The 66,374-nt window shown below is 34.7% G+C and overlaps 2 protein-coding genes and 1 long non-coding RNA gene across 4 annotated transcripts; 2 read left to right on the forward strand and 1 right to left on the reverse strand.

Annotated features, from left to right (window-relative positions):
• Positions 1 to 17,645: 17,645 nt before the first annotated feature.
• LOC107961813 (uncharacterized) lies at positions 17,646 to 19,552 on the reverse strand. Its single transcript, XM_016897967.2, has 2 exons — positions 18,377 to 19,552; positions 17,646 to 18,142 (listed from the first exon to the last, which is right to left on the reverse strand). The coding sequence occupies exons 1-2, from the start codon at positions 19,041 to 19,043 to the stop codon at positions 17,793 to 17,795; spliced, it is 1,017 nt and encodes a 338-aa protein (XP_016753456.1). The 5' UTR covers positions 19,044 to 19,552; the 3' UTR covers positions 17,646 to 17,792.
• A 5,927-nt stretch (positions 19,553 to 25,479) lies between these two features.
• Positions 25,480 to 45,927, forward strand: LOC107961814 (uncharacterized). Of its 2 annotated transcripts, XM_016897969.2 has the most exons (4): positions 25,480 to 25,741; positions 25,848 to 25,936; positions 33,979 to 34,069; positions 34,145 to 34,526. In XM_016897969.2, exons 1-4 carry the CDS (start codon positions 25,703 to 25,705, stop codon positions 34,235 to 34,237), a joined length of 312 nt encoding a protein of 103 aa, XP_016753458.1. In that variant the 5' UTR covers positions 25,480 to 25,702; the 3' UTR covers positions 34,238 to 34,526. The 2 variants fall into 2 exon arrangements, 1 of the variants encoding a protein (XP_016753458.1); XR_001701431.2 differs by lacking the exons at positions 33,979 to 34,069; positions 34,145 to 34,526 and adding an exon at positions 39,517 to 45,927.
• Positions 45,928 to 46,337: 410 nt separating this feature from the next.
• On the forward strand, positions 46,338 to 47,482 carry LOC121230611 (uncharacterized). The gene is made up of 2 exons (XR_005928603.1): positions 46,338 to 47,043; positions 47,270 to 47,482. It is a non-coding gene; the product is annotated as an uncharacterized lncRNA (long non-coding RNA).
• The last annotated feature ends 18,892 nt before the right edge of the window (positions 47,483 to 66,374 follow it).

Here is a 66,374-nt window from a genome sequence, read left to right on the forward strand (position 1 = left end):
ATAAGCCCTTTTGCATTTCCTCCATCCATATAAAAACCCAACCCAATGCATTTATGAATACATCATGTGCATATCATACATAACATGTGCATATCATACATATCATGTGCATGTCATATCAATCATGTATATCAAAATCCCATATATCAAATTCAAAATTCACCCCTAAGGGTATAATGGTCATTTTTTTATTATAGGGGTAATTCTGTAATTTTACCAAAAATTAGGGTTTCCATGTTCATTCACGGTTATTAACAATTCATGTGTGCAGACAGTGATTCTGGCCCATCTTTAGCGAAACCGAGTTATTGGGCCTAAAACCTCTAATGGGCCCTACATAGCCGATTTCGTCATCTAGGCCTATTTAGCCTATAATCCATAACGGTATTAACAGTTTTAACATGCAATTTAACAGATTCCCATTTTCTACCAATTTTACCCAAATGGGCCAGAAAGCCTATTGGGCCCTATTTCAGCCCCTCGAGGCCCAACTTACGGTGAATGCCAAAAATCACGCTCTTACCTTTTCCAACGTTCCCGATTATCATCTTAGTGAATCTAACTAACTAATGAGCGTTCGCTTGCTCACAAGTCCTCGAAATACCAGAATTTCGGCATTTCGGCTTTTCGGCATTTATCGCTTTAAGCTATGAAAAAGGGTTCGGTACACACCTGATTTGCGATATTCCTCGACGAAATCTCCTACTTGTTTTCTCCTATAATCAACAGTTAATGAATTAGCTTACAATAATCAACCCAAATCAAGAACCATCTATAGTAAACACTTACACATTCGGCCACCCTCCATAATGGCCTTAGAAACCTTACTTTTGCCGAAATTGATGACTAGCTCTAATTTCTCTGATGACCCAAACTAATCCAAGTCGATACCATGCCTTGCTGCTCCTCTACTATACAAACCATAAAAAGATTTAAAAGAAAAACTCAATAAGACCCTTACTCACATCCAGCCACTTCCCTGAACTAAAGGGGTTTATGCTTTTCTTAACCTCTATAATACCGAATTGATTAAGGCCACGAGCACTTACCAAGGTTCACCTACCCAAATGATTCCAATCCCGTGTTAACTCCGATTCAACATAGTCCAGCTCTAAACACTAGCAGAATCGACCAAAGGATCCTAAGAATCGGCCACCAAGTCACCCAAGGGTGTTGTGCTTTCGGCTTTTGGATCACTGAAGAAAAAGTGGTTATGGACGAAAAAAGGGTGTTGACAAAAGAGTTGAAGGCTTTTAAAATAACAAGAATCGGCTAAAAAGAAAAAGAACAAATGTATACCTTTATAGAGAAATCGACTTCCTTTGACTCCTTCGGGATTTGGCTTGTTGCTATTCGGTTAGCAATGAAAAGAATGATAGGTTCGGCTTTTACTATAAATGAAAGAGAGAAAGAATGAGAGGTAGAGAGTTTGTGGAAGAAATAATGGAAGAGAAAATAGAGGGATTTGCTTAAGAACAATCGGCACAAGTGAAAAAAAAAGGAAAAAAAATAGAAAAATGCCACCCTAAAACCCAATAGCCTAATTTGCACTACCTTCCCCTTGACCGGCCATCGCTTCTCCCATTTCAAATCTCCTACAATCTCTCCTAGATACGCTCCCCCTTATCCCTCCATCATCCCTAAAATCTCTCCCCTTATGACTCCTTAATCCATGCACTTGATTAATTCAAACTCCTCCCACAGAATCCACTTGGGTTCCAACGCTTACCCTTCCTGCACATAAAAATAAATAACCTTATTTGCCAATACAGGGAATCGAACCCAGGTCTTCCTCTATGCTCCACACGCCACCTTTTTAGGAGCTTAGTGGCGTCACCCTTACCACTTTACCAAAGCTCTTTTTGTGATACAATTTACCCACAACTTTACATAAGGTCATCTAGCCAGTACCCCTAACTCTTAAGTCTAAAATTTGAAAATTCTATCGAGTTTTGGCCAACACATGGGCCTTCCATAAGCCCGTTTACATACTCAAATTATGAATTTCACAACCACATACCAAATTTTAGAAACTTTACTAAAATATCAAGAATCGCGAAAAACCCAAAAATCAGGATGTTACACGTAGGTTTGTGCAAGTGTACACAGTCGTTATCAAGTAACAAGTAAGTATCGAGTTATCGTCTCCAAAAAGATTGTATTTATGCTAAGTCACTTAATTTGTAAAATTATATTAACAATTTGGTAAATAAAACACAATCTAGTTCAGAAGTGATGATTAAAATATATTAAACTAAATGCAATGATCCCTAATGCAAATTATCCTAAGTATGCAAACTATATGAATGAAATATATTTTAGCAAAATTAAACACAATTTGCAACAATTATAACATAAATAAACTAGGACAATTACTTTAACTAAACTCAACTTATTATCAACATGCTTAATAACATTCGAAAAAACATTCCATGGCAACTCGATCTTTCATGAGTTTGGAAACCACATTAGGTCCTTTCGGAATCCTTTACTTAGTAAATACGCATTTTACTGATCCTTATTTACTAAGGGTTTCTTAGCATTCGTGTGAGGTAATAGGGACATGTTAGGTGTGAAACAGTTTAATCACACAAATCTAAAAACTATGTAGATAAGAGGGTTTGGTTATAATTGTTATGCAACCTACAATTTAATTGGGTTAGGATCTAAATTGAGCATGCACATTTCAATTATGCATCCATTAGCCGTCGTCTGGTTAGGATCACTCAGCTAATTCAGGTGCATTTCAATCACGTATGAACGAAATACAAACTTGATTTTAATTGAAAACATGATCGATTGAGGCACAAACATTATAAGCATGAATCAAATAAATATTATTTAATCAAAATAATCATCCTATCTTAAATAAAATTAAGCTAACATTGTTGTAAACAAGAACAAATAACACATAGCAAACATTTTTAGATTAAATTAAAGAAAGGAAAGATTAAACCCAGACCAAAGTGGTTGTCACCTAAGACTCTTACTGACGAGGCTCCTTTGCTTCCTTTGCTTTGCTCCTTTGCTGATGGCTCTCCAAGGTAACCGACCAATAGGCTCTTTAAGAGGCTTAATAGCTAAAATCTCTATGAAGAGATGCAGCTAGGCGTGGGGAATGGGAAAGGCTAAGATAATCTGGAGAGAAGAGAGAATGATGAATGAGGGAATGAAGGGGTTATATTTATAGGTGAAGAGAGGAGGACAGTTTGCTAAAAATAGGAGGTTTCATCTCTTCAAGCATATTCAATGGGTGGCCGACCATGAATTGAGGAAATTGAGTTGATTTTTGCTCAATTTAAGTGCCATGACAACTCAAAACTGAGACTCGGTCAAGTGCAAATCTTCAAGCAAATCTTTAATTTCTTCAACATTGCAAGGACCTTGTGCAATTAAACCAAAAAGTGGTTTATGTGGACAGCCAAGTGTAGTCAAAAATTGGGTTGACTTGGTCTCCAATTTGGGCGGTTTTGTAATCCAACAAAGCTATTAGACCTCGTCCAAAATAAATCAATAAATTAGAGGACCAAAGAATAAAATTTATCCAATTTAATTAATTAATTAAAACTCAAATTATTAATGAAATATTTCAAAATGAATTATTAAATATAATTTTATATTTTATTATTTAATTTAATCATACGTGGCCTACTTTATGTCTTAAAAATATAATATGTTCAAATTAATATAAAATAAGTCATTTATTGCATGAAAACTATATAATAAAGCATAAAATCACATTTTAATAATTTATATGTCCTATTTTCATATTTTCACATATTTCATTAATTTATTAAACAATTTCTTAGTTTTAACAAGGAATTTAAGTAAAAAGGTGATAAATTACATAGGAAAAATCCTATATATTTTTCAGTTTACAGTTATACCGGCCAGTCTGGGCACATTTATTTGTCGGTTTTAACCAACCAATGTAGGGTGCAATTTAATATTATGGACTTATTCGTTAAGCACTAGGTGCCAAATTGGTGTGTTGATTGGATCCGCGTATCTGTCCGAGTCGTGTGAATAAGGAATTGAAAATGGAAATGTAACACCCTGAATTTGGGCCTAGAAGTTTTGGGCCTTGAGTATGGGAGCGGTTGAAGGCAGCTTATAATATTCTGTTGTGCATGTAAATTTTGTTAATGAAAGCTTGTTTTAGTGGTTAAGTGTGTTGAGAAGTGTTGGAGAAGTCCTGGGTTCAAACCTGGACTCTAGCAAAAATTTTGGTTTAAGGTGAATCAAAGCTTGGGTGTAGTAGGTAGGCCTTAAGAATATTGTTGGAGAAATTGTGACACAAAAAGCCTTGTGGCTTAGTGGCAAGTAGCGTGTAGAGCATTTAAGGGGAGGCATGGGTTTGAATCCCATGGCAAGCAAAGAGCATTTATTTTGCTAACAGGGAGCGGCAAGAGTTGGTGTTGAATTTAAACTCTGATGATGGAGGGATCCCATATTGGGAAGCTAACATAAGAGTGGATGCGAAGCTGGCTTTAAATAGAAAGAACCATGAGGAGAGTAAAGGTACATTTCTTGGCTGATCCCTTTCGCTTTATGGCGTGCTCGTTTGGGTTGGGCGTCGGCTAAGAGTGCTCGGAGCGTGGATTAACTCCAGTCTCCAATCAGGTGTGTATTTCTCACTCCTCTAGCTATAGGATGGCTACTTCGGGCCGCGAAGGGCCGAAATGGGTCATGTGGGCCCAATTGGATAAGTTGTTTGATTGTGTAGTAAATATTGGACTAGGCTAGGTGGATCTCATATCTGTGGCTAGATTTGGGCTAAAAGGGCCACATGAGTGTGTGGGCCCATTTGGGCCGAGAATAGGCTTTAGGCCCATTCGTATTGTTATCCCTGTTTAGAATACTTTAGTTTATCAAATTACTGAAATACCCTCGACTTGTAAAATTACCAAAGTACCCCCGATTTATAAAATTACCCAAATATCCTCGATTTGTAAAATTATTGAAATAAGATAGAATTACCATTTTACTCTCGATTTACAGAATTACCGTTTTACCCTCGATTTATAGAATTACTGTTTTACCCTCGATTTACAGAATTACCGTTTTACCCTCAATTTATAGAATTACCGTCTTACCCTCGATTTACAGAATTACCATTTTACCCTTGATTTATAAAATTACCATTTTACCCTCGATTTACAAAATTACTAAAATACCTTTGGTTTACAAAATTACCAAAATACCCTCGATCAATAAAATTACCATAATACCCCTGGTTTGTAAAATTACCAAAATACTCCTGATTTGTGAAATTACCGAAATACCCTTGTAGGGTAGAATTACTGAAATACCCCTATAGGGTAGAATTATCGGAATACCCCTGTAGGGTAGAATTACTGAAATACCCTTGTAGGGTAGAATTACCGGAATACCTCTGTAGGGTAAAATTACTGGAATACCCCTGTAGGGTAGAATTACCGGAATACCCCTGTAGGGTAATATTACTGAAATACCCTTGTAGGGTAGAAATATTGAAATACCTCTGTAGGTAGAATTACTGAAATACCCCTGTATGATAGAATTACCAAAATACCCTTGTAGGGTAGAAATACCGAAATACCCCTGTAGGGTAGAATTACTGATATACCCTTATGGGGTAAAATTACCTTTTCTGCCCTTAGGGTGTTAAATGACTATTTTGCCCTTGTGGGCAAGTGACTGACTTGGATTGTGTGGTTGACGGATTTGATTGTGAATATATTTTTGTGATATGAATGACTTGACTGTAATTGTTTGATTCAAATATGGGCATGACATTCTGCATACATGACATGGGTTAGGATTTCGTACGGAGGAAGATTTGATCTGTTAAGGTCACACGGGTCGCCCGAGATGACTGTGGACCGATCAACGGCTGAGTGCCGATCATGTTATCGAAGGCTGTGTGCCATTATTGTGGGCTTCGTATTGATATTGTGGGTTTCGTGCCGATTATAGACACGTTATCGATGGCTCTGTGCCAACCTAAATATAGCTTCGTGCCAAACGTATTTACCTGTGGCTATGTGCCTAACATATTTTTTGACGACTCTGTGTTGATCATATTTACTGAAGGCTGTGTACCAGTTATATTACCGTCACTGATGGCTATGTGCCGAAGTTATTACAGTTATTGATGGCTTTGTGCCAAGTATTCTGTTAAGTGGCTTTGCCACATTATCTTATTCTGGTGGCTATGCCACAAATATCTGTTCTGGTGGCTCTGCCACAATATCTATATCTGGTGACTCTGTCACAATATCTGATAACTGAGCAGCAATGCTGCAACTGTGGAGTGTAGGGCTGGGTGGTTTGAGCTATTCCCCACATGGAGTGTAGGGCTGGTACGGGTGGAGTGTAGCGGTTGGTTATAGGCTAGATTGGGTTGGGATTGCATTCACATTCTAATTTTTTATTCTGTTACCTGATACTGATTCTGATTTTGATTCTGTTACCTGATACTGATTTCTGATTCTGTCACCTAATTCTGATTCTGATTCTGATTCTAGTTCTGATAATGTTTCTTATTCTGTAATGGGTTAAAGCCCATCTGGTACTGTCTGTTATAATGGGCTAAGGCCCAATTGGTACTGAAACTATAAGGCTGGGGCCAGACTTTTAATTCTTTTATATAACTGACTGTTCCTTTTTATAGTAGGGGATTTCACACTGAGTTTTCGTAAACTCACCTCGTTTATTAACCTTTCAGGAAATTTCCAGCCTTAGACGGATCGGGACTGCGAAGGGCTCGAAAGAAGCCACACACACTGTTTATGTTACAGTTTTGATTATTACTTTTAAATGTTTTTATGTGGGTTGTAGTAAAGCCGTTGTAATTTTCTGGATTTCAAATTTGGGATTTTATTTATTGTTCTTATAATTGCTAGTATTAGAACACGGTTTTCCAAAGCAACTACTGTTGTTCAAAACATCACGTAACCGCAATTGTTCTTAAATTAAGCTTCTGCAACTGCCAGGACTTTTACAAAGTTGTTAATAATGTTATTCAGCTGAGGTTTTCTAACAATGTTTAAAAAGGGTATAAGTTTTTAATTATTAAGAAGGGTTTTATGGAAACATGGTTTTCGAAAAACACTTCAATGTGACACGCCAGATTCAAGCCAAACTTCCAGGTTGGGTTTGGGGTGTTACAGGAAACCAGAACTATACTGGTGGAACATTTAAGTTAAGGATGATTATGAACTTTGAATGTATTCAATGGTAAATTTTGAAATGGAATATGCTAAAGGATGATCTAATTACCAAATGATATATGAAATGAATATGATCACAATCCAACATATCTACTTATACATATATTCACTTGTTAATAACACTTTCACAACCACTTTCACAACTCTTTGTATGCACTCTCAAGTGCTAACATGCTTGTTCAAAAGAGTTGTAATCACTCTAAAACATAATAGTGTGCATAAATTTAGCAGTTCACTTAACAAACACTGTCATATTCACTTATCACTCATTTAAATATTTCATATGATTTTTTCACAACCTCGCATACAAGCATCATATGTAATAGGATATAGCTCAAGTAGAATTACTTACTCTTGGATTTAAATTAGATGTTTAGACCAACCTAATCTCCCATTTAACCCTAGTAATCATGCCTAAGAGCTATAATTCCAACCACTCACCTAGCCAACGCCTTTTGCCCAATGGTCTCAAATAAATTTTTCTTTCCCTTTCGCCTTGGTCTTAGAAGCTCCCTACAAGTCAGCACTTTGCATACACAATAAATACATTACAAACACATTATTAACAACCTTAAACTCAAACAAACAAGAATAAAATCACCACTTTAAGCTCACTTTTCTCATTCTGAGAATTAACTCGTTTTGTTGAAATATGAGATCTCCATACTCGATTTTTTTCCTAAACCATAATTAAGTTTCTAAACATCATATTTAATTTTTTATTACAAATATAAACCTTTAATTTTATCTAATCTCACAAATTTAAAATTTTCTGAAAATCAAGCTTGTATGAACACTTAAGAGCTACAATTTCAACCCCTCACTTGGCTGACGCCTTTCACCCAATGATCTCAAACTCCCAATTTTCCCTTGTTTTTCAAATTAGTCCTTATTTTAATTAAAACACATTTTTTCTCAATTATTTTCAAACCTGATTTTATTTTTAAAATATATTTTTTATTATTTAATAACCAACCATCTAATCCTAATTTTTGCCACCTAATTTTAGACCCAATAATTATTTTAATATTTTTTACTAAACACTCTTATCTTATTTTTGGTACCAAGTTCTAATATCTGATCCTTTAACTGATTCTACTAACCCAATTTTTAGAATGTCACATGAAATAAAGAAAATACTCAGATTTCGGTATTAGACTCTATTTTGAATAGTAGACCTTTAAAGAATTAACAATATAGAGAGCCTTATTGAAGTGGGACGGTTTCTGAGAAACTAGATTTCTCCATGTATGAAAATAGGGCTTCCAATACGGAATCAATGAACATGAAGCTGATGATCCACTCACATATGATGAAGTGATGCAAAGTGTTGACTTCAAGCTATAGGAAATAGTTACGAATGCTAAACTAGATTCTATGAAATCCATTTCAGTTCAAGAACTTGTATGGCTTACTGGATGAGATAAAACTCATAAGGTCTAAGTGGATCTACAAGAAGAAAAGGAATATAGAAGGAAAGGTTGAAACCTATAAGACCAGGCTTGTAGCGAAAGACTGTTGAACAAAACACGTTAGCGAACAAAATATATAAATATATAAATAAACAAATATTTATATATAAAATAAAATATAAATTGAATAATTTATTTAAATTTTGATATACAAAAAACCAATAAATACCGTAACAAAAATCAGAAATCAAAAAGAAGAATAGAGATTTACTAAATGTTGAGGCCTGTTTAACACAGTTTCCTTAAGACAAATTCGGTCGCTCCTACAATACTTGGAGAAATGTTGGTCGACTGTCTCCCAGGATACAAAAATACGATGATCAAAGCAGTAGCACCTCTGCAGCGGTAAACAAACAAACGTTGCCTTTTTCTATCACCGGAATGTTGGAAAATATGGAGAGGAAAAGAAGAATTTTGAGAGCAAAATAAATTCGGTGTGAGAGAGTATGAGTTAGCCAAAAAAGTTGGAAGAAGTCTTAGCCTTTTATAGGCATTCAAAGTGGAGGAATTTTCGGAAATATCTATGTATAAGGAGGCAAAATCTACATTAAGGGGGCTAGTAAATCAATTTGATTAAAATAAAATCAAATTGATTAGAATCAAATAAAATCAGGATATATGTCCTTTTATATTAGATTTTGTATATATTTTCTAAGAAAAAATAAATTTTGTGTTGGGCTAAAATATTCGCAAGCCCATTTTGGGCCCAACTGGTCCAGACATTTCGTGTTGCCCACGTCGTGCGGGTGCGCCCCAACCCCAACAGGTTTGGACCTGTACTCCATTATGCGAGAGGAAAGGTTCCAAGCTTAGTCATTCAATTACCCTTTAAGTGGGTTCTCATATATATACACATCTCACACTTGGTATTTAACCAATGTGGGATCCAAGCTTATTTTTTCCTCAACAAATATTTCCAATTAGCTTACTTTGAGCATCAATTTCTCATTCATCACTCAACCATTTTGAGCATATGATATACCATTGTAAAGGTGTCATGGAGTAGAATATAAAACCATAATTTTATGATTCAACTCTCAACCTTTACCAATTAAGAATATGCCTTAAAGTTCCCATAAATTACAATTTTTTCCAATAATCCCCCACATGAATGAAAATTGTTAGTTTTATCGAAAAATATTGCATCGATATGGTGATAAAATCTATGATTGATATTTGCATAGGATAGGTAGGTATCCCTTTTGAACCTTCCCTTGTGAAAGTATATTTACTTTACTAGCTAACCAGTAGACGTGATGTCCTTCAACTATTTTGCCTTTTGTGTAAACAATGATATACCTCACACAACTACCTCCCTGAAAAGGCTTTAGTTCTCATGGGTATGTTCATATAGCTATGAACATTTCTTGGTTCTGCAAAAGTTTGAGAGAACTATGCCCCAATAGTCTCCTCGAGGTGGCCCTACTTCATTCTCACATAGGTGACTTCTGTTGTTCTGCTCACCGAAACACACAATGGTCATTAAAAGCATTGTTTAACCTATCTTATTTTTAGTCACTGTTTACATCATCATAATAGACTTGGGATAAGTACCCCCACAATGACCTCACAAATTCTATACAATTAGGTTGTCCCTTTGAACCTAGATCTTGGGATCTCCAATCAACTAGGTAAAATTTTCCTTCATATAGCACCTTTTATTTTCGTGGGTTTTAGTCTCATTCCATTTGATGTTTTATCAATATGATCTCGATTTAAGCCTTTAGTTAGCATTTCCACAATGTTATCTTTTGATTTTACAAAATCAATAGATATAAATCCATTTGAGATCAATTATTTAACGGTATTGTGTCGATGATGCATATGTCTCGACTTACCATTATACGTTACGTCAGCAAGACACTCCCCACACTTTCAAGTTGTAGGATGGTTTTCTATCTTTCCATAACTCATATGATATCTTGTCCCTTTTCTTGTGGGGCACATTATTTGAAAGGTAATTAACTCATAAAAACGCTCCCTCCACATTTCCTGTGATAACCCAGAGCTTTTTAGCAATGCGTTCATCTTTTTCTTTAGAGTCTGATTTTTTTGCTTGGCTATTCTGTTTGAGGAAAGTATGGTGGTGTTACTTCATGAATATTTTCATGTTGTGTACAGTATTCAAATGATTCAACATATCCACCACCATGACCACTTTTTACCATCTTAGTCTTTTTATTAAGTTGGTTTTCAACTTCTTGCTTATAGAGAATAAGTTTCTTTATAGTTTTGTCTTTGCTCTTAAGCAATATGCGTAGCAATGAAGGTAATAAAAATATTTATTCCTTCCTCTTGTTTGAACAAACTTTAGGTCACAAACATTGCTATGTATTAGATCAAGTGGTTTTTGACCTTGTTAATTTTTGCCTCAACATATGTTTCACATTTATAATTATAAATATTGTGAAACGAAGGAATGTGATCTAAGTTAATTAATGTATGTAAAGTATCATAATTAACATGTCTGAGCCTACTATGCTATAAATTAAATGACTTAAGCATATAAACAGAAAAAAAAAGCAACATTCTTATTCATAGTTTTTCTTTTACAGAGATTGCATTTAGTTTAATACATATCCCCTTCCTACAAACATTCCCCCTTTAGAAAGAAACATTCTTATTCATAGTTCTTGTGTATGTTAGGCACATAAGTCCATATTGGACACTTCTTTGGAAATTTCTTCCACAACATTGGCATCGTAAGCTCTAACTTTCTTTGGGATCCTACAGTCAGATGACTAGTGCCCCATCTTGTTGCAATTGAAGCATTTTCCTTAAATTTTTTGCTTCTTGGAAATCCCACCTTTTGGTCCCAGTTTAGACCCATTCTGAGGTTGTTTTCCCTTCTTGAAGTATTTCTTGACTTCTACGACATTTTCCCTAGCACCATTGTCATTTGCTACTTTGTTGAGCCTTTTTTTCGTATCTCTATTGTCTTCTTCAACCCGAAGTCTGACAATTAAGTCTTCCACTGACATTTCCTTTCTTTTGTGCTTAAGGTAATTTTTGAAGTCATTCCAAGCAAGAGGCAACTTTTCAGTAATGAATGCCACTTGGAAGGATTCACTTATCATCATCCTTTTAGCAGGAATTCCATGAATAATCAGTTGAAGTTCCTGCACTTGATTCACAGCAAATTTTGAATCAACCATTACAAAATTTAAGAATTTAGCAACTAAAAAACTTTTTAGCTCCAACATCTTCAGATTTGTATTTATGGTCCAATGATGTCCATAATTCCGTAGCTATTTTCTTAACACTTACACTTCGTACAGTGCATCCGACAATCCATTTAGGATGTAGTTTCAGCACAGGAAATCAGAATGTTTCCAAGCTTCAACAGTAATGAAAGTGGTAACTTCATCGACCTCACCCTCTTTAACAGTAGGAGGGTCATCTTTCAAAAATTTGGGCAAGTTCAACATGGTTAAATAAAACAACATTTTCTGTTGTCAAGTCTTAAAATTCTATCCCAAGAATTTTGCAGGTTTCTCGTTGTGGCTTACAGCAGCCGCCACTGACAACATTGAGTTTTGGATCAAAGATTGCGTTTGAACCAAAGCTTCAGATTGCCAATTGATTGAATTGGTGAGAGTTTCTAATTTCTGTTAAGAAACAAAACCAGAATTAGAAAAATTATCAACTTTTGTTAGATGACAGAAATCTAATAAAACCTGAAACAAAAGTTTATACGGTTTAATAAAAAATACAATAAAATAATGCACCAGGTAGGTAACCTTAAAAGAGAAGTGGTGCACTAGGCACGTTTAAATACCAAGTCTTTCAAAAAACCAATCCTAGATATGCATTCTCATATTGTCTTTTTAATTCACGGTTGATAAATTTCCTTTTTTCTTTGATGTCACAATTTTGAAGCTACAATTTAAGCTTTCATAATTTAAAGCCACAATTAATGTCATCATAAACAAAAATATTTCCCTTTGATTTGTTAACTGGTAGAATTAAAATTCTAAAACAAAATCAAAATCAATTTTATTAAACGGCAAGATTAAATCCCAAAATAAAATTATTTAATTAAATCAAAATAAAATATGTTAAATGACGGGAATAAATCTCGAAACAGAATTATTTGATTAAGTCTTCTCGTTTGGAATTAAAATCCAATAAAATTTATTAAACAGTAGGAATAAGTCCTAACATAAATTTTATTTAATTTTCATTCTTGTTCGGAAATAAAATAAAAAATGAAATAAAATTCATTGAACGGCGGGAATAAATCCTAAAATAGATTTTATTTAAATTTAATTTTTATTTTCAAATAAAATATAATATTTTTTCTTTTCGCATTGGTGTCTCGTTCGACTTGGATTAGAGAATTGCAAAATAATATAAAATTTTGTCTTAAGATTATTGGACAAAACACGTTAGTGAACAAAATATATAAATATATAAATAAAAAAATATTTATATATAAAATAAAATATAAATTGAATAATTTACATTTAAATTGTGATATATGAAAAACCAATAAATACCGTAACAAAAATTAGAAATCGAAAAGAATAATAGAGATTTACTAAATGTTAAGGCCTGTTTAACATAGTTTCCTTAAGACAAATTCAGCCGCTGCTACGATACTTGGAGAAACGTTGGTCGACTATCTCTCAGGATACAACAACACGATGATCAAAGTAGTAGCACCTTTGCAGCGATCAACGAACAAACATTGCCTTTTTCTATCACCTGAATATTGGAAAATATGGATAGGAAAAGAAGAATTTTAAGAGCAAAATAAATTCGGTGTGAGAGAGTATGAGTTAGCCAAAAAAGTTAGAAGAAGTCGTAGCCTTTTATAGGCATTCAAAGTGGAGAAAGTTTTTGAAATATCCATGTATAAAGAGACAAAATCTGCATTAAAGGGGCTATTAAATCAATTTGATTAAAATAAAATCAAATTGATTAGAATCAAATAAAATCAGGATATATGTGCTTTTATATCAGATTTTGTATATATTTTCTGAGGAAAAATAAATTTCGTGTTGTGATAAAATATTCATAGGCCCATTTTGGGCTCGACCAGTCCAGACATTTCGCGTCGCCCACGTCGTGCTAGTGCACCCCAACCCCGACGGGTTTGGACCTATACTCCCTTGCTTGCGAGGTAAGATTCCAAGCTTATTCATTCAATCACCCTTCAAGTGGATTCTCATATATATACACATCTCACACAGTATTTAACCAATAAGGAATCTAAGCTTTTCTTTTCCTTAATAAATATTTCCAAGTAGCTTACTTTGAGCATCAATTTCTCATTCATCACTCAACCATATTGAGCATATGATATACTGTTATAAAGGTCTCATGGAGTAGAATATAAAACCATAATTTTATGATTCAACTCTCAACCTTTACCAATTGAGAATATGCCTCAAAGTTCCCATAAATTACAATTTTTCCAACAAAGGCTACACAAAAAAAATGTATTGATTATGAAGAAATCTTCTTCTAGTAGTGATGCTCAAGTTTATCTGCATTTTATTATCCATTGCGGTGGCTCTCGATTATGAGATCTAGAAAATGGATGTCAAGATAAAATTTTTGAATGGCTATCTTGAGAGAGCATTTATATGGTGCAACCCACTAGTTATTTAGCTAAAGCACATAAACATAAACTTTGCAAGTTGCTAATATCCTTTTATCAATTTAAGCAAGCATCATGCTCATATAATCAAAGATTTGATCAAGCGAGCAAAACTTTTGGATTTGAGCAAAGCCTTGATGAACCTTCCTGTAACACCTCTCATCCTACCAATGTATGATACGAGTGAGAGGTGTTACTGGAGCACTTTCAGACTTGAACCAAAATTTTACTTTTAGAAAATCGTCTGTTTCAAAACATAATAGTGTTCTTTAAATTAAATTAATCAATTTTAGAAAGGATCCAATATGATTAGGAATTATATCCAGTTATTAAATACTTATGGGGATACATTCAAATCGTAAACAATTGTTCAAAAAAAGAATGGGAACAACCGTAAGCGTATGACATCATTGGTAACGCCATTGATCCTAAATGTGTTGTAGATCTCCAAAATTTTAGCTAAATGAGAATTTAGATCTTCATCTTGCAACCCATCAAACTGAACATATTGTTACACCATCTGCATTGTATTCGCTTAATCTCAAAATTGTTTGCAGTAATAGTCAGTTTGACAATACTTGATTCAGCCCCAATCAGAGTGGGTTTAGCATAGTCATACATAGTCCGATGAGCAGGACATATAGGTTGCTGATTACCAGAATTATTATCCATATCCATAGTAATGTTCTTTTGCTCTTAACCGTCTATTAAAATATGTTGATCTTTCCTTACTTCTCTAACCTTTGTCCGATTTCTGCGAGCAATCTTTTCGATCTTACTATCAAAAACTAATAATTCCAATAGGTTGCATCTAGTCATAAACCAAAGGAACCTGTAAGAATCAAACAAAAAAATTAGAATGCAAAAATTAAATTAAAAACATAAAATATTAAAAATAAAAATAAACAATGGCTAAATTAATAGAAATAAAATTTTCCTAATATTCTAATCCCCGACAATAGTGCCAAAAACTTGATGTCCACGGAACCAACTAAAAATTTGAATAAGGAAAGTGCACCTATCAATTAATAGTATAGCTACGGTGAGCAAGGATATGATTCCTACGAGGATTGCAAGTACTAGTAATTACTGTATTTCTATTATTTAACTAAGTAATTCGAGTGATTGATTAAAAACTAAAATTAACTAACGTACACAACAAAGAATAAATCACGAAAATAATTGATTAACAACCAATAAGCGAAACAATATCTAGGAATGAACTCGCCTAGATTTCATCTGTCACTACCATTCTAAATTACGTAATTTCTTTAATTAGCATATTAATCCATAGAAATCCCTAGATTATGCTAATATCTCTTTTGAACATAAGAGCAACTGACTCTAGGTTGATTAATTGAAATTATTTTCTAATTAAAACCCCTATTATCTCATTAACTCTTGCTATGGATTCCTCTATTAGATTTGGCTCTAATATGGTAGATTTATGTCATCCTATTTCTAAGATTGCATGCAACTCCACTCAATTACGCAAGGTCTACTCTTAAACAGGATCTATTCAACCACTGATTTAAGCACATCAAATATGAACCAATAATCTAGAAATACTAAACCAAGAATTAAACACATATAATTGAAAACAATAAACTAAGTATTTATTGCCTAAAATAAAAATCAAATGACAAAATCTATCATAGGGTTCATCTCCGTATTTAGAAAATTAGTTCATGCTTGAAAATAGAAACATCCAAGAGACAGTATAACCGAAAAAAATAAAGAAACTCATGATAACTTCCTAAGAAATCAAATGGGAATCTTCAATCTTGACAGAAATCTGCTTTAGAGTCGGCTTCAATGGTGTTTTTCGAGTTGTTTTCTTGAATATTCTCTACAGCTCACTCTTCTCTTCTTATTTTTGTCATATATACGTCTTAAAATGCCTGAAAAATTAAAATTTGCTATTTTCCGCAGTTCGGTGTGCAATCTCATGAAATTGACATGGCCTATTGACACTCGTGTGGGTCATACGACTGTGTGGAATGGTTCAATCCATATGCCTCCTGTAACTTGCTCCGATTTTCGCTCATTTTTTGCTCCTTTTGCTCCCAAGTATTCTATCAAGTATTAAAACATGGATTTAAAGAATTAGGAGTATAAAATTTACAATTAACATCGAATAATCATCCAAAAACGCATTAAGAATGAGGTTAAAACATGTTACTTTTAACACTTATCATTTAATATATATATATGGTATTTATTTTCTTCAACTCGGAATTCAGTCATATTGTCAACAATATTTCAATATGGTTGATTCAATTTTTTTAATTTAACTTGAAAAAATTATGCAACTCGACTTGATTAAAAAAAAGTTCAAATAAATTTAGGATGATAAAATAGGACTTGTCAACTCGACTAACTCGAAAATTTTTTTACTTGATTCAATCGAACACCCACCCCTAAGTTAGATTTTTAAATAATATATTTCTAAAAAAACCATCTTAAAATTTATTTCTTGAATAAGTTTCAATAATTTTCCAAACCTTACCTTAAAAGTAAATCAACAAGAATAAATATATATTTTTGTTAATCTTATGCATCGTGGATTTACGGATGTAAATAAAATATTGGTGTTCACAAATTACTCACATTTAATTAAAAACACTTCAACTCAATACGATAATTATCAAGCCAAGTTCGAGAAGTTTAAGCTATTAATCAAGTTGAATTCAAACTTAGTATTACTCAACTCGAACCAATCACAAACTTTATCGAGCTTTTCTTTTTTAATATATTATAAATATTTTTATATTATTAAATTATTTTATTATCATTTTTATATATTTAACTGATCGAATTTGAATAATAGTCCAAATTTAAATACAGTAAATAAATTTAATCAAACTCAAAAGTAAAATATCGAATTTTGTCGAATTAGAACTCAGAAATATCAGTATTCGGGCTCGGTTGTATTATGGACTTTACCCTAATAAAAAATAATAGTCACAATAGCATTTCTGTAAATTTATGCAACCATCACATCCTTGGGTCAGGGTCAGAGGGTTCAGTTCGGAGATCCTTTGACTGGTCGCCTTTGACCAGTCTCAGAGAATTAGTGGTCAATGCCCAGTTGCAGCATCATCTTGAGTAGCTTCCCCCTTCCACCTCACCACCATGGCATCTTTGATTCACACTTAAAATTAGTATCAGAATTTATGAACTTGTGAAATGGTTGCTTGTTTGGGGGTAGAACTTGTTTCATAAAAAAGAAATAGTAGAGTTTTGATATTCCCATATCTGTTTAACATGCTAATTTAAAGAGCAGTGCATAATCCACATCACACTCAAGCAATATATGGACACAATACTTTCCTTTAAGATAAACGTCCCAAATGCACAACAGTTTGCTGATATTTCACTTTTGGTAGTAGTACAACCAGCCCTTGTATGTGTTTAAGCACAAAACATGCGAGCTTAAACACTTAACATAAAGGAGATTAGGGACTTTTAATTAAGACATAATTGGAACCATAAAGAGCATCACTTTGGAGCTGACTGGTTTTTATGGGAAGCAAAAGCAAGGATGGAATTAGCAAGCTTGTTAATGGCATCAACCAGGCCATCAATGCCTCTTTTGTTGATCTCTGTCTTAGATTCTTCAATCTTTAGTATTCTCTCATGTAAACTAACAAGGTCTCTATGCCTTCTCTCCTCATTTTCCTCACTGGCCTGGATGGCTTCTGCTATAATGGAAGCACTTTTCGATATTGCTATGCCCGCTTCATTTGAGTTGTTTGCAGTAGCAGCGCCGCTGCTGGTGCCTTCCCCATTGCCGCCTGATCTTCTCCTTCGCTTTGCTAGTGAGTCTGAATACTCACTTGTATCCGAATCTGTGCCATCACACATCTCCAAAACATAAATATATATATATGGAACCAATGAAATCAATCAATACAAAAATCAGAGATCATCATACACAGTAGTCTCTAACGTGGCGTACCAATTTAAATCATTGGAATTTGTGCTGACCCGTCAAAATTACTACTTAAAAAACTGAAATCTACTATTTATGTACGGGCAATGATGCATGTGAGCAAGGCAAGCTAGAGAGAGGGAGAGAGTACCTACTGTGGGCAATGGCTGAGCATACGAAAAAGGTGGTTGTAATAGTGGTGTAGGAGCAGCTGTCGGTAGCGGAAGTTGCGGCGGTGCTGTTAGAGGTAATGGAACTGCAGCTGGAATAGGTGGAAGTTGATGTTGCAATATAGGAGGCAGTTGCACGCTAGTAATTGGTCTATCCATAACATCCGGTATGTTGGGAATGGGAAGTGAGCCACTAGCAGTGGCAGTAGCAAGCAGAACCACCCTTTGACCTCCTTTCTTATCCACCACCTCCTCCAAACACTCATATATCTGGCGCAGCATGTTAGTAGGCAAGTTCTTTTCTTTTCTTTCATTCTTCTCCATTTCCCAATAAGATCCTTGGTTATCCTCAGCTCCAGCTGTTCTCCTTTGGTACTCTCTCACTTTCTTGTAGTCCCTCATGAGATTATCCCACTTGTCATTGCACTGGTTTTGGCTCCTCAAACACCCTCTACTCCAACAATAATCTTCTACCCATTTCCATCTCAGCTCTGTTGGTTTGCCCTTCCCTTCACCCTCCCAGCTTTTCTTCATTCTTCTCTCATCATCCATCTTCTTTGCCTCAATCAATACCATTGTTTCATTAACAGTCCAGTTCCCTTTCCTATATTCCCTCATTCCAATGTTGTTACCACCTTGATCAGCCATCGCCAACGTGCCTGCAACACCCTAAAATAACATAGGGAGAGAGAGAGGAAAGAGAAGCTGGAGCTAGATATTAACCCTTTTTACAAGAATGAAACTTAGGCCAAGGAATTAACGTGAGTTCAAGTCAACCTAAAGAAAATGATCAGTGACTAGATAAACATAAAGAGATTATGCTGTTTCATGGTTTTGGCGATTTCTAGAAGAGAATTAAATGTATTCTTATATTATGAAAAAGAAAAGGAGAGAACCAGCAAAAGCCATTCAAATTATCAAATGAAATCTTCTAAGTTTAAAGTCGAAATCTAAAACTACTTATTCAAACCACTGCCTCCCTACAAAGTGAGAGAGAGAGAGAGAGAGAGAGAGAGATCTAACTACCATTAATTATAACAAAAGGCCAAGCATATCCACTCAAACTGACACAACAACGAACCCCTAAAAAATATTTTCAGAGAGAGAAAGAGAAGAGAGAGGGTTGTTTTTCTAGGAAAGGGTAGACAATTAGGGATAGAGAAAAAGATATATACTGTGGGGAGAGTGTTCACCACCATGTAAGCCCTCTGGCAAAAGTGGTTAAGGGTGAGTTTGGATGGGCGGTGCGTTTAGTTGTGGTTAGTGTAAAAATAGTGGTGGCGGTGAGATTAAATACTGTAACGATACTGTAGCGTGGGACAAAAAAATAAGTTAAACGCACCACATCGCAGTCAATCGCCCATCCAAACGAAGCCTAAGCCACCAATCATCACTCAACTTTTCAACTACATCTATATCTTTCTTCCCTACGATTTAAAGTAATGAAAAAATAATTAAACACATATTTTAACAACTTTACAAACCTTCTCAGACAACACGTACTTACATGCCTCAAAGGAATTCTCCTACTTTTTAAAGTAATTTATTTCCATGTCGCATTTGACTTTAAACTTCACTGAAAAGTAAATTCGAACACAAGACTTGTCCACTTTTTTTTTTTCAAAAATAAAAAGGCACCTGCAATATTAATATGATATGTTCATAGTGATCAATAAGATACAGGCAATGAGGCAATGAATAACAAGCGTGGCGTTATATTTCCTGTAAACAAGATCAGACAAGAGAGATCTACATTAAAAGACTAAACAAATCGGCAAACAACACCCTAATCATTTGGTTAGGCTTCTTAAATAAGTCCCACGCCATGCAAAGAAATAGCTAAGAGAAACGAGTAGCAGAATGTGTCACATGGTAACGTTGGGGGGATTATTACATAAAACACCCTTTCAAGGGTTTGGTGGTTTGGACAATGCAATTTAATTATAAGACGAAGGGAAACAGTTTTGGTCTTTTGGGGATACCAAAGATGTCAATTTCGTCTTTTAAGGCAAGACATTTAAAGGCTTCAGTGCCACATCAGCAACCCTTTTCTTTGCTTTTCATTTGTCTGCCAGCTAGGACCGGAAAATGTGGTAGAAAAACTTCTGCCATGGGGTCACTTTGACTAGGGTTTTGACCAAAGAGAGGACCATCCATGGGGTCTCATGACTAGTCCTTTCGTTCCAAGTTTTTGGCTCGCTCTTTTCACTTTGCCTGTACAAAACCAACCTATATAAATCCTTGAAGTAGCGCTTTTTATTTTAAATTTTAGATTAATTTTAAAAACAATATATTGAATAATAAAATATTTAAAAAATGGAATATTTATGATAAATTTTCAAATGCATAAATTTCTTAATCGCTATTTGAATTTGAAAATTTGAAAATATTGAATTTAACAAATCCTATTTTTATACTTTCCATATAATTTTCTTTGAAGCTTAAACATAAATCTCAATCAATTTCTCAAAACATATGCACTTTTTTAGACTATAATATAAAGAAGGATAAATATGTAAGTTGTCAAGCACTATCAACTTTATTTGATTCAGTGTGGGATTACTCCTTACACTATCAATTAATAAAAAGCAAGCTTAGGGATCAAGCATAAGGCCATGATGTATTATTCCTCTCTCATCTTTTATCTTTTTCACTAAAAGTCTTTATAACGATAGATCCTTAATTGACTTAAGCTTCAATGAGTGATCAGAGTGTCAACTTTGATATACCTTAGCTTATCATTTAGTCTTGTAGATCAAGTCAAGCCTCTCGAAGCACCTTAACAAGCCCGATCCACACCAACTTAAAGAAAACTTTACGTTTTGGCGCTGTCTGGCGAAACCTAGCAAAAATCCATAGCTCAATCTTTTTAACTTCTCAAGTTTCGATTTTTTTCCAAGTTTTTGTCAAGCTCTAACTTTTTTCATTGGAGATTTCATAAAGTTTCGATTTTGAGTTCTTTTTTTTGCAACTTCCTCCACTCTTGCTTTTGTAAAGTTTCCATCTTTAGATTTTTTGGAGCCTCCTCCATTTTTGGTTTCTTAAAACTTCTATCTTTGTGTTCCATAAAGTTTCCCAAATACATTTATCTCCATTTTTTATTTAGTTATTGTAACAGTCTGATTTAGACCCTAATCGGAACGGTGGTTTCGAGACCACAAATTCGAGATAGAAAAATATTTAAATATTATTTTTCGTGTTTATTATATGTGAATTTGCATGTGTGAAAATTTTGTATGAAAATTTGATTGTTTGTGTGTTTAATTAAATAAAAGGGCTTAATCGCGTAAAATAAAAACTTGATAGTTTAAACTATAAGATTGAAATATTTATATTGCAATTTTTCCTTTTAATATTAGCATGGACGGCTATGACCTTTATATATAATGGTTTTGTATTAATTAATAAAGGTTAATTTGGTAACTTATGAAATATTACATAATATATCATAACATAAATATATAAAATAAAGTTTCATATTACCTTGCTATTGCTGAAAATAAAAGAAGAAAGAAAGGAATAAGAAACTAGGTATTCGGCCATTGTTGATTCAATTTTAAGGTATGTTTTGTTTCGGTTTTTGATAATTTTTACGTTTTTGAGATCGTTGCTTCGAATACTACCCGGCCCATGCTCAAATTTTTGATTTCGTTGAATATTGTGTTATGCCATTAATGAATATTTGTGTTTTGTGATGTTTGATGATGAAATATCAAAAATATGTTTTAGATTAACATGTTTTGTATTGGAATTTTTAATGATTTTGAGTTATTAGGACTAAATTGCAAAAATAATAAATTGAGGGATTAAAATATGAAATAGATGAAATATATGGACTAGTATGGTTATATGGAAAATTTGGCCCAACTACATTGTTGTGAGATTTTGTTTATTTTGTGTTTTGTGCAATTAGGACTAATTTGTAAAAGTATGAAATATCAGAGGTAAAATGGTAATTTTCCCATTTATGTGTTGTTGGATTAAATTAAGTGAAATTGTGTTTAAATGAGGTTAATTTGAAATTATATAGATCAAGAACAAAGGAAATCGGACTTGGATCGGGGAAAAACAAAAAATAGTCGAATAGTTGATTTGTAACGTCCGTTGATATCCGAGGTAAGTCTTTAAGCAATTAAACATGGTTCATTTTGAACATAGAATATTTTACTATGATGATTCAAATTTTATAATCTATTAGTATATTAGCCGAACGTGATATATCAAAGATTTAATGTGGTTGAGTTTTATTCGACTGATTTAAAACCCCTGAAAGTGTGTATGTGTTACATGAAATATTGGACTATTCGATATATGAAAAGTTGTGGAATGATTCTATAATTGGGATATTCGGGCTTTGAGCCTAGCAAGCCTTGTACTGGTGACATTAATCGGGCTTTGTGCCTAGCAGGCTTATTGCCGGTGAATAAATATCAGACCTTGGGTCTAGTAGGCCTTGTGCCGGTGTGTGATTTAGGCTTATGCCTAGCAGGTTTTGTACCGGTGATTTATTTCAAGTCTATGATTATAAGAGTTCAAGTTATTGTGGATATTGACCAAATGAAATTGAGTTAAACTACATTGTATATGTTCGGCCACATAGGTAAGTACATGTAAGCTTATATTGAACTGGTATATTCGGCTGCATGTGAGGTTACATTGAATTTTAATATTTGATTACATGTGAGCTTATATTGAATTTATATACTCGGTTATATGTGAAATTATCTTGAATGTGCATATTCGGCCATATGTAATGTTCTTTTGAATTTGAACTATAGGTTACATGTGATATTTTATTTAACTTGTGTATTCGGCTCTACATGTAAGTGTCTATATGATGATATAATTGATCTTGTATAATCGGCTGTATAGGAAATATATGTGGCGTTATATAATTGATTCTGAACATTCGGCCAAGGTATCTTAATATGTTAAAGTATACCATTATTGATATAATTTGGTTAGTTTGAATGTTTTTGATTATTCGGTGAGTTGTTTAATTTACCTAAGGCTTACTAAGCTAAGTTAGCTTACTCTGTGTGTGTTTTTGTTACTCTATTTTATAGATTTTAGTTGTGAGTTTCGAGCTCGGGGATCGTTATCGAAGTCATCCACACTATCGTCAACTTTCGGTACTTTTAAAAGTCTATTTTCAAACTTATGGCATGTATAGGCTAATAAGTATTTTTTAAATTGTGGATATGTATAAACTTAGCCATGCGAATATGGGTTAACTTTAAAGTTTGGATGTGGTTATGTTTAGTAATGGTTTATTCTGTTTTGATTTTAATGTTATGTGAAATGAATGAAAAGTATATGCGATTGGTGATATATGTTTTGGAAATAGCTTGAAAATGGTTTATTAAACTGGGTTGTGATTGATAATTCGATTATGGTACATGTTCAGTTAATTATAAACATAAGTTTATATAATAAGCTCGTTTAGGTTATATTTTGATATACATGATATAGGGTATGTTTTGTTGTTATGAAAAGAACTTAGTTAAGTTTGCATGTAAAGTGTATGTGTATTTAAAGTGATTAGTTGTTTGATATAGATTGTAAGTGAGATAAAGATATTTACCAAATGAGTAATGACTTGTATAATAATGCACTATGGGAATTATATGAATTTTAGCAAGATGTTAATTATATGTATATATATATTACATGTACATGTTTGTGTATTCAAATGATGCTTGCCATAATGGTTTGGTTTATAATGAAAGTATATGCGTGTATATATATATATATTTGCTAATGAAAAATGTGATTATTTGAATGGTATGGATTCGGTTAAAGTTGAAGTATGATTTGTCAATGTAATATGATTATTAATGTGTGTTTAATAATTAATTGGCAATATGCTTTATATATATAAATATAATTTGTTTGAATATGTGAACGTTCGGAATTATGTTTTTGTTCAGTAATGCCTCATAACCTAGTTTAGCGACGGATATGGGTTAGGGTTGTTACAGTTATCGTAGGTTTCTCTATTTTTTGATTTCTTAAAGCATCCATATTTGGGTTCCATAATTGTAATCGAAAAATTCAATTTGGATTGGATTTCTTAAACCTAGTCATTCCGAGAAGTTTAACGAAGGATTTTCGAGAGTAGGTACGGTGATTGTTAGAGATTATTAGATTTTAATTAGTTGTTAATTAGAATTAATGTGGGATTAATTTAGTAGATTTAATAATTAAGGATTAAGGACTAAATTGTAGAGCTAGCAAAATTAGAAAGGTAAATGCGGGATTATTAAAAAGTATGATTTATAGCAAGGGAATTATTCTAACTATATCATTTTCTTAATATAAGTTTACTAAGTATTTAAGCCTAGTATTATGTTGCGTTGTGTTGTGTTCTATGTAACATCCAAACATTTCCTATTTGACATGTGACATTATTCTAGTAGAAAATGTAGCGAATTTTCAAGAAAATTGGAAAAATGAATTAGTTAAGGGAATTCGTATGAAAGTAAAGTGATTTTGGGTATTAAAATTTATGAAAGGAATTTTAGAAATGAAAACGTGATAAAAGGACTAAATTACAAATTTTAAAAAAAATTAGAGATAAAAGTGAAAATTTGACCAAAATGGAAAAATGAATTATTATTGGTAATATGGCATGGGAATGTATTGAATTGCATGTTAGCGTGATACAATTACTTTTGAATTAAATTGGAAGAAATATAAGGACTAAATTGTAAAATTCTCAATGTCACCGAGAAAAGAGAAAATATGTGATTTTATTTATGTAAATATGAATATTAAGGGATAAATATGAATTATGAGATTTGGATTTGCAAAGAGGCTATTATTCTGAAGAAATTTTACTTTTAAACGAAAAAGGACAAAATTGATAATTTTATCACAAAAGGGCATTTTGGTCAATTCCAAAAAAATTATTATAAAAATATTGTTTACATGAGATTTTTAATGTATGAAATTAGTTTTGGCATTTAGAACTTGGATCAAGTTGTTAGGCCACTTTCTTTTAAATTTTTGGCTTGGAATTGTTGGAATTGGGTCTTTAGGCCCACTTGATGTACTTTTAAGGAAAAAAAAAAGAAAATGAGAAGACCCCCCATTCACCCTCTCCTGTTGTTGCTGCTGCCGCCCCTCCCCTTCCTCCATGGCTCATCTCTTTTTTTTCTTCTTTTTTTCGCTTCAAATTTCCTAAAGACCCAACATCTAACTTTGCGATTTTGCTAAAACCTCTTAGGAAACAACCTTCATACTAATTTTTGACCATGAAAAATCTCATTTTGAGCAAAGGTTTTCATGGGTTTTAGTGTGAGAAAATGAAGCTAGAGAGAGAAAGGTTCAACAAGATAAGAATGGTGTTTTTCTAACTCTCCTAGCATGATATTTGAGTTTAATTGTTATAAAAAAGCTTAAAAAGTTTTGATATTAATTTTGGATATATTTTTGTGTGTATGGAAAAAGAGAAAATGTGTAAGGATGGATTTCAAGTTTGTTGGAGATTGGATTCAAGCTTTTGGAAGTGTGATTTTGAGTATTTTAACATCTAAGAGGTAAGTATCCTTGGATAATCTTGCTTTTCCTATACTAATATGTTTAGGTAAACAGGGGAATTGTATATTGAATGAGAATTTAGTTATGTAAAATGGATATGTGGAAATTACTTGTCTTGAAAATGGTTAAAATATATAAGTAATAAGTTAGGGGTAATGACCTTGCTTATGAAATGTTATATTCAGTAAGAATGTGCTATGATAAAATTTAGTTGCTATGAATTAATTAATCAAGACTATTTGATATATGTGAATATGTATGAATTATGATTCTTAGTAAGAATAAATATAATAGTATGTTGCCATAGCAAAACAATAATTAATATGCCAATATGGCCACCTTGTTGAGTAAAAGAATTTGGTGTGTGATAGTTTGTGTATGATTTAGAAATGAAAGCCTAAATTAAAGATTGAATATAAAGCGCAATATGTGAATATTAAATGGCCATGAAAGTGAATTTGAGATTTATATCACCTAAGTGATAAGTGAAATATGTATGAAACAATAATGAGTGGCTTTATGAGCCCTTGATATGTGACCTCGATTAACGAGAATTAATAAGTGATTCAAAGAGAAATATGTAAATTGAGTAAATATGGAAATAGGCACATGTATATTCCTTTTAAACGATTTTGGTGGGATACGATTGACATGTAAATAGGGATTTATGTGCACTTGGAGTTTTGTATTGGAGATCTTGATTCCTCAGAGCTTACCACTTCATTGCTCTCCTATAGTGTGGGATGATACACTTATGTGTAATTTGGTTATGTTAGAGGGTTGTGGTATGGTACCTAGAACTTATGTGCTTCATGGTTATCCATTTCATGTTTTGTTAGAGTTTACTAACGGGGAAACAAATTAAAAATCATAATGAGAAGTTTGGCATTTGAATATAAGACATTAAAAGAAAGTAAGAGTGTTACATGCTAAGAACAAAAGGCCTAAAAGGTTTACAATAACAATGAATAAGTGCTTAAACTACGGTTTTAATATATCATGATATTAAGTTCCGATTAATGGTAATACAAGGAGATTTGAAATAATCCAACATAGTTAAATAATTATGCATTTAATAATATGTTTACTATGAGTCATAATCCATGAAATTATGATTAAACTTTATGATGTAGTATGCCCCTAATAGGGAAACAAGCAAATGAAAATATGACTTACATAATGAACTCATAGCCATAAGTGGAACTCATATGTGAATAAGCTAGAAAGTTAATTGAAAATGATATGGAATTGGATTGGATTATGTATATGATCTTGACGATAATCATGAACACTGATTTGCAATACAAATTGTTAAAGAACCAATAATAGGTAAATTCAGCTCCATAATTTGGTAATTAGAATTGAATCCATTAAAATGGCTTAGTATGGTGGAAATGACTTGGAATAGTTCTAGATAAGGATTTATATTAGGATGAGAGAAGTAGGCTCACCCTTGAGTACTTGTTGAGCTTTTTAAGCTCACACATGAGTGGTTTAAACATATACGTAAAGGATTAGGTGAGAAGTTTAAGGTTTGAACTTGGGAGCTTCGCATCACATCTTACTTGAGCTTGTAATATATTTATATTAGCATTATTGTATAAAGATTTTAGCATGTACATAAGGACTTAATTTGAATACATTATTTATAGAATCTGATTTGAAATTTAAGTTGTTTTGATGTAATTATTCATGTTTTATTCCATTATTTGACTTGGATGTGTTTATGCTTTCTATTTTGAGTTTAAATGGGTTCTGGAAATTGATTTTAATGCTTTGGACCATGTGGAAATGTATGATGAAGTTTGGACATGTTTTGGAGTGTTTTTAGGTTGATTTTTAGCTTTAAGGGCTTAGGGTTCGGTACCCTTACCATAAGTATCGAACCAGGATAAGTCAGTAGATAAAATGCTACAGTGCCAAGGCAAGGTACCAATACATAAGGAGCTATGTACACGATACTTGTAGCTTTGTACCTACAAAAGTGTGTTTTTAGACCTCAAAACTGATTTGAAAGTATATGGCCTCTTTTATGGGTAAGACTTGAGTCGAGACACATTATAATTTTTTTTAAAGCCCTTACGATGTTGAAAAATGTTTTATGATATTTTTATTTAAAATTATCAAATGTTTAATTTATATCTTTTGATTGTTTTAGGCTTCCAAAACCGAGTTTTATACCTCAAATATCTCCAACCACCTATTAAATGATTCAAGTTGATTTCAACACATTTCAAGAGCTTCACTACCACCTCAAACATGATTTAATGATTTTATAAAACTATTTAAGATTTGAAATGTAACACCCCTCGCCCGACTTGATTGTCGGGCCCGAACTGTCGAATCTTATATTCATTGCTTGAGCAACTACATCCAATTTATGCAATAATTAATCATTCATAGATGCAATTAAGTGTCAATCACATTCAATTTATGTTAAACAATCATTTATGGGTCTTATACAAGTTTATAAAAGCTCTTTTATTAACCATTGAATGAAAGATAACCAAATTGTAAAGTTTGAAAAATTTAGGATTGATGTCGCGACTTAATCACTTCCCATGTCATTACATTGTCAACACAGTAAGTTATGTCACAACTTCATGCCACTCGCGTAACGTCACTTACTCTCGATCTATGTTGCGACAAGAGATGTTGGTCGTCGAAACATGACCCTTATTTTTTGGCAAAATGTACATTTTGGTACCCGTTCCATAGCTTGCAACCAAAACCTTTCAACATGATCACCTATATACCACTTCCACTTGATTCAAACCATATTAAAACATGCCAAACAATATCAAATATTCAAATTCAACCTCTTATCAAGGCCTTCAATAATTATTATTACAACATAATAACAAAGTCAAGAAAATACCCAACCTTACCTATGCCATATCACATTGAAACTTATCATTTCACTTCAATTACATATGCTTATGAACATTATGCACATCTATGGTTTATAAGCCTTCAGCATGAACACCAACTATCAAGAATAAGCCTCATTTTACAAGCATACTTTAAGGTACAATTTTTCAAATACATATTCATCTCATTCACCTATTAACCAAGCTATCATTTCTACCTCAATCTATGCCATTCTGCATGCCATATATATAGTAATAGATCATCACATCTTTAAGCATAAAATACATATATGTCTAACACCATATGTGAGTCAAAACACCAAATCAACATATTATATATAATGGTTAAGTCAAACTTATCAAGTAGTAAACACATTCACATACTAAGATACACACCAAGTCACTTATATGCATTCCAAAACCCTAGACTCAAAATGATTGCATAACTACCGATTCAGTGATAATGTAAGTTTTAATACGATCCAGCTTGACGTGTTTCACAAGGTAACAATCTACAAGGAAAGGAAAACAAACAAGGTAAGCATATTAGATTCTTAGTAAGTTCATATGTTTAGTACAAGTTTTACCTTATTCTTACCTAACATTTTAAAGTTATAATAGCTTGGCAACATGTTTCGCTAGACATGCAAATCAAAACACAAATAATGTGAGCATTGATTTATAATCAAATATGAGAACATAAGTGTTTAATGACCACCTCTGGATGTACCAACATCTAGAGTAAGAATCCTGCATAAAAGATATGAAGTAAGTGGTATCTGCAAGTATACGAGTTAGGTTGTAACATAGTTACAATGAAGTAGGTGAGTACTCTAAGGATCATACCCAAGGGAGGTGAAGAATCCTGCATAAAAGATATGAAGTAAGTGGTATCTGCAAGTATACGAGTTAGGTTGTAACATAGTTACAATGAAGTAGGTGAGTACTCTAAGGATTATACCCAAGGGAGGTGAGTACTAAATTAATCCTAATCCAAACACAAATAGATCTAATTAGTACTTTAAATAAATTATATTATGAATAAACATAAGGAGAGATTTTTGAGGTTTTTATAACAATAAAATAAATAAAGAGACTTTGAGAAACTAATTATGTAAACTAAATTTGACATAAGCATGGGCGATTAGCTCACTTTGGTAATCATAACTAACTGTCGCTTCAGGTTTCTATTCAATCAACTAGTCGTTACCCTAGTAGGACTTCTCGATCTTCCACTAAACTAATGAGTCGGTAAGAACTACTTATCTCTTGACCTCACAGTTCAGACCGGTTCGAGGCTAAGGTGTTCATAGATAGACCATACCAATTTTGGGTTAATTCCTACCTAAATGACTTCCTAAGGTTGTCAAGCCTAGGGTTTAAGTTTTTCCTCTCCCAAACAGCTGATTTGTTAAGAAAACCCTACATAACAATTAATTAGTCTTACTTCCACTCACTAATCCCCCATAAGAGAATTAGTTCCTCATGGATTTCATAAACACATTAGACTTGATGCTAAAGTAAACATGAATAATGGATAAATAGAAAATGAATCCTGAATTGTATTTGAATGAAGTGCAGAATCTACAAAGATTTGATTGAGTCTACAAATCAGATCTCCCGACAAATGCAAAGATAAAAACTAGAAATAACATAAAACGTAAGAAAAAGGTAAAAATTGAAAAATGAAATTACGAAGAAAATTCTAAAGTATGAAAAGTTGTCTATAAAAAGTGTTAAATGAGCCTATTTATAGATTTAAGGTTATCGTCGTCCTCAACCCTAGGTCAGCTGACGCTCTTGTATTAAACATTCAATTGTGTAGACCAAAACGTCCCTGAATTGTAAGTATTTCTCGTACAGGACCGATGTTACGACACCCTAGTGCGTGTGTCGCAACATTGATGGTAGTATGCTCAGATTCAGGTTGGCTTTAGGGGTGTGTCGCGACATCCCTTGGTTGTGTTGTGACACTGAAGGTAATCTTGAAATTTTTGTATTGTACTCCCTATGTTGTGACTTCAAACTCCTAGTGTTGCAACACAGCAACCAGGTACGCTCACTAATGGTCAATTGCATAGTCATTAAGTATATTAGCTCACCCTTAGGGCTCATTCAACCCCTAAGGTTAATAAAAGGCTCAAATTTCAATTTTTATTAAATGTAAATGAAACTATGAAAACTTAATTGAAACATAATAAAAGTGCTTGTATTCAAGCTCCTCAAGTGAAAAAACTGGTTTAATTTGCTACATCAAATTACGGTAGATAATTTAACATGCCAAATTACATCACTTTAGATAACTAATCTCAAAAACACATTCAATCAATGAATAATACAATCAAAACCATGGCAAAAGAATTACCTCAATCAATTTTTCATGTTCAATTCATTCAATGACTTTCCATTTCAATATCCAGTTCATTTCATCCTATTTCAATTTCTTAATTTTATATAAACAACTTCGCCTGATGAACCCTAGTAAATGGACTCAGATACGGATGTAACTACACCACATGATAAAGAATGAGGCGGAAGAATACGCAATTAGATCGTAAATTTTTTCTAAGTCGCGGATTTGACTTGGGGCTCTAGACGTTAAAAAAGAAACTTGGATTCTAACATAACCTGAAACAAAAATGAATCCAAGTCAGATAAAAATAAAGAGAACAATTAAAAATAAATAGCTAAGATGAATAAAATAGAATAATGAAATCAAATATTAGAATAACAAAAAAGAAAATAAAGTCGATAGATGGAAAAAATAGAACGTGATATGTAGAAGTCCTAAAAAGCCTTAGAAACACAAAGAATCCACAACCCCCTTCAAGGGCTCTAATTTCCCCTCCAATATAAAAACCTTGGCAAGAAAAAGTTTAAAGATGATCCCCACAATCTAAAAAGATTGTTAAAACTCTTCTAAAAGAAATTTAAGAACAATTCTTGAAAAGAAAAACTCAAAGAGAATTTAAATAATAATCAATTATTTTTTTATTTGTGTACAATGCAAAGGCCTGTATACAGGTTAGCTAAATAGATCTAAATAAAACTCTTATGTATACTAGAACTATAAGTAATCTAAACAAGAAGTAGTTTTAAATAAACTTTCTTGTTGACATAAAACTCCTCAATAACTTAAACTACTTAATAATTATTAAAAATTTGGAATAATAAAGTAATAAAATAATAATAGCTGATATATACAGTATTGGGCTCATGTATAATAAAAATTAAACCCAAACCTCGAACCCAATATGATTTAAACTTAAATTAAAGGCCTGAAACTCATAATTCTCGTCGTAATCACGTCCAGAAATTCTACTCATGCAGTCTTTATTAAAAAAATCATAACTTGAGCTCCTAAACTCGAAATCAAGTGATTTAAAGTGAGTTTCGAAGATAAGAGATAGATATTTGAATTCCATGTAGACATCTCAACCCAGAAATGCCTGGATCCTATCCAAAAAGTTGTCACAAGTCTATTAATTTCCCAAACTTGAAAATTGGTAGCTTTGGTGAATGGAATTTAATAAATTTCACCTCATCCGTGTATGTATCACCATACCAATTGCTCATCCAAGGTAAGTGTAATTATATACTTGGTTACTCATCCAAACTAAATCATTATCACGACCTTTAGGTTACTTTTTTGAGCTAAACCTGGGTCACATAAATACTGAAAATCTACAATAAATGTTGGATCTTATTAACATCTTTAAGAAATCTCGTACAAGCACGTACTGTTGGGAAATGTGCTCATACTATAGTAAATATGCAATTATTTTATATGTATTTGAACGATGAATGAATAACTAAAGTTAATTTCACATTTCATTATTATGTCTTTTATGTTTCTTTCTTTCATGTTTTGCGTGCATAGCAAAATTGTGGCTAGCAAATATTAGCTAATTGATTGTTTAAGCTCAAGCTGATGATAAGTGGCACTGTAATAATATTTACATTGCGAGAAAGACAACTTACTTTAGTAGATAATCTAAATGAGTCTGTAATCCCATAAAAGAATCAAAATGAACATTTTATTCAAATACTTAGAAGGATTATTATGTCATCTACAATTCTGATTGGGGAGATGACTAGTCTTAGATATTGGAGAGTTGACTCCATAGGTAGAGACATAAATATATTCATTGGAAGAATGATACATTGGACTGGACCAAAGATGAATTAATTCTGAATCTATTTGTGAATTAGTTCATGTGTGACGTTCATGATGTGATTTACCTAAATCATGAGTTAGTCACTGACCATGCATATGTAACTTATGTGCTTTGATATAAGTGGAGGCTTACGCTCTAAAGATTATCGATCCCATATCCAATATGTTGGGTACATAACTTGTGTATGGCATGACTTTACTAGTAATAATGGAATTCATAACTTAGTTAAAGAGTTAACAATATCCTCTCATTATCATTGTGTAAATTGATAAATATAGAACGTGCCTGATCAGCTGTAAACGTTACAACAAAAATGTGCAAGCGTACACTGTCGATGAAAGTATAATAGACAGATGTGAGTCTGTTGGATATCGATCCCACAGGGATGGTTGTCTTTTGTCTATTAATATCGGTGTAATAACTAGATAAAAACGAGATAAATTGTGAGTATAGTTGTCGAAGCAATAGCATGAAAGTAATAAGATAAAGTATACTATGGATAAACTAGGATCCCTAACATGAATCTTCAGCGGTATACTAAGTACTCACAAGGTATAAAAGATAGGTTATTGTAGACGTAATAAAATTTAATGTATATATTAACAAATGCCACTCTTTTATTTAATCTGGGACATAACCATACACATTAACCTCACCTTTCGATATGGCAATTGGCACTATTAAGAATAAGTGGACTAAATTCCTTTTACTCAACTTCCGCAGAAATGCTTATTAGCTCGAACTGTCATTGCACCTTCTAGTGTTAGTGACTGTAATAACACTTCCATGTTTAGAACATTCAAACCCCTAATATTAAATAATAAAAATAAGATTTAATAAGATAACATTTAAGAAAGCATTTATTGTACTTCCATACTATAAAAAACATAGAGTAATCACTAGCGTTTTCAAAGAAATGAGAAAGAATCGAATGGAGAATAGTTCTTAAGCTACTTGATTGAATCTCTCCATTTCCCCTTGTTCTACACTTAGATCCTCTCGTCAGGAGTGGATCTGCATCAGCCTTCACGTTGGCTTACCCAAAGGAGGCTCAAGCTGCCATGGCCGCAAGCTTCAAACTAGGGTAAGAGAATGGTGGTCCAGCAAAAAATTCTTTCTTCATTCTTCTCACGTTATCCTTTTATGTTTTCCTTAACAGTACAGGTGTTCTTCCCTCAGAATTCTTCTGTCCTTGTTCGTACAGAATAGTTATATCAGACTAGACAGCTCGCGCATGGTTGGTTCTTATTAGACAGCTGTCAACTGCGGTGACAATTTTGGACGCATCTAGAATTAACTCATGCAACGACATTGTGGACATCTGTCGACTACAGCGACAATTCCAAACGCAATCTGGAATTAACTCATGTAGCGACATTAATGCAATAAGATAGTAAAATTAAGGATAAAATAGGCTAGGATTCATTGAGTTATAAAATGAAATTTATTAAACTAAACATGCTAGAATGTATTCTAAAGGTAACTAAATGGGAACAATTTAACCAATAAGTAGTGGGAAAATTAAGTTTTTTTTAGTGCTATCACACACCCTCAAACTTGAATTTTTACTTGTCATCAAGTAAAGCAGAAGCCATCAAGGCAGCAAAACATTACTAAGTAAGACAAATGAATATTCTAGTGACTTGAATCACCTAAATAAATGAGTCACATTCAGATGAAAGAATATTTCACCGACAATACATAAGCATGAATGAATAAGATTGCAGCTTCATTAATGCCAACACCATGTTTCAAACCTCAAATTTTATCTGCCAAAACAACATTTATTGTACAATAATATTATTTTTTTTATTTTTTTTAGAATAAGGGATATCATTACATTATTGTACCCTTGTTCCTGAGAAGTAACGATGGAGTGCAACAAACCCCTAGGAAGTACGTAATTGCGCTGACACACACTCATACAGCGATGACCTTAGGCTAGATTCATTTTCTAACACTTGTATTGGAGTGTTCCCTTTTTAACATTCCAAAATACACTCACTTTGGAGTGTCTCTTATTTATAATTATATATATAGTTGAAAAAGGCAGTTTCATTCAATATTCAAGGAATGCTACTAGTCATTTATTACTAATGCAACTTAAATCATTCATCAAAGTATTAAAGATACAACATTCAGTCAAATTTATCCAAATCATTCGTTGATAATTCATATGATCCAAGAATTAAGCATCGAACATAACAAAAATTTTTGAATAATTGTGCATAAACCTTGCGTGCTTCAAAAAGAACAATTAAAATGTGGATGTATTTCCAAATAGCATATATGTTAACAATTAAAATGTGGATGTATTTCCAAATCCCATATATGTTCCCCAAAACTTAAAGATTGCATTGTCCCTAATGCACTGACATGTTTATGTAATGACAATGAAAATACAATAATAATGTATGCTTATCAAAATAAAACCTACAACTACATGCAATGCATGACTACTATAACTAAAGCTTAAAACAAACTAACTCAGTTATCCGCAGCTGTCGATGTAGTTGCATGGTGTTTCTTTCTCCTCCTTTTCTCCTCCTCCTTCTTTTATTTTTTATCATTAGAGTGCTTCTTTTTCTTTTCTTTAAGCTTTTTGCAGCCTGCGGATTACTTTTCAGTTCCTGGCTCTACCCAAGCATCTTCGGCTACTTTTTGTTAGGAGAGGCCACTTGGAGAGGTCTAGTGCAGACCACTATTACCTATGAATTACATTGCTCCTCACTAGTGACCTCAGCAACATCCGCTGGTTTCACTCCAGTTTGCTCCAAATTATCAATATTTGCACCCCTAAATCCCGGTGCAGTGACAACCTTTTCAATAAAATCTTCTTCTTCTTTTTTATCATTTTTAACAACTTTTTCTTCTTTAGCAACAACTTATGCTTCAACAACTTCTTCTTCTGCAGCATCAATTTCCTTCTCAACAACAGTGTCCTCTTGATCAGTAAAAATATCATCCTCGAACAAGCTATCAAAATTGTGCAGACATTCCTCAATGTCCTTGGATTTTTCATCTTTGTCATTATCAGAGACTTGTACGAGGGGAGGAGATGCCATCGACCAGTCTTAGTCTTTGAAGTCATCATTTGCAGATGAATGCTCATAGTTTCAAATGATTGGTAGAAACACTGGGAAGTTCAGTGTTGGGGATAGGCTCAATTGGCTTAATGTGGCTACAATGGAACTGTTCCAAGCTTTAGTATAAGCATAAAACAAAATCTGAGAGTTCTCTATGTCCTCAATTGTAGCAACAAGTTTGATTTGCCTAATGTTGATAGAAGTAACCATTTTCTCAACATCTTTCATCTTACACTATAAAGATGTCTCTGTATGCAGGGTTGTTCCTTTACTATCGGCTTTGGCTTTGTCCTTCTTTGTCTTGCTAGTTCCTACCACTTTCAGTATTAGTGTTTCTATGCCATGAGTCATCCTCTCGATAGAGGCTTCATTAATTGGACCCTTATTATCTATGATTTCTTCACCTTCCTGAGGGACAATGCCTTTCTACCGACATAGTGACATTACCAATTATAGGAAAACCAAAATGCCGGTCTATCTGGTGGCACATTCAACAATTTCACCATGGAGAATTGCGCCTACATCAATTTTTCTACCCTTGATAATGGAATGTATCAGACACATTTTATCAAGGTTGACGGTGGTGCTGTGGGTAGACAACAGTAGTCTGCAGTTAAAAAAGTGAAACCATATTTTGCTATGGAATGTTAAGAAGCGCTGGTGTATTGTAAAATTCTTTAGATGCAACCTTGTTCACTGTACTCTTTTAATACACAAATCCTGTATGAGTAAGTCTATTTTCTCGTCCATCATTTTCGTAAAAAAATTGGAGTGTTCGTCGACATCGACCATAAGGTTATACAACTCATTGATTCTGTTGGCATTCCATGGGATCAGACCTTAATGGACAAAAATAAATTCTAAATCTTGGTCATAGAGGTTGGCATAAAATTCACATACTAGGGAAGGGGAATAGCTTCTAGGGTGTATGCAGAAATTTCTCTATTCCAGTTTAGAAATGGTTTAATGAATTTGTTTGCCCAACTCCTGTTGTTGTGACAGAGAAATACCCTGTTCAGGGTGGAAATTTTGACGCAATATGTTCTCTTGAAATCGTCCCCTTGCTGCTTTATTCAAAAAGATTACTGGTTCCTTTTTCTGTACTTGTGTAACAAACTAAATCCTGGAAACCTTGTTAAAATTATTTTGTGTGTTTGCGATGTGAAACTATGTCTGGCTTAGTGATTTAGTGCTCTGTGGGTATTTGGAAAGTTGTGGGTTCAAGCTTCGACTTGAGAAAAATTTGTGCTTTTATTTAAATTAATCTCTGCCTCCTATTAGTTGACTTTTATATAGTTGAGGGGAGATCATGTCGTAAATGGCCTGTTGGTCTAGTGGTAAGTGATGGGTTCCTATGCCAAGTGTCTGGAGTTCGAGTCTAGTTGCACGCAAGTGAGTTCCTTTTTGCAAATGGCTATGTGGGAGGTTGGATGGCATTGAGACTCTACTGGTGGGACGGCAGAGGAGTTGTTCAAGAAATTTGAATCGGGCAAGTGAGGGAAAAGAAGAGATATTTATAGAGAGATAAGGAGAGTGGATAAGGAGAGGGGGGAGAGGTAGTAGTGGCCAAAAGTAGGAGTCTTCTTGGCACCAATTCGGTCATAGGAAGGAAAGTGTCGAAATTGGTTTTGGGGTTTTGCTCTCATTTCGTCAGTTTTTTTAAGTCTTTCTTTGTATTTTGAAGTCTCGACTGAATTGACCTTTGGCATATTCTTCTCCTTTCTTCTTTGAACCCTAATTGAATACCTTTTTTTCTCTTTTTCCTCTCAGTCATTCCTCCCATTGACCGAGCATTCCCTTGTCTCACTTATAAGCTTTTGCCGAAACATTCTTGTTCTTCCTCCCTCTTTTTTGGTTCATTTTTCTTCTAAGTTTCTCTATTTTGTTAGCCGAATACCCTGAGTGTGGGACTCTTCCTTCTCTTCTTTCTTTTCTGCCGTTTCTTGCTGAGGTGCTGTCGAAATTTCAAGGTTTTTGGGTAAGTGTTTGCGGTTTGCTTCCCTAGCTGAATCTCATATTTTTAAAGATTCGGCTTCTGTACCTCTTAAGCCGAGCGATTGCTTTCTCTCCTTCCTACCATGGGGGGATATTTAGCTAACACTCTTTCCATGTTTAGTACGTTTTTTGTTAGGGGCCTGATCTTTGTAACTAAGGAGTGAGGCCGAATACTCTTTCCCTGCAAGTGGTACCTTCTCTTTTGGTAAGTACCTTAACTTCTAAATACAACTATGTGGAGTTGTATAGTTTGATTAATTAGGTAATTATTTCGTGTAAAGGTTGAAACCTTGGGAGGAATGCGTGGATTTTGGGAGCAAGACGGGTTTTACAATAGCTTGTTTGGTGAGTAGTGATGGTTCGGCTAAAGTTTCTGCAATGCTATAGTCTTTGGATTAACTGCAAATATAACTAATGGCGGGGTTGTGGTTGATCATAGGTGCTTGGATCACGGAAGTGTTGAGGCTACAGTTTCGTTACAAGTGTGTGACACTATCGTTAGATGTGTGGTAGCAAAAGTCGAAAAGTGAGCTGTCGGCACCACACGGGCGTATGGTCACCCGTGTGGCGGGCCTAGTTACTAAATGAGGCCGTGTTATCCAAGAAATGGCCATGGACGACTCCGTGGGCCGAAACTGTATTAGGCTATCCTAGGTCGAATTGGGCCATGTGGACCCAATGGGCCTGTGTGCCCGACACAGAAAAATTGGACAACATGTGGTAAATTGTGGGTCAGGTTGTGTGAACTACACGACTGAGGCCATTTTGGGGCTATGTGGGCCATACGAGAGTGGGGGCCCAGATAGGCCCGTAATATAGGCTAAAGGCCCATTAGCACAGATTGACTGATAAGGTTACATGGGTCACTCAAGACGACTGTGGACCTACAGTAGGGTTAGTAAGTACACTTAGACCCCATATTGATGAAATGACCATTATACCCTTATGAGGTAAATTGACTGAAATACCCCTGTATTATGTATGACTGTTTTGAGCATGACATTTTTTCATAAACGTATGATATTATGTTGCATTACATGGGGTGGGATATATGGTTTGGAGGAAGTGTATTGAAAGGCTATAAGCCTATTACTGGAAGCTCTGCTGCAAATACTGCTTAGTATCAAATACTGTAAGTTTTGGTGTGTAGGGCTGGGTGGGTCGACTTTGTCCCCACATGGTGTATAGGGCTGGTACGGAGTTGGTGTGTAGCAGATGGATTGGGTAGGATTCTTTGTGTGCATACTATACTGATATGGGCTAAGGCCCAGACTATTTTTATCACTGAAATTGGCTAAGGCCTAAATTGCTACTGTTACTAAAAAAGGGGTTAATGCTCCTAACTAAAACTAAAAGGGCGTAGGCCCAGTTTGCATTACTCTGATTATTTGTTATTTTGGGTTTTCACACATTGAGTTTTCGTAAAGTCACCCATCTGTCATCTGTGCAGGAAATCCCAAAGCTTAGACGGATCAAGGCGACGGAGGACTCAGAGGTGGCCACTTGACCTAGTTATTTCTTTTCATATAATTGAGATTTTATATTGGGTATGTAATAAGGCCGCTTTAATTTTTACTTAATTTGGGAGATTTAATTATTCTATTTTTGTATTACACCTGTTAGTAATAGTACGCTAATTTTCGTGAAAATATAAACAAATTTTTTTCTGGAAACATTACGCTCACGCAACACGTTTTAAAAGCTTCCGTAACAAACACGATTTAAAAGTTAGTAATAAACTAGTTTAATTAATATTTTACCTAAACAACTTAAGTTTTCACAATGAGCTAGGCCTCCTAACCTTTCTTTTACAAATCTAAAGAAGTGTCTATCAAGATTGGATCTTTCATTAATAAACATTTTGAAAATCACTCCAATCTGACATCACAGATTCAACCATAATGTCTAGGCCGAGTTTGGGGTGTTACATTTAGTGGTATCAGAGTTAGGTTGCAAAACTCGACAATGGATTTGTGTTTTTCAAAAATGTGAAAATTTCAACAATGTTGTTTTAAAATAGTTTAAACAGATTATTTGGGTTTATGTTTTACTGAAGGAGTGGCACACCGAGTCTCCGCCCTGATTCTGTAAGTTTTCTGATTGTTTGTTCTAGAATGATAATGTTATTACTAAGACTATTTTAGGTAGTAAAACTGTACTGAAACTCTTACTTAACTACGAACCGTAGTAAGACTGTGGACTGCGAAAATAGACTCTGAAATAATATTGTTCATAAAATATTTGTAATAAACAACTAGAACAATAAAACTGAATGGCATAAAATTTTTAATACAAATAAAAGCGCGAGTGGATAATAAGCACTAGAGGTATTTGTGGTAAAGGCCACGACAGAGGCCATGGAAGTGCTCGGACTGGATCATCGTCTTCTGGACACCAGCTTAATGAGGAAGTTAGAGACAGCTTTACTTATGGCTGAGACAAGGTCTCAAAATTGAGTAGCTAGGGACGACGCACTGTCCTAAGCAATGTTGAGGATTCTAGAAAGGGTCACTAGGCCTAGTACTAGTAATGTGGGTTGTGGGTCGGTTACGAAAAAACTCAGGTCTAATGGGGCAGAGATTTTCAGCAGTATTGCTGGAGTTGCCCCTAATGTCACTGAATATTGGATTAAGGCTACAGAGAGAATAATGGATGACCTTGACTGCACTCCCGAGCAAATATTAAAAGGTGCAGTATCACTGTTGAGAGATGAGGCCTACTATTGGTGGCTTACTATTAAAGAGCGCACTCAAGCTGATCGATTGACCTGGGAGTTTTTCAAAACTACTTTTCAGGCCAAGTATGTGGGTGCTAGCTATGTAGATGCTAGTAGAAGGGAATTTTTGAACTTAACTCAAGGAGATAGGATAGTGGCTGAATATGATGTCGAATTCTTGCGATTGAGCCGCTATGCACGTGGAATGGTGGCAACAAAATACGAGCGGCGTGTCCGGTTTGAGGATGGCCTCAGAGATGGTCTAAGGGTTCTAATAGCTCCTTAGAGAGTACGGGATTTTGTAGCACTGGTTGACAAGGTAAAAAATTACAAAGGGTGTGACGCGCGCCAAGCACCGGAATAGAGAGAAAGGTAGAAGTAAGAGGGATGTTGAGCCCTCAAATTCTTTTCAGAGATTTAAGAAAAAGCCTAGAACTGATGGGCCAATCAGAGTTAGAACCCCTACTGCTGCTACTAGTGGATCGTAGTTTTGTGCTGATTATGGGAAACGCCATTAGGGTGAATGTTGGAGGAAGTTTGGTGCATGTCTGAGATGCGAATCATTGGAGCACCGGGTTAAGGATTGTTTGGAGTTTTGATCAGATGCAAGCTACTGGTATGGGTACTGGTCAGCCACCGAGAGGTGTTCAGCAGCCACCAAAAGGTCCTCGTCAGGCCAGGGGTGGAAATGGTGCTGGACATGGACGCGGAGCACCAGACAGAGGTGTTGGTCATACTGAGGCGAGGCAGTCGGCACTAGTTTATGCTACACGTCACCGTGAGGATGGAGATGCTCCAGATGTTGTAATGGGTATATTCTTTATCCATAAAATACCTTATACTGTATTGATAGATTAGGATCTACCCATTCCTATGTTGCCTGTAATGTTACTAAGAACTTGGGGATTTTGGTTGAGAATACTTCGAGTGGAATTACTGTATTGAGTCCGCTGGGGCAGTCCGTTCAGATAAATAAGGTGTTTAGAAATGTTCCCTTGGAGATACAAGGAGTTATTTTTCTAGCCGATCTTTTGGAGCTACTTTTCGGATAATTTGATCTAATATTGGGCATGGATTGGTTAGTTAAACATCGGATGAGCTTGGATTGTACCACTGAGTGGGTTGTACTAAGAACTAAGGCAGATAAGGAGGTAGTGGTAATTAGGGAACGACGGAATTATTTGAGTAATTTAATTTCAACACCAAAGGCCGAGAAGTTGGTTCGTAAGGGTTGTGAAGAGTACTTGGCCTATGTTAGTGTTTTAGATGCTGGGGACTCTTTGGTAGGGGATATCAGGACTGTTAAGGATTTTCTAGATATCTTCCCTGAAGAGTTACCGGGGTTATCTCCAGAGCGTGAAGTAGAGTTTGGGATTGAGCTCCTTCCTGGTACAACTCCGGTTTCCATCGCCCCTTACAGAATGGCACCGCCGAAGGAGCTGGTGGAGTTTGATGCCCAGATTCAAGAGTTATTAGACTGTGGGTTTATCCGACCTAGTGTGTCTCCATGGGGAGCTCCAGTTTTATTTGTGAAAAAGAATGACGGATCCATTCGTATGTGCATCAACTACAGACAATTGAATAAGCTGACCATTAAGAATAAATATCCTCTACTGAGGTTTAATGATTTGTTCGACCAACTACAAGGAGCATCGATTTTCTCTAAACTAGATCTCTGATCGGGGTATCACCAATTGAGAGTTAAAGATGCCGATGTGCACAAGATGGCGTTTAGGACTTTTTATGGTCATAACGAGTTCTTGGTAATGCCTTTTGGACTGACCAATGCACTGGCAGCTTTTATAGACCTGATGAACAGAGTGTTTCAACCTTATCTAGACCTGTTCATTATGGTATTCATCGATGACATACTGGTGTACTCAAGGGGTGATGATGAACATGATGAAAATCTCCGGGTAGTTCTGCAAATATTGAGAGAGAAGCAACTGTACGCCAAATTCAGCAAGTGTGAATTTTGGTTACGTGAGGTAACGTTTCTTAGTCATGTGGTATCTACAGAGCAGATTAGGTTTGATCCTCAAAAAATTGAGGCTGTTGTAGATTGGAAGCAGCCTAAGACTCTGTCAGAAATTCGCAGTTTTCTGGGACTAGCTGGGTACTATCGAAGGTTTGTGGAGGGGTTCTCACTGATTTCCATGCCCTTAACTAAGTTGCTATGCAAGGACGTGCCATTTATCTAGACGGATGTGCAACAAAAGAGCTTTGAGAAACTCAAGAAAGTTTTGACAGAGGCCCCTGTCTTGATTCAGCTAGAGTCTGAAAAGGAATTTACTATCTACAGCAATGCATCACACGTCGGTTTAGGTTGTGTGTTGATGCAAGAGGGTAAGGTGGTAGCTTATGCATCTCGCCAGCTTAAGACTCACAAAGTGAATTATCCAACATACGACTTGGAGTTGGCCACAGTGGTATTCGCACTAAAAGTTTGGAGGCATTACTTGTACGGTGAGAAGTGTACCATTTACACGGATCATAAGAGCCTCAAGTATCTGCTCACTCAGAAGGAGTTAATTCTTAGGCAACTTAGATCGATTGAGCTGCTTAAGGACTATGACTGCTCTATTGAATACCACCCTGGTAAAGCTAATGTAGTGGCCAACACGCTGAGTCGTAGGGCTATAATTAATCTAAGAGCAATGTTTGCTCGTCTTAACTTATTTGATGATGGTAGTTTGTTGGCTGAGCTCCAAGTCAAACTAGTGTGGATCGAGCAGATTAAGAGTAAACAACTGAAAGATGAGTCTTTGGGTTATCGGTTTCATCAAATTGAGAATTGTAATACTGTGGATTTTCGACTGAACAGTAAAGGGTACTATGTTTCTGAGGAAGAATTTGTGTACCTAAGGATACTGATTTGAGGCAGATTTTATTACGAGAGATGTATAGTAGCCCTTATGCTATGCACCCAGGTGAAAATAAGATGTACAGAGTTCTCCGTGAGACATATTAGTGGCCGGGTCTTAAGCTTGAGATTTCCAATTTTGTGGGGAAGTGTCTGACTTGCCAACAGGTTAAAGCTGATCATCAGTTGCCTTCTAGGTTATTTCAACCAGTTAAGATTTTGCTGTGGAAATGGGAAAGAGTAACTATGGACTTTGTGAGTGGGCTACCTCTACACCTTCTAAGAAAGATTCAATGTGGGTCATCGTGGATCAGTTGACCAAAACTACTCATTTTATACCAGTTCACATAGATTATTCGTTGCAGAAATTGACTAAGCTGTATGTATCCGAGATAGTGAGACTGCATGAGGTACCAATTTCCATAATATCTAACAGAAATCCTCGCTCCATGTTTCGGTTCTGGAAGAAGTTACATGAAGCTTTGGGTACTTAGTTAGACTTCAGTACTGCGTTCCACCCTCAGACAGATGGTCAGTTAGAGAGGGTGATTCAGATACTGGAGGACATGTTAAGGAGTTGTGTGATTGACTTTTGGGGCAGTTGGGAGGATAACTTGCGGTTAGCAGAATTTGCGTATAATAATAGCTACCAATCCAGCATACAGATGGCACCCTATGAGGCATTATATAGTCGTAGGTGCCATACTCCTTCGTGTTGGACTGAGCTGGGTGAGCGGCATGTTTTGGGTCCTGAGCTAGTATATGATACTAAAGATAATGTTAGTTTAATTTGAGACTGACTGAAGGCAGCATCAGACAGACAGAAGTCTTATGCGAATCTGAAGCGTAAGGAAATTGAGTATTCTGTGGAAGATTTTATCTTTCTGAAGGTCTCGCCATGGAAGAAGGTACTCAGATTTGGGCATAAGGGAAAGCTGAGTTCAAGGTTTATTGGGTCTTACCGTATTTTGAGACGAGTAGCACCAGTTGCCTACCAATTAGAGCTACCTCCGGAATTGGAGCGGATTCATGTTGTGTTCCAATCTCTATGCTGAGACGTTACTGTTCTGATCCTGTGCACGTGGTATCGGTTGAGGAGATTGATATTAGACCAGACTTAACTTTCGAGGAGGAACCAGTTCAGATTTTCGATTGAGAGGTGAAAGTTTTGACATGGAAGTCAATTCCATTAGTGAAAGTTCTTTGACAGAATCACAGTTCTGAGGAGGCTACGTGGGAACTCAAGCAGGCGATGCGACAAAAATACCCTCAACTATTCTGACTAGGTAAATTTTGAGGCCAAAATTTTCTTTAAAGAGGGTAGAATTGTAATGCCCCAAATCCCAAAAACCTGTTAAAATTATTTTATGTTTTTGTAATGTGAAAATATGTCTGGCTTAGTGATTTAGTGCTCTGTGGGTAACTGGGAAGTCGTGGGCTCAAGCTTCGGCTTGAGAAAAATTTATGCTTTTATTTGAATTAACCCCTATCTCCTATTAGTTGACTTTTATATAGTTGAGGGGTAGTGGTAAGTGGCGGGTTCCTATGCCAAAGGATTGGAGTTCGAGTCTAGTTGCATGCAAGTGAGTTCCTTTTTGCAAATGGCTGTGTGGGAGGTTGGATGGCATTGGGACTCTAGTGGTGGGACGGTAGAGGAGTTGTTAAGGGAATTTGAATAGGTTAAGTGAGGGAAAAGATGAGAGATTTATGGAGAGATAATGGGAGTGGATCAAGGGGAGGAGGGAGAGGTAGTAGTGGCTAAAAATGGGAGTCTTCTAGGTACCAATTTGGTCATAGGAAACGAAGTACCAAAATTGGTTTTGGGGTTTTGGTCTTCTTTCGTCAATTTTTCTAAGTCTTTCTTTGCATTTTGAAGTTTCGACTGAATTGAACTTTGGTATATTCTTTTCCTTTCTTCTTTGAACCCTAACTGAATACCTTTCTTTTCTATTTTGCCTCTCAGTCGTTCTCTCCTTGACCGAGCATTCCCTTGTCTCACTCATAAGCCTTTGCCGAAACATTCTTGTTCTTCCTCCCTCTTTTCTGGTTCATTTTTCTTCTAAGTTTCTCTATTTTGTTAGCCGAATACCCTGAGTGTGGGACTCTTCCTTCTCTTCTTCCTTTTCTGGCCATTTTTCTCTTAGGTGCTGTCGAAATTCTGAGGTTTTTGGGTAAGTGTTTGCGGTTTGTTTCGTTAGCTGAATCTCATCTTCTTAAAGATTCAGCTTCTGTACCTCTTAGGCCGAGCAATTGTTTTCTCTCCTTTCTACCATGGGATGATATTTAGCTAACACTCTTACCATGTTTTGTACGTTTTTTGTTAGGGGCCTGATCTTTGTAGCTAAGGAGTGAGGCCGAATACTCTTTCCATGCAAGTGGTACCTTCTCTTTTGGTAAGTACTTTAACTTCCAAATACAACTATGTGGAGTTGTAAAGTTTGATTAATTGGGTAACTATTTCGTGTGAAGGTTGAAACCTTAGGAATATGTGGATTTTGGGAGCAACAGGGATTTTACAATAGCTCGTTTGGTAAGTAGTGATGGTTCAGCTAAAGTTTTTGCAATGCTATAGTCTTTGGATTAACTGCAAATATGACTAATGGCGGGGTTGTTGTGGTTGATCATAGGTGCTTGGATCACGGAAGTGTTGAGGCTACAGTTTCGTTACAGGTATGTGAACATTATCGTTAGATGTGTAGTAGCAAAAGCTGAAAAGCTGAAAAGTGAGCTGTCGGCACCACACAGGCGTATGGTCACCCGTGTGGCGAGCCTAGTTTCGAGACAAGGTCATGTTGTCGACGAAATCTCTATGGACAACTCCGTGGGCCGAAACAGTATTGGGTTATCGCCCAATGGGCCTGTAGGCCTCACGCGGAAAAATTGTACAAAATATGGTAAATTGTGGTCTAGGATTTGTGAATTACATGGCTGAGGCCATTTTGGGGCTATGTGGGCCACACGAGAGTAGTGGCCCAGATGGGCCCGTAATATGGGCTAAAAACCTTTTAGCACGGATTGTCTGATATGGTTCCACAGGTCGGTCAAGACGATTGTGGACCTACTGTAGGTTCGGTAAGTACACTTAGATCCCATACTGATGAAATGACTATTATACCCTTATGAGGTAAATTGACTGAAATACCCTTATATTATGTATGATTGTTTTGAGCATGACATTTATGCATACACGTATGATATTATGTTGCATTACGTAGGGTGGGATATATGTTTTGGAGGAAATATACTGAAAGGCTATAAGCCTATTACTGGCAGCTCTGCCGCAAATACTACTTAGTACTGAATACGGTACGTTTTGGTGTGTAGGGTTGGATGGGTCGACTTTGTCCCCACATGGTGTGTAGGGCTGGTACGGAGATGGTGTGTAGCAGATGGATTGGGTAGGATTCTTTGTTTGCATACTGTACTGATATGGGCTAAGGCCCAAACTACTTTTATCACTGAAATGGGCTAAGGCCCAAACTGCTACTATTACTAAAAAGGGGGTTAATGCTCCTAGCTAAAACTAAATAGGGTTAGGACCAGTTTGTATTACTCTGATTGTTTGTTATTTTGGGTTTTCGCACACCGGGCTTTCATAAAATCATACATCTTTCATCTGTGCAGGAAATCCCTAAGCTTAGACGGATCAAGGCGACGAAGGACTCAGAGGTGGCTACTCGACCTAGTTATTTCTTTTATATTGGATTTTTATTATGTAATTAGGCTGCTTTAATTTTTACTTAATTTGGGAGATGTAATTATCCTATTTTTATATTACACCTGTTAGTAGTAGGACGCTGATTTTCGTGAAAATATAAACAAATGTTTTTCTAGAAATATCACGCTCACGTAACACGTTTTAAAAGCTTCCGTAACAAACACAATTTTAAAGTTAGTAATAAACTGGTTTAGTTAATATTTTACCTAAACAACTTCAGTTTTCCCAATGAGCTAGGCCTCCTAATCTTTCTTTTACAAATCTAAAGAATTGTTTATCAAGAACAGATCTTTCATCAATAAATGTTTTGGAAAACACTCCAATGTGACATCACAAATTCGACCATAACGTCTAGGCTGGGTTTAGGGTGTTACAACTTGCCTGGGGGATTTCGACTCGCGAACTGCGGTGGCAGAGGATACAGGTTCTTCAGTAGATTTGTTGGCTTTCTTAGTCAAACCTCTTGTTCTTACCATCTTTTTTAGAAGAAAGACAATTTTAAGTGAAAAAGGTTGGATCTTAAATAAGGAAAAAGAATAAAAATGGTTGATTGGATGTTTTGCAGTCAGCACAGTGGTGTAGACTTTATAACGAGTGAAAGAGAAAGATGTAGAGTAGTGATGTTTTGTGGAGAGATACAAAACTAGCGGGAAGAATGGTGTCCAATAAGAATTGTGCCTGCTCAAACAGATCGAACAACTGGGTGGTTTTTGATTTAACTGTGAAGATTAAAGCTCCCTTAATTTTGATTAATGGTAACACAGTGGTACGGAATACGTTGACAACTGAATCTTGTTGTGTCGACATTGTTACCTTATTATTTTGTAAAAAAGAAAGAAAACAAGCTTTACAAAATAGGAATAAAATAAAATGAAAACACGTAATTAAGAATTTATAATGTTTGGACCAAATTAATGGTCTCTACCTGCTCTTGATTTTTATTTCCAAAATAGTGTTTCAATCTCTGTCCATTGACTTTGAACTTGTGTCCATCACCTAAATCTTGAATTGTGACTGCACTATGGGGAAATACATCGACAACTTTGAACGGTCTAGACCAATGTGAACACAATTTATCTGGGTGCAATTTAAGTCGGGAATTGAATAATAAAACTTGTTGACATGCGGTAAATAGTCGTTGCAAAATAATCTTGTCATGCCATCGTTTGGTCTTTTCCTTATAAATCGCAGCATTTTCATAAGTATTTCTTTGAATCTCCTCTAACTCGGTGATCTCCAAAGCCTTTTCTATCTAGCAGCTTCATAGTCTATGTTCATTTGCTTAATTGCCCACATCACTTTGTGTTCTAGTTAAACTGACAAGTGACATGCTTTTCCAAAAACTAATTGGTACGGTGACATTCCCTATGTAGTCTTATATGCTATCCACAATGCCCATAGAGCATCATCCAATCAGAAAGACCAATATTTTCTCAAAGAATTCACAACCTTCTCAAGAATATTCTTAATTTGTCAATTTGAAACTTCAGCTTTTCCATTAGTTTGTGGATGATAAGTAGTGGTCATTCTGTGATTGACTCCATATATGTTTAATGCGGATTCCACTTGGTTGAAATAGAAATGTGTACCCTGATCAGTAATCAAGGCCTTTGGTGTGCTGAAGCGGGTGACTATATACTTGTGAAAAAAATTTGAGCATTGTCCTTGCATCGGACAACAATAGCCTCCACCCACTTTGAGACATAGTCAACAGCGACTAATGTATAACGTTTTCCAAATGAACTTGGAAATGGTCCTGTAAAATTCATTCCCCAAACATCAAACAATTCAACTTCCATAATTGGCTGTTGCAATATTTTATTACGTCGAGAAATAAAACCGATACGCTGACATTTATCGCATTGATTCATAAAATTATGATCATCTTTGAACAATGATGGCCAGTAAAATCCTGATTGTAAAACCATTGCTGTAGTTCTCATACCACCAAAATGGCCTCTATAAGGAGCATCATGACAATGCTTTAGGATTGAAAGCATCTCTTCTTTCTTAACACAACGCTGAATGATGTTGTCATTGTATACCTTGAATAAACACGACTCGTTCCAATGGTAATTCACTAGATATTGAAGAAATCTTTCTTTTTTATAGCCCTTGATACTCAATGGGAGCTTACCATACACCAAGTAATTAACCAAATCTGGATACCAATGAGTTACATCGATAGCGAATAACATCTCATCTGGGAATGTTTCGACAATTAGAAGTATTTTCTCGTTTTTGCTGCCAACTACCAATCTAGACAAATGATTGGCAACTTGATTCTCTGACCCCTTGCGGTATTTTTTCTCAATTTCAAATTCTTGTAACAATAAAATTCATCGTATCAGTCTTGGTTTGGCATCTTTTTTCGCAAAGAGATATCGCAACGCAAAATGATCAGTGAATACTGTAATTTTTACGTTGACAAGATAAGAGCGAAACTTGTCAAAGGCAAAGACTACAACCAGCAATTCTTTCTCTTTGGTGGGATAATTGAGTTTGCCTCTATAAGATTTTTGGTAGCATAATAGATGGCGTGAAATATTTTTCCCTTGCGTTGTCCTAGCACTGCACCCACGGTGAAATCACTTACATCGCATATGACTTCAAAAGGTTGAGCCCAATCAGGTGCAATGACAATGGGTGCATTGATTAACTGCTTCTTTAACTGAATAAAGGCATCCAGACATGCCTCATCAATTTTTGATTCTATTCCAGCAATGAGCACAATGGTTTTGCAAGTTTTGAAAAATCCTTAATAAACTGTTGGTAAAATCCTGCATGTTTAAGAAAGCTACGAATACCTTTCACATTTGTCAGTGGGGGTAATTTCTCGATGGTTTCGACCTTAGCTTTATCGACTTGAATACCCTGATTAGAGATACGATGGCCTAAAACAATGCCTTTAGTTGCCATAAAATGACATTTTTTCGGATTCAAGATAATATGAGTGCCCTCACATCGCTTCAGTACTTTATCCAAATTGTTTGGGCAATGATCAAAACCATTCCCATAAATTGAAAATTCATCCATAAAAACCTCTAAAGAGTCTTCGATCATATCTGAGAATATTGCCATCATACACATTTGAAATGTGGTTGGTGTATTACAAAGACCAAAAGGCATACGACGAAAAGCAAAAGTACCAAAGGGGCAGGTGAAAGTTGTTTTCTCCTAATCCTCTAGTGCAATAGTAATTTGGTTCATAGTCGTCTAGGAAGAAATAATAATCTTTTCCAACAAGCTGATGTAACATTTGGTCAATGAAGAGAAGTGGAGAATAATCCTTCATTGTGGCTGCATTTAATTTATGAAAGTCTATGCAGACTCGCTACCCCATGTTGATGCGTATTAGTAGTAACTCGTCCTTATCATTGTAAACCACTGTGATGCCACTCTTTTTCGGGACACATTGTACTGGACTCACCCACTTGCTATAAGAAATTAGGTAAATAATTCCTGCATCAAGCCATTTTATGATTTCTTTCTTGACCACTTCCTTCATCTTCTCGTTTAACCTTCTTTGCGATTCAATTGAATGTTAGCCTTCATCTTCTAACTTGATTTTGTGCATGCAAAAAGAAGGACTAATACCTTGAATATCTACAATAATCTTCAATTTTTTTTTTTGTGTTTCATCCAGTGTTGCAGAGACAATAACTGGAAGAGTATTGTGATCACCCAATAAGATGTATTTAAGATGAGGAGGTAGTGGTTTCAATTCCACAGTGGGAGCTTTTTCAATTGATGGTTTGAAAATTGGAGTAGTTCTGTTGGTTAGGTCTAAGGATTCAATTTGCCATCTATGCTTGACTTCAATAGTATTAGCTTCAACCGTGCTATCACAATTGTCTACGGATTCAGCCTCAGATGTCACTGTAATTTCTATAGTAATGACTGTGCTTTGGTTTTTGAATTCTTCCTCAATCAAATCATTGAGCACATTGCCAGAATGGCACTCTTTTTTATCCTTGTAATGAACAGACTCAATAACATTGAAGGTTACTTGCTCATCATTCAGTCGTATGGTGAGTTCTCATTTATAAACATCAATGAGAGTTCGACCGGTGGCTAAAAATGGTCGTCCCAAAATTATGGGAACCTCATTGTCTGCCTTGCAGTCAAGTATGATAAAATCAGTCGAAAAAATGAATTTATCCATACGAACTAAAATATCTTTGATTTGCACTTCAGGTTGAGCTAAAGATTGATATGCCAATTGCAATGTCATTTCAGTGGTTTTCATATGACCAATTCCCAACTTTCTAAAAGTAGATAGTGGTATGAGGTTGATACTAGCTCCTAAATCGTATAAATTTTGCCCAAATATTGATTTCCAATTGAACATAGAATGGTAAAGCATCCAAGATCTTTCAATTTAGGGGGTAACTTGTTGTCAAGACAACATTACAATCTTCTGTGAGTGCAATAGTTTCAACATCGGTGAGTTTTTTCTTCTTGGACAAAAGGTATTTCATAAATTTCCCATAACTTGGAATTTGTACCAGAGCGTCCACTAAAGGAATGTTGATTTGCAATTATTCCAGAAATTGCTAATACTGTTTATTATTTTCATTCCTCTTGAATCTTTGTAGAAAAGGTACAGGTGGAAGTACATCTGGTTGTGGCGATACTTTTGGTTGCGTCCACAATTTTGAGGGTATAATATAAGGCATGTGAGTGACAATTGGCAGTACTTCTTTGTCTGGTACATCAACAAGCTCTTCAGAATCAACCTTCCCATCAAGGCTTATGCCATCAATATTTGGGGATGCTATAGTAGAATTGATAACTAGCTCACCAGTTTGTTTACTACTCCTGAGAGTGATAGCTTTACAATGCTTTTTCCCCTTCGGGCTGGGGTTTTCAGTGTCACTAGGTAAGGAGCCTTGTGGTTGAGTATTTAGATTTGAAACAAGCTATTTCAATTGTGCCTCTAATGCTCGAATAGAAGATGAATTTCCTTGAACAATAGCTTTTGTGTGAGTAATATGCTTTTGCATTAACCCCTTAAGAGTAGTTAATGAGTCAGAAGTAGAAGTTCGTGTATACTGTTGTTGTCGCTATCCTTGATCATTCGGATTTATCATTTGTGGCTGCCTTTGCGTTTGATGTGACTATATCTGATCTTGTTATGGATACAATCGAGGATGCTGATTGTAGTTTTGTTGTTGATTGCAATTCCCTTATCACGGATTATAACTTCCCTGAGTAAATGCATTCCCATATCTGAATGTCGTAGTACTTTGTCCAAAATTCTGAGTTCCCCAAAACTGCTGCTTGTGTGCAAAGTTGTTTTAAGAGTTTTCATAAGAATTTTTGCGAATATTACTGACATAGTAGGCATTCTCTGCATGTTGTGGACAATCTTCATAACTATGGTTGTCACAACAAATTTCATAGCAAAAGGTAGGAGTATCCAATTGTTGAGCAACCTGTATAGGTGCAATGTAACTTGTCCCTTGCATATGTTTGTGAGCGAAGAGACTTGGGCATTTAGCGCGAATGTTGCATCCAATTCAATAACTCCTAGAGTAGCATTTGCTTGTGCAGCTCTATAAATGGGATATTGATCATCATTTTGAGCAATTCGCTTAATAATTCTCACAACATTATTGTAAGTGCAATCTAGCAACGGTCCATTGGTTGATGCGTCGACAAGATTCCTTATATGTGAATTCAGACCATTATAAAAAAATCTCAATTTTTGTTTCTGGTTAAATGCCATCCATAGGACAACGTAAAAGCACAGATTTATAACGTTTCTATGTGGTGTGAAGATTTTCATCATCCTACTGATGGTAAGCAATAATATCGTTTCAAAAATGAGCATTCATTATTGGTAGGTTAAATCGCAAAACAAACTGCGTGGCAAGAGGATTCCAAGAAGTAATTGATCCAGCATGTAGCCTAAGAAACCAAGTGCAAGCTTTCCATTGTAAGGAACAGGGAAATAATTGTATCCTTAAGGCATCATCAGAAATGCCTTGTTGACTGAAGGAAGCACAGATCAATAAAAATGATTTAATATATTCTCTCACATCTTCATGTGGTAGTCCAACATATTGGCCATTGGAGTTCAACATTTGAAACATCACTGGCTTGAGTTCAAAGTTCCCAACTTGATTGCTGGTCTAACAACTCCTGGTTGTAAATTATTCAGAACAGGGACAACATCATCTCGTATGGTTCTATTGTGGATGTGAGCATTTTGTGGCAACAATGGGTTATGAACGTTTTGCTTGTATTGGGGGTATGGCTGTATTGTCCCCTGGTAAATCTATATTTCTTTTTTCTCGAAGTCTTCTCCGAAAAGTTCTTTTAATTTTTGGATCAAAGTCAGCAAGAAAGTCTGAATTGCTTTGGGTCATTAAACACCTAAAATGAAATTGAAAAATAACAACAAAGAGAAAACAAGTTAGTGAATACTAAACATTATATAAGGAAAACAAAGTACAAAGACACACAAGAACAAAACTAAACATCAAACAAATGACATCCCCGGTAGCGACGCCAAAAACTTGATCGGCTGTAAATGCCACAACAAAAAATGTGCAAGCGTATACTGCCGATGTAAGTATAATAGACAGATGTGAGTCTATCGGATATCGATCCTACAATGATGGTTGTCTTTTGTCTATTAATTTCGGTGCAACAACTAAATAGAAACGAGATATTGTGAGTATAGTTGTCGAAGCAATAACTCGAAAATAATAAGATAAAGTATGCTATGGATAAACTGGAATCCCCAACATGAATCTTCAGTAGTATACTAAGTACTCACAAGGTATAAAAGATAAGTGATTGTCGATGCAATAAAATTTAATGTATATCTTACAAATTGCCACTTTTTTATTTAATCTAGGACTTAACCATGCACATTAGTCTCACCTTTCGATGATGGCAATATGGCACTATTAAGAACAAGTGGACTAAATTTTTTTAGTCCTTACTCAACTTCCGTTGAAATGCTTATTAGCTCAAACTGTCACTGCACTTTCCAGTGTTAGTGATTGCAATAACACTTCCGTGTTTAAAACATTCAAACTTCCAAGATTAAACAATAAAAATAAGATTTAATAAGATAACATTTAACAAAGCATTCATTGTACTTCAATACCGTAGAAAACATAGAGTAATCACTATGTTTTCAAAAAAAATGAGAAAGAATCGAATGGAGAATACTATTCCTAGTTTACTCGATTGAATCTCTCTATTTCCCCTTGTTCTGCACTTAAATCTCCTCTTCAGGAGTGGATTTGCATCAGTCTTCACGTTGGCTCACCTAAAGAAGACTCAAGCTGCCATGGCCGTAAGTTTCAAACTAGGGTAAGAGAATGGTGGTCCAGCAAAAACTCCTCTCTTCATTCTTCTCACGTTATCCTTTTATGTTTTCCTTAACAGTATAGGTGTCCTTCCCTCAGGATTCTTCTTTCCTTGTTCTTACAAGGTAGTTACACCGGACTGGACAACTCACGCATGGTTGTCTCTTATCAGACAGCTGTCAACTGCGGTGACAATTCTAGGCGCGATATGGAATTAACTCATGCAACGACATTGTGGACATCTGTCGACTACGGTAACAATTCTGGGCACAATCTGGAATTAACTCATGCAGCAATATTGATACAATAATGTAATAGCCCAAATTTGACCGGGCTTAAATAAAACCAAATGAAATAAATAAATGAATAAATGTTTAACAGTCCATATAAAGTCCTTACAAGAGCCCAAACATAAGCCCAAATACCTCAAACCCGTTACAACAAACCCAAAATAGCTCAAACCCGTTACAACAAACCCAAAATAGCCTAGACCCGTTATACACACACCCAAACAGACCGGTTACACCTTACCCGTAGCCCAAACCTAAACCAGATCCAAATAGCAGAGGCCCGAATTTTAAAAATTACCAGCTAGGGTTTTTAACCCTAGCTCTTTCTCCTCGCGCCGCAAATAGAAGATTCCAGAAGCCATCTCAACGGACGCGTCTGCTCATCTCTCACGTCGTTCCAGTGACCCCCCATCAGCGTTGTGACTCTGCCTTCGAAATCAGCGCGCAAATCTACACCAGCCCTCGTCACCACCAGATTTCTCGCAAGTACCTGCAAAAGAAAAGGAAACACAGCAGATACGGAAAAATGAAAAAGGAAACTAAAATAAAAGGATTTCAGCAGATCACAATCAAAGACACGGTGGATACAGTGCACAAGAAATGAAAAGAAATAGAAGATTTCTTTCCCAGTTTATGTAACAAAGCAGTGGCTATAAAAGCCCAAATAAAATTATGTAAAGACTTACGTTCGATAAAAGAATACACACAGAGAGAATCAATAAAAATTTAGAGATTCAGCAAAAGAATTTGTTCTCGCACACATATACAGAGCAAGCATCTCAATCGATTGAATACACAAAGGTGAAATTTTTTAAATATATGTACATATATATACTGCAAATAATGGAAAGAGACAGCAATACCTTTAATCGGCGTTGAAAGGTGAGGTTTTTAAACCTCCGACCACCGCATGCGGTGGAGAAGACGAGGGCGCGTGAGCACGTGCAGACCCCTAGATGGAGGTCAGGTGACCCTCCGAATACCCCTCCCCAACTCTCTTTCAGAGAGTTTTTTTTTCATTTTTTCTCAAAACCGATTCAAAATGATTTAAAACTAATAGTTTGGCTTATATATCCACAACAAAACGACGCCGTTTTAGCTTAATCCAATAAGCTTAAAACGACGTCGTATTAAGGCTAGGATCCGCACGTTGACCAGTTTACCCAGGGAGGATCCGCGGGTTTTTGAGAATTGGATTAATTACCCAATCGGTCCTTTCACCATTTTTTGTGTTTATAATCACGTTTTATTTTATTTATGATTTGGCCCTAACAGTTTGTATTTGTTTCAATTTAGTCCTAAATGGCCTTTTAAGGCTTAGCTAGGGAAACAGTGCCGTTTTGGGGATTAGGGCAAATTGCCCAGTGAGTCCATTAATTCAAACGTGCTTTCCAAATGGCCCTCGAATTCTATTCTTTTAAAAAAAACTATAAATTTTAATTCGTTTTAATTTCACCCTTTTTTATATACTTTTAAACTTATTTTTAATTTATTATATAGATATTATTTATTATATTATTTATATTTTCAAAATTTGTAGATTATTATATATATTATATTTTAACTTATATATCTTATATATTTATTTATTTATATTATACATTATTTTAAAAACTTACATTTTTATATTATATATTATAAATTATTTCATTTATTATTATTTTTATATATTATTATATATTATCTATTTTAAAATTCACTATTAAATATTATATTTTTATGTATTATTAAATGTTTATATTATTTGATATAATATCATATTTTTTTTATATTTTATCTTAAAATTAAAGTTTATCTGTAACATATTATTATCACCCATTTCTAAATTGTATTTTAATTATATACACATATATCCAAATCACTCACTTTATTTTATTAAACCTTTTTATATTTTTTTATATTATAAATTGTCCATGTATTAAATGATATTTTCATGATTTTATAAAAGTATTGATTGCTTGATAACATATGTTACTATATTATTATTATTATTTTTATATATTATTGTATTTGTTCGTCTTGTTTTATTTTTATACAATTATACATCATGCATCATTTTCTCGTTTATTAATATGTTTAAATATATGTTGAATTACATGTTTATATGTTTTATCTATTCTTCTTTAATATATGTTGTTTTTTTTGTATGTATATTTTATTTATTTAAAATTTTCCATATTTTATATTTCTTATATATATATATATCAATTAATGTATGACATTTATGTTATTGTTATTATACTTCTATTTACCTATTACTATAATATGCTCTCTTGTATGTTATGTTTTATTATGTCAATGTGCTCCTTCATGTATCAGTTTTAAAAACGAGACTTCAAAGTTTTCAAAAATAAAAAGGCAATGCTTGGTGTTTGGAAGCTTCGAAAAAGTAGTGCCCTAACTTATTGGGTCGCAACTTTTCTTGTTGAGTTCGAATAGTCAAGTACCCTTCTAAATCTTTTAAGGTTTTCAAAATACGAGCAATTGTCTTGGAATTTCAAAGCGTTGTGTCCTAACTTATTGGGTGTGGCGTTTTATCGTTTCGAGATAGGGATTTCAAAAAAAAGGGGGCTAACTTAGTGCCAATATGTTGATACAAGTGAATCTCAATTTTCAAAATCAAAATATTCTAAAAAGGATTGCATCTTAAAATTTTTGAATTTCCGACATTAAAGACACTTGATAATCAATTAGGTACCAATTTTGGGGCGTTACGAGGGTGCTAACCCTTCCTCGTACATAACCAGCTCCCGAACTCGTTTTCTGATTTTGTAGACCAAAACTAATGATTTTAAAACAAAATGTTTTAAAGGTGATCCAATCGCACTTAAAAAGATTGGTGGCGACTCCTGTTTTCATTTTTAAAGTCGATTCCCATTTTCCAAAACCCGATTTAAAAATGGTTTCGACAAATAAAATAGCAAAATTAATGATAGAACATATTAATCATTAAGAAGACACAGTGGTGACAATGAGATAAAATATGATTGTATTTAGTGAGCAGATTTAACTCAAAAGAATCAATGATATCATATGAGGGTGACACATACATGGCAATGTTATTGGACAAAGTAGTTGAATAAATTGCTTTGGTAAAAAGTATATAATAATAAGTTATCAGTCATGAAACTTCTTCTAGATTGACTACATGATTAAGTAAATTACAAATTATCGAAATGATGCTTCTGGATAATTGCAATTACTAAAGCCTAACTATAGATGTTTGATTGATCTCTCCGCTAGCTCAATAAAAGCTCGAGCAGACTGCATGTAACAGCCTATTTTCAGTGAAATTAGAACAGTGGTTTAGGGACCAAAAATTTGAGTCAGAAAGAAAATTTATTTTAAAATTATTGCATGATCTGCATCATGATAGGAAAAATGTATGAAAATTTCGATAAGAAATTTTTACCAATTTTGTGTTTAATTATAGAAAGGACCAAATTGCATGAAATACAAAAATTGAATTTGAGTAGCTAGAACGATCAAATAGCTATGGAATTCAAAACTTAAGGTCTTTATATGGCAATTAGACCATTAAATGGAGTTAATAGATATTTATGATGATTCATCCATGGAAAATAAGAAAAAGAAAAGGACTAAATTGAAAAGTTAAAAAATTAATGGATGATAAGTTAATTAAATGAATAAAATAATTTCATCTCATCATCTTCCCCAAAATTTCTATGAAAAACCTAGGAAAGAGAAAGAAAATTAAGCAAGCCTAATTGGGTAAGTAATCTTGTCCCGTTTTTAGTAATTTTTATATTTTTGAGATAGAAATAACTTAATCTAGCTATTTTGGGAATCAATTTGTAAATTTATCAAAGTACTAAAATTTTTTCATGGATGAATATGCTGAAATTATGAAATTTGTGGTAGAAATTAAAGGTTGTTGATAGATAAACAACTTTTGTAAAGTAAATTTTCATGAAATTGTGATTTAGGGGCTAAATTGTAAAGATGTAAATATGTAAAATTTATGGAAAATTTCTAATTTTTATGAAATATATGTGCTGTAAATGTTATATGTAAAAATCGGTTAGGCTTGGAATAAGGATTAAATTGCATGAATTTCATTTTCTGAGCCGATGGACGAAATCGTCATTTATGGAAAGTATAGGGGCAAAATGGCAATTTTACCTAGGATGTGAATTGAATTAAATTAAGTATGAAATGTATTAAATTTATGTTAAATTCATTCATATAGATTTGGAAAGATCAAATAAAGGGTTAGATCGAGGAAAAGAAAAAGCTTCGGATTGGTAGATCTTCGTATACGAACAAGTGACGAGGTAAGTTCGTATAATTAGATTATGTATATTAATATGTTTGGAATTAAATGTTGAATATGTATGAATTGTATAACAGTTTAATGTATAAAATTAATTACATGCCTGATATTGCTTAATAAGTATAAGTCCTGTTTGAATAGATGGAACTCGATGGATATAGGATTTCCAGATTGGTTGTGGTATTGCATATGTTGTGGACACACCATAGCTCTTATGAGTATCCTGTTATAAGCTCTCTCGAGTTTCCCGTTACATGGTTCCTGCGAGTATCCTGATCGGTAGTAGTCTTACATGTGTTGCGGACTACCGCAGCTCTTTGTGAGTGTCCTGTTATATCATCGGTTGTGATCCTGCATATATTGTAGACACAAACGCAGCTCTTTATATGTAACACCCCAAACCCGGCCCAGACGTTATGACCGGATCCGACATGCCACATCGAAGCGTTCAAAACATTTTATATTGTTGATCCAGAAAAACTTACTTAGTGTTTTAAAAGATAATTTTATTATAGGTTAAAGTGAATGGAAGCTGTGCACCAGGTAGGAAACCGGAAAAGAGGTGGTGAGTCCATCGGACTGCTTAAGTACCAAGCTCCCTTCGGATCCAATCCTAGACATGCATACCGCCATTGCCACACCTTAACGTCATGGATATTTCTAGGAAACCGATTTGATTAAGTCATTTTTAGGAAAAGTAATTAATTTTGGAAAATACTTTCATTGCGGAAGCTTTGCTTGTTGTCGTGTTATTTTGAAATCAATTGTTGTTTTTGAAAACGCGCCCTAAAGCTGTCAAATTTCAATAGTTAAAATAAGTAATACCTATCTTAGTAATACATATTAAAACCATCAAAAATAATTAAGCGGCCTTATTACATTTAAAAACCCAAAACTTCAAACGTAAATAAAAGGATGTCCAGTTCACCAGAAGAAAATCAAACTTTCAGAACGGGTGGCCACTCCGAATTCCCTCATAGCTCCAAGCCCACTATGGTTGGGGATTTCCTGCGTGGATGAAAATAAAAGGGGTGAGTTTGGGGAAACTCAGTGTGTAAGGAAAACCCATTCAAAGCCCAAGTCAGCTCAAGCCTATTGGGCCTAAGCCCATTCAGGTAATAGTGGTACTGGACCAGAGCCCTTTTCAGATTACAATAAACTGGGCCTTAGCCCCTTATTCAGATAACAGTATGGCCCATAGGCCCATTGCAAAATACATGCAACATCAATAACATATGCAAGCCCATTTGGGGAGACTACTCAACCCACCAACCACTAGACTCCACCCGTACTAGCCATACACTCCATGTGGGGAATAGCTCAACCCACCCAGCCCAACACTCCACAGTTGCAGCCTTGCTGCTCAGTTAACAGTAAATTGAGGCAAAGCCTCCAGTACGTGGACAAGCCACTTTCAGTACTTCCTCCATCAATATCCCAGTCCCATGCATCAGATAATAACAACATGGCATGCAGTAAATAACAACAGTCAAACATGCATTTAGGTCAATTTAACCCTAGAGGTATTTCGGTAATTTATCTCCTAGGGGTAAAACTGTAAATTTTCCACTTTTAAAGGTATTTCAGTAATTTATCTATTTTAGGGTTTTTCATGCATATTCCTACCTTTCACGTACTAACAGAATCACTACCGAGGGTTCTTACCGAATTGGGCCCGTTGGCCCATCATTCCAATTTTGGCCCATTAAGCCCAAAAATATCGAGGGCACAGAAATCATGCACTTTGCAGTCCAAACATTGCAACTTACCTAAAACATTAATCGATTTACCTCACGAGCATTCGCACACTCGAAAATCTACAAAATACTGGTTTTCGGCATTTCGGCTTTTCGACTTTTGCCGATCTAGACTAAGAAAGAGGGTGTTAGTTACACACCTGTTTGCGACGATATGCTAACGAGATCCACACATGAACCGCCTACAATTGGATTACTAACACGTTAATCTAACTATTCAAATACAAACTACGTATTAACCCCTTACAATATTCGGCCAACCACACCTACAGATCATAGTAAGCTTATAAGAAATCAATAAGCAACTCATTAACAAATTTTTGTCAATGTTTGCCACATAATCATAATTTCACTGCAAGCTGTCTTCCTGAGCAACAGTCACTAAATTATTTATAACTGGAGCTACGAAACTCCAAATCAAGTGTCGTTAATTTTCCCTGAAAATAGGCTCATATATCTTCTATCCATAAAATTTTCAGAATTTTTGGTATGGCCAATCAATACCAGATTTTTCTTAAAGTTTCCCATGTTTCACTGTTTGACTAATCTGACCACTCTTCATTACGAATCAAATTTCTCATTGTACAGAATTCAAAATATGTTCTCGTTTATTCCATTTGAAACTAGACTCATTAAGATTTAATTACATAATTTATGCAGCTTCTAACTCATCTCCCACAATTTATGGTGATTTTCCAAAGTCACGTTACTGCTGCTGTCCCAAACAGATTTATTACCAAATCACTCTTTCACACCTAACTTGCATGCTTGCTATTTAAACATGTATATCACCAATCAATCATCACATATCTATGATTTTTCTTAAGTATAATCTCCATTTCATCATTTTAAAGCACAACATGTTAGCCGATTTTTCCCCTTAGTATCTAAGGCACATGCATGCTCATTTGTTTGGCTCAATTTCACCTATCTTCCATTTTTCATCAAAAGAACATGAAACAACAACCATTTCCTTCATTTTAATTCATGACTAAATGCTCACAACACAGCTAAAAACCAAAATATGCTTCAAGAGTTAAGATAGAAACAAGAAGAACTCATGAACATCAAGATAGAAGCAAACTACCATGAACTTACCTTCAATTTTCTTCCCCAAGTGACCGAACATTCAAGAGCTTTCTCCTCTCCTTTCTCTTCTCTAACTTTAGGCTATGATGAACAAAGATGGATAAAACTTTGTTCTTTTCACCCATTTTTCTTTTAATAAAATTTCATATTTCATCCATTTAATTCTTTAATACAAAAGACATGAAATTCCCATCATGGAACATTTACCTAAACCATTATCATGGAACATTTACCTAACCCATTATCATGGAATATTTACCTAATCCATTATCATGGAACATTTACCTAACCCATTATCAATTTGTATCAATTTGTACCATAAATTATGGATATCAAGTGCACATTTTGTCTACAACAACATGATGGCTGGCCACTTCATGTAAAATGGGAGGTTTGTCATGCAAATCCTCCTATTTTGCACTCCTATTTATTTGGCCACTTCAATTTAGCCTATAGCATTTTCAAACATTTTCACATAGGTCCTATTTCATAATTTTACTCACAAATGACAAAATTAAAGCATGAAATTTTGCCAACATTCACAGAATTCCCGAAAATTGGGGCGTTACATTATAAGCGTCCTGATTTAGGCTTTTTGTGAGCTTCCTGATATGGCTCGCTTGAACATCCTGTTATATGGCTATCCGGAGCTCCTTGATAATAGCTCTTTTGAGTTGCCTGTTAAGCTCAATGAGCTTCCTGTTCTAAACTCTTATGAGTTTTCTATTATAGCCCGAATAAGCTTCCTATTACATGGCTCACATGAGCATCCTGTTATTTGGCTCGAGAGAGTGCTTCCTAATTATATGCCCTAATTGGATACCCCTGAATATGAGTTGACGGTTTATAATGTTGTACACTTCAACTGTACTACATCTGTATTATCGATATTTCAAATAAATTCAATGGGCAAAGTTCTGTTATGGCTAATCTAAACTTGAGATGATTTATAATAGAAATGTATATGTTATATGAAAATATGATAAGAAAAGTATATATGTATGAAAGTTATTACATGATGAACTCATCTTTAGTACTAGAAAAGTATTTAGAAATTCATGACTAAGTTGCTTGATTAAGTGTATGTGATTAGGCAATTGGTCAATTTGTTGGATGTATGTTATTTATATGATTACTTAAATTGAACATAATTGGTAAGTTAAATTCCTATTATACGAACTTACTAAGCATTAAATGCTTACTTTGTTTTATTTTCCTTTGTTTTATAGTACTCAGAGGCTCGTTAAGGTTGGAACTTGGTCGGAGACACATCACAATATCTCTCGGACTTCTTGGTATATGAAATAAGCTAACTTTTGGTATAATGACATGTATAGGCTAAAATAGGTCAAATGATAAAATATTATTTTGTTTGTAACTAGCCATTGAAATGACTAGTGTTAAGCATATTATGATGTAATTATAAAAGGCCTTATCAAGTTTTGATATGTGTTGAAAAGGTTATATGGTGGAGAACATATAAACCTATTGATGAATGGTTTTGAATTAACATAATTTATCAAGTATGCCTATAAGAATAAATGGGCCTTTGGTAAGTTTAAACACTTGAACGTACATGAATATTACTTGATTTTGGTTTGGTTTAAACTGCTTTGAATTGGTTTGGAAATGTGTTAAAATGTTAATGTAGGTACAAGGAAAAATTTGGGTGAGAAATGAGGCTTGGAAATGGCCTTATTTTGTCCACACGGGTAGACACATGGACGTGTGTCTCAACTGTGTGTGACACATGGCCATGCGCACGGGCGTGAGATTTGGCCATGTGTCATCTGCATCTTAAAAATTAAGAAATATAATGCTCATAATTGATCACATGGGCAGAGACACAGGCGTGTGTCTCAGCCGTGTGTCTTGGCCGTGTGAATCCTGCACCTAATTTTTAAAATTAAATTGTCCATACAGCCTAGCTCACGGGCGTGTGGCTGGCCGTGTGATCCAAGTCAGAGAGTTACACGGGTATGAACATAGGCTAGGACACGACCGTACTGTGTGCCTTACATCGAATGCTCACACGGTCTAGGACACGAGCATGTCATTTGGCCGTGTGAGCCACACAGCCTACCCACACGGGTGTGTGACCTCTGTATTTAAGAAAAATTTTGAAACTTCACGAAAAATTCTCTAAGTTCCCAATTTAGTCCTAACTTGTTTTTTAATTTGTAAATTGGGCCTCGAGGGTCCAATTAAGGGACAATACGATTAAATATGATTGGTTTCGGATATGAATAGTAAATGATATAAATTAACTATATTTGTTCTGTAAATTTCGATAATGCTTTAACCCTGTTCCGGCGACGGATATGGGTTAGGAGTGTTACATTGCATTTGAACCAGAAGAAAATTTTAGGAATTTGGAAATAATTTAATTGATTCGATTTATTTGATGTGGAATTAAATTAGGTAGTCATGAGAATTGTTCAGCTAGAAATTTTGATTAAAGAATTTTCTTGAAAAATTAATTTGGAACATCTTAGTGCTTTTTAGGAAAATTAAATTTGATCAAGTAAAATTAAATTAATCAAATTAATTAAGATAAATATGATAGTTTTGGAAATTAATTTTCATGTCAGAAAATTGGCCCAATGGGTAATTAAACTTGAAAATTGGACTTGAGATCGAAAATTGGGCCTGTGAATCCAAAACCAAGACCAATACCCAAAAGTTGGTTAAATCGGGCCTAATATGTGAAACTCGGTCGACGGTTGAACCGGTGGCTAGACTAGACCGATCAAGCCATCATTAGGCCGGACTGAACCGACAGAAATCAAAATAGCTCGGGGGTGCCGACGGCTAGGACAGCGGAATTCCAGTGGCCGAAAAATGGTCTGTGACGACGGGTCTTTAGTGGTTGAGTAATGGAAGAATTACACTCCTACTGGGATTTTACTAGAGAATTTGATTTCAGATTAACTATTCCAAAAATAATATTATTTTAATATATTTGATATTAAATTAAATTTAATACTTATCTCAATAGTATTTTATTAATTTAATATTAAAGTCATTATCTTAATATTAAATTAAATTCAATGATTATCTTGTATATATTCTATTAATTTAATAAGATTTAATATTAAAAATAATCTAATATTTATCTTGATAAATATTATATTAATTTAATATTAAAGTGATTAAGTTTAATCATAGTTGAACTCTCTAAACTCTTCATATATAAATAGAGCCTTGGGTCATTATTTTTCACATATTTAAATTCAAGAGAAAGTTGTATAGAGAACATTCTTTGAAGAAATTATTTTTAGAAAATTTCTAGAGATATTTTCTTATTTACAACTTGGGACAAAAGTTTAGAGAAATTTTGAAATTACCTAACTATTAATTTTTGTAATTTTTTTATTTGAAGCAGGCCCACACTCGGTAGACGTGAGCTTGAGGATAGCAGAGAAGACTACTTGATTGATGCATTCATCCTAAACGAATCGAAAATGTACAATTTTGATTAAGTGTTTATTACTTTAGATATCACAACCAAATTATTGATTTTGGAAAAAAATAAACAATTTATATATTTTCTACTACATTTTACAAACCTGATTTTCCAACCGTACAAAGTGGCATGCCAATCATATCCTAACCATTTTACTAAGTTCACAAGGGCATTTTTTACACATTTAACTTCACATTTTCAATTCAGTCCAATTCTAGCATTGATATCAATTCACAAATAATAAATCTAAATTCAAACATGTATATGTTAAATCAAATACATAACATCCTGAAATAAAAATTACCATATGAACTTACCTGTTCAAAACACTAAACAGTTGATTCTTCAGGGGCTAATCAATAATTTTAGCTTTTACTTGGTTAACTCTGCTTTGATCAGTTCTTGATCTAATAGTGATCGAATGCTTGAAACCCTTGGTTGATTTTTCTCTTTTCTTAACTATGGAGGTTCGATTATGGAAGAAATGAGAAGATGAACACTCTCTCTTTCTTTCCACTCATCTAAGTATATGCAATATAATTAAAACTTACTTAACCTTAGTTTATTAGCTTAATTACTTCTTAATCACATTTTAGTGCATAATCCATCATCATCCACTGTTACTTAGTTAAAAATGGTTTAATTACCATTTTGGACCTTTGACAAATTACAAATTATGTCCCTAAGCCTTTTTTGACTTAAAAACCTATAATGATTAAACTTTTACAATTTAGTCCTTCTACCCTAAATAAGTAATTAATAGATAAAGTCGATGGGCCAAAAATTG

The sequence above is a fragment of the Gossypium hirsutum genome, chromosome A06 (genome assembly GCF_007990345.1).
Source record: "Gossypium hirsutum isolate 1008001.06 chromosome A06, Gossypium_hirsutum_v2.1, whole genome shotgun sequence".
Classification (NCBI taxonomy): Eukaryota; Viridiplantae; Streptophyta; class Magnoliopsida; order Malvales; family Malvaceae; genus Gossypium; species Gossypium hirsutum.

Coding starts and splice junctions, on each gene's coding strand:
- LOC107961814 (XM_016897969.2), top strand. CDS start 25,703: ATGAAGCTAGAGAGAGAAAGGTTCAACAAGATAAGAATG. Junction 25,742..25,847: donor GGTTCAACAAGATAAGAATG/GTGTTTTTCTAA, acceptor GTATGGAAAAAG/AGAAAATGTGTAAGGATGGA. Junction 25,937..33,978: donor AGTATTTTAACATCTAAGAG/GTAAGTATCCTT, acceptor TTCTACACTTAG/ATCCTCTCGTCAGGAGTGGA.
- LOC107961813 (XM_016897967.2), bottom strand. CDS start 19,043: ATGGCTGATCAAGGTGGTAACAACATTGGAATGAGGGAATATAGGAAA. Junction 18,143..18,376: donor TCAGCCATTGCCCACAGTAG/GTACTCTCTCCC, acceptor GTGATGGCACAG/ATTCGGATACAAGTGAGTAT.